The sequence below is a fragment of the Chrysemys picta genome, chromosome 3 (genome assembly GCF_011386835.1).
Source record: "Chrysemys picta bellii isolate R12L10 chromosome 3, ASM1138683v2, whole genome shotgun sequence".
NCBI classification, from domain to species: domain Eukaryota; kingdom Metazoa; phylum Chordata; order Testudines; family Emydidae; genus Chrysemys; species Chrysemys picta.
The window spans coordinates 198458001-198530089 of NC_088793.1; the positions used below are offsets into that span (position 1 = coordinate 198458001).

At 44.9% G+C, this 72089-nt stretch overlaps 2 long non-coding RNA genes across 2 annotated transcripts; one reads left to right on the plus strand and one right to left on the minus strand.

Moving 5' to 3' along the window:
* Nucleotides 1–5817: 5817 nt before the first annotated feature.
* On the plus strand, nucleotides 5818–12187 carry LOC135982565 (uncharacterized). The gene is made up of 2 exons (XR_010599976.1): nucleotides 5818–5939; nucleotides 7235–12187. It is a non-coding gene; the product is annotated as an uncharacterized LOC135982565 (long non-coding RNA).
* Nucleotides 12188–16086: 3899 nt separating this feature from the next.
* Nucleotides 16087–30613, minus strand: LOC122173125 (uncharacterized). The gene is made up of 2 exons (XR_006173640.1): nucleotides 30492–30613; nucleotides 16087–16550 (listed from the first exon to the last, which is right to left on the minus strand). It is a non-coding gene; the product is annotated as an uncharacterized LOC122173125 (long non-coding RNA).
* Between the last annotated feature and the right edge of the window lie 41476 nt (nucleotides 30614–72089).

Sequence of the window (72089 nt, forward strand, 5' to 3'; positions counted from 1 at the left end):
CGCTTTCAGACACAATAATCAGCTCTAATCGCGAATAATTAAATTAATACCTCCTACAGGTCCTGGTTCAGCAAAGCATTTAACCACATGCTTAACTTCCAACATACAGTGGCACTGACTGCAATTGGACATATTTTAAATTAACCGTTTGCTTGAGTGCTTTGCTGAAACGGGGCCTAACATATGACAAATATTTTATGTATAGATAGCCCTCGGTCTGTAATGTCAAGTCCAATTGGTTAAATTAGGTTCAATCTATCTTAGGGTTTTGCACTAGTGCTATTTGCTGTATCCTGGGCTCCAATACAGGAAGGCATTCCTATTAGGGAGAGTCAAGAAAGCTAATGGGGGGAAGGGATAGCTCAGTGGTTTGAGCAGTGGCCTGCTAAACCCAGGGTTGTGAAGGGGCCACTTAGGAATCTGGGGCAAAAATCAGTACTTGGTCCTGCTAATGAAGGCAAGGGGCTGGACTCAAAGACCCTTCCAGTCCTAGGAAATAGGATAAACATTAATTTAAAAAAAATTAAAATATTTTTTTCTGTCATAAATTTTTTGGGGAAACAATCAGTTTTTACATGAAAAACTGAAATTGAGAACTGATATTCTTTTTGAGTTGTCAAAAACCAATGTTTATGTTATCGAAACATGATTTTTTTTCATCTTCTTCAATTTTTTCCCCCATCGGCCCCTTTTTATCCTTTTTTCCCTTTTCTAGTAGTAAAATTTTCTCACACCATTTTCACATAATTTAAAAAGCAATTTTTCACTCTAAAAAAAGTGTTGACAAAAAAGATTGAGACAGCCCTAATCTCTACACAGGACACCATTTAAAATGTGTTTAAAGGTAAGCATATGCTTAATGCTTTCCTGAGCACCTCTGAGTGCAGACCAATGCAACTGGCCAGTCTTCAGTTGCTTTTGGTACTTACACATAATGTAAAATAATTTTATACCATAGCTGTAATGTGTATTTTAATTCACAACAATTGACCACAAGTGACATCCCAACCTCCACTGGCTCTGCACCCATCATTTTTTCATAAAACAGTTGGCCCTGGTGGTAGAGGAATCCAGAGAACTTCAGGTTTAGATTCAACAGAACTACATCTGTCCAACCCACCCCGTTTTGTGCAGCAAATCTATTTGCAAAGCTGAACTCTAGCACTCCAGCACTGCAGGTCCAGAAGCAAAGAAAGGGAACACTGTCATGGGGCCTGCACCCACACACGTTGTTTATAACTATTGGTTCATAACTATTTACAACACATTATTACTTGGGTGGCCTGGTGTGATACCTTCCCTCCTCTCAGCCAGCCCTGCCAAACTCAAGTCTGAACAAAAATGTTATTGCAGGTGTTGTTTAGGTTCAATGAGCTTATTCAGCATATAATAATCCCTACATCTTCACTCGTGCTTTTCTCAGAGATCCGAAAGTGCTTTACAAAGGAAGTCAGTATCATGATCCCCATTTCACAAATGGGAAAATTAAAGCACAGGGAGGGAAGTGACTTACCTCAGGTCACCAAGCAAAGCAGTGGCAGGGTCTGGAATTGACCCCCGACTCTCCTGATTCCCAAGCCAGTGCTCTATCCAATAGGCAACACTGCCTCCCCTCATGGGTTCCTGAGCGTGGCAGTTGTGAGCTAGATGGATTTACTCAGCAGAGAGCTCCACTGGTCCACCACCAATCACCATGGTGGAACGCAGGTGGGAAATAATCCCTTGCCCAGGGATGAGGCCATTCTCAACTGAATTAAGCGTGGGTTTTTCTGGAGAGGTGGAAGGATTTCTCTAGGCCTACAGGCTAAAGTTTCACATATTTTTGCACCTACAGAAAGATGGCTGAGTTTGGGCCATATCTTTTATTTGCATTCGTTCTATTTGAGTCTTTATTCCGATAATGTTTGACATTGATCTGAACCTAGATGTCTATTGACAGGAAGCTTATATGTATGTTAAGCAGATAAATAAAATAAACAGAGAGAGAAAAGGGAGGATATCTCTTCAGGCTCAGCTTGGTAGGAATCCAATCTTCCTTAGATCCACCTAATCTCATAAATAATTAAGAAACAATTTCATTAAGTGATATTATTAACACTCTTAATAAAAATCATTTATCTAGATCCAAGAATTTAGGTGGCACTTCTTGTACACGCGAAGTAAAATACTTCCCTTTTCAGTTATGCCTTAGGGGGGAAATGTTTAATAATATGTATGTGAATATCTAAAGGGGGTTTTGAAAAAAAATTCTCAGGGGTTAGTTATTTATTTCTAGGCTGACGAAGTAAATGCCAGTAGGCAATCAGTGTCCTAAGCTGCTGCTTCATGGCCCCAATCCAGAAAAGCATTTGAGCACATGCTTCACTTTAAGCATATGACTCATTCCACTAAAGTCAATGGGGCTATTCATATGCTTAAAGTGAACACACATGCTCAAATACCTTGCTGGAGCCGGGCCTGTGCTTTCTATTGTCTCGTGCAAGTTGACCGATTTCTACTGGCCAAGCTTTTCCATCGTTACTAGTCATTTAGAGTACCCAACTTTGCCAAATCAGGTCTCTTTTAGTCGTTTCAGAGAGTGGACGCTCAGCATTTTTTGTGTCTGACGTTGGGCACCTAAGGACCAAAGGACCCGAAATCACTAGTCAGTTTTGAAAATCTTGACCCAATTCAGTGCATGTTTTTTGTCCTTTGTGGGACAAATACTGATCCCAGTGACACTGCTGGAAATCCAGACTCCATTGAAGTTGATTGAAGTTAGATTCTGGCCCCTAGTGTTCCTACTGCAGCTTTCCCACTAGTTTGGCTTTTGACAGCTTTTGATCCAGTTGTGCATGTGCAACTCCTTCCTAATTCCCATACTGTGCTATTTTGTTTGTTTGGGGTCACATCAGGATGCGGTTGTTCCTAGAGATGATCCCAAGTCTGGCGCCTTGACGTATGGAAGCTCATTGCTAATAATCAATGCAGCTGCATTTGAATCCGGTGACTAAAGTACCAAGAAGAACAAATTGCATCTCCTGCTTACACATTATAGTCTTTTGTCTATTGTGCTATGGATCACGTCCATCAGCATGAGGCATAATTTATTTTCATATGTCTAGTTGTTAAACGTTGATCAAATCTAATAAACCAATAAGCCATTCTGCTATAACAAGACATAGGTCGGATCTTCAGCTCATGTAAATTATAATAGCACCATTGACGCTATTATGCTGATTGACGTCTGCTCATCTCTCTCGCTCTCTCTTTTTTTATTTTACCCTCACTTGTTTTTGGGGGGGGAAAGGGTGGAAATAGTTAAATAAGTGCAAAATGCAGTTGTGCAGTTTGTCATTAGAAAATGTGGCCTTATCCTTTCATGTTTCATAGAACATTAATTTTAAAAAATAGTTCCATAAAGAGACATCATCTTGACGTTGAAACAGTTGTAATCAGCTTATCCTTTTTAACCATAAAAAGAACATTTGGAGCACACGTCATTAGTAAGGGGCTCACCCGAGCCTATTGAAGTCTAAGGGAGTTCATTCATTCACTTCAATAACCATTAAATCAGATCCTAAATTACCAAGCGACGTTATTCACACCAGGAGACTGGGCCTGTACGTCTTTTTATGGTGTCCAGCAAGCGTTGCAAAGTAGTTGTGCTCTAGCACAAGTAAGAGTGGAGGCGTGAGGTGGGTTCAAACAAGGTTAAGCACCAAACCTAGTGCGCTGAACTCTGGGGCAGTAGATTTCAAATCCTTTGCTCACCTCCCCCTTTATTCTCAAGAGCACAGCGTCAATTTGTTTGAGGAGTGGAATAATGGACTTGCGTGCATCCTCAGCATCATTATTATTTAATATTACGGTAGCACCTAGAGGCACCAACAAATTGTGGCCCCATTGTGTTGGGTGCTGTACAGACACACAGTGAGAGACAGACTGTGCCTCATACCTATGTCAGAAATGTCTTGCCTGCTTGCTAAATGGTAACCTGTCTAAACGGCCTAGAAATGAGAATTAAGTGATTTCAGTTCTGCAAATGTTTTGATTGTTTCAGTTCATGTTTGTATCTTTGGCTTTTGCCTTAAGTTGCAGGGTTGAATGAACTCGAAAGGCCACATTTTTAGCTTGGCTTTAATCAGGTTTCCATTTTTGAGGGGGCAAAATTGCAGGCATGTATAATTGAGGGCACGTTGGCCCTTATCTAAAGCCCATTGAAATCAATGGAAAGACTCCTGTTGACTTCAGTGTGCTTTGGACTTAGCCCTAATGCCTCCTAGTCACTGAGTGCACCCACAAATCAGAGATTTGGGTGTCTAAGTGCCCAAAAGGAAGGGACCAAATAAGAGTGGGTGCAAAGTTGTGCCTGCAAATATTTATCTCTGTATTTTAGTACCCAAAAGAATGGAAAAGCTGGCTCAAAATCTCAAAGCAAAACTCAGCCCAAACCACTCAGTTTTGCCTGGATTCTGATCAAAATCATGCAAAAACCAACACGTTTCACTCAATTTCACTGAAGAATATAAATCTCTCCCCAGTGCCTGAAATTCAAACCTCAGCCCTTGAAACCCATCTCAGGTTTGCAAGTCTCAGTCAGCATCTTATTAAGCCTGACTCACGGTTCCAGTTTGAAACAAACTCTGACACCAGGATTTTCGTACAAACACTCACACAGATTGACTGGCAAGTCACATTTTACCAACATGAGGATCCTTGATTCGGAAATGTTTGGGTATGTGATTTTTTTTTTTTAAATAAAGCCACATAGCCAAGAAATCTTTGTCTGCCTGAAAATAACACTAAGTTTTTGGGTTCCATGTTAAATATAGAGCTGGTCAGGAATTTTATTCTGTCAGAAAATGCTGATATGTAGAAGCTAAAACTTTTCATGGAAACATATCCATTTTCTCGAGAAGGTTCCTCAGCTCCAGGATATTTCTAATCAGAGAGCAACAGACAGAGCCCAGGATAGCCAGTAGTACAGTGGTTAGAGCACTCAACCTGCATGTTGTGGGAAGTCCAGATTCAAGTATCTGTTCTGTCCAATTCAGACCAGAGACATAATCTGGATCTCCCATATCCCAGGTGAGTGTCCTAACTGCTGGGCAAGCGCTATTCTGAGGGGGGTCTCTCTTCTTGTTTTCTGGCAAGCCCTCATTTAAAGGGATGATCACTCTAGGAAAACGGTAGTAAATGCTAAAAGGACCCTACCTTATACCACTAGTCCAAGTACTCTGCAGTCTGCCCCTCGCTTCCAATTAGTTTCAGGGGAGGGGAAGATTAAGGTGTTGATTTTAACCAATCAATCCCTAAATGTTGTGTTCGTGGCTCCCCATGAAATATCAGCAGAGGCACTTTAAAAGGAAGCCTGCTGGTGCTTTATGTCAGGAATCCTTGATTCTGGACCTTATTTGGTCCATCAGAATCTGAACTTTTGTTGACCTGTAGGGCCTACTGAAAAAAGCATCTATTTTCTAGGAGGAATTGTTTAGGGGATGGGTTGAGGAAACTAGGGTAGTTAGACAATAGAGATCAGTCTGTGATTGGGCGATTAATATTTTGTCACTTGGGGTTATTGCATACAGACAAATCAGCATCCTTTGTGCATTTTAAATATCTGTTGAAAATGCTGGAGCTGCTGGGATAGGAAATACAAATGGATTTGAAGGAAATAAATGTGTTGTCAGGCAAGAGTTAAAATTTAGCTAACAGCTGAGACAGAAACCACAGACCAAGCAGGAATGTTTCAGTAGCTCAAAAGGCACTGACAACTGTAAACACTTGATAAGCTTATATGGTCAATGCCCTCCCAGTAACTCAGCTCTTAGAACAGACCAAACCCTCCCTTCACAGCCCACCGGATATCTGTAAGCACTCATCCCTTCTCCCCCACCCTGCCGCTTTCCCCCGCAAGGTAGCCATAGATGCTTGATGCAATAGGATGACCTCTATACGTACGTACTGTTCCTATTTTTATCTTTGTCAGGGTTCTTTCTTGATATGTAACAATGTCTGTCTCTGTATGCACAGATAAATGCAAATGAATTGATAATCATAGAATCATAGAATGTATATAACTGGCCAATATGGCACCATATTTTCGAAGCTGCTTGTCAGTCTTCCCGGTACCGTGAATTTGGCCCCACACTACAAGAAAGATGTGGAAAAATTGGAAAGAGTCCAGCGGAGGGCAACAAAAATGATTAGGGGGCTGGAGCACATGACTTATGAGGAGAGGCTGAAGGAACTGGGATTGTTTAGTCTGCGGAAGAGAAGAATGAGGGGGGATATGATAGCTGCTTTCAACTACTTAAAAGGGGGTTCCAAAGAGGATGGATCTAGATGACAGAACAAGGAGTAATGGTCTCAAGTTGCAGTGGGGGATGTTTAGGTTGGATATTAGGAAAAACTTTTTCCCTAGAAGAGTGGTGAAGCACTGGAATGGGTTACCTAGGGAGGTGGTGGAATCTCCTTCCTTAGAGATTTTTAAGGTCAGGCTTGACAAAGCCCTGGCTGGGATGATTTAGTTGGGAATTGGTCCTGCTTTGAGCAGGGGATTGGACTATATGACCTCCTGAGGTCCCTTCCAACCCTGATATTCTATGATTCTATGAATAAACCCCTTTCAGTATTGTGTATTCTTGCCTGATTCTTGGGGAAAAGAATCTTTTTGCCTAACAGTGTGAAATAATCAGTGGTTCATCCTTCTCCGAGGCCTTGTTTAAAGATCACTTCAAAGCTGTTAGTTTCTAACATTCCAGGTACTGCCTTGGGGTATCCTGGATGCCTTCTCACTCTTCCGCAACTGACACCATAGTGTTTCCTGACAGAAATGGAGGGAGGATATCCCCAGATTTATGATCTTCCAAATCCTGCCACTTCCATGCTCTCAGGAACTCAGGGTTAAAAGGGGCAGGGTGTCAGCACATAATGGAGGCATGGGCTGAAGCATAATCCTCCTGGTGCAAATTAAGGGCTTCACCTTTTAGCCTGCAGCTAGACTGGAGTAACTTGGTTGCTGCTCAGCAGTGCTCTCATTAGTACAGGATCAGGCTCTCATGTGTCTACACATCAGCTTTGTGCTTAAATGGTCAGCAGATTGTGCAGAAACAAAATGTTTAGGGCTTGGTCCAAAGGCAGTTGAAGTCAATGAAAAGACTCCCATTGATGCACATTGGACTCCCATGGATTCTGGATCAGTCCTCAGAGAGAAAAACATTTACATCTCCCTCTCTCCATTTTTCCCAAGGTCAATGATTTCAAACCAATGCCCCTACCAACCTACTTCAGTTTGGAAGATCTTAACAAGTGCTGGGTGTTCACATGCTAAAAGCAGATGAATCAGGGAAATGCACCCACTGCGGCAGAGCTGATGCACCATTCATTTAATTGGACCTGTTATAGAAAGCTGCTGCATGAACACATGGATGTGGCAACATCAGGAAAGGAGCCAGAGAAGATGCATCTGGAAACCATAAAGTCTTCACTTATTTGGTGGTCAGTTCCAGTTCCCTGTCATTGGAGGGAGTATTAGTTCTTTCCTATATCTCAGCTGTACCACATCGGCAAACGAAAGTATAGGTAACACTGGCATTCATTATCTTGCCAGCTTTTGGTTGTTTGCAGCTGTCAGCAGCTAAAACACTGAGATGCCAAGGCAGGACTTTTTTTGCCTTTGAAAAAATTGTGCAGGGGACCCTCCAAATCAAGAAGACTGGGGCTGAGTCTGTGGCTAGTTGGATGGCAATCGTGATCAAAAGGTTCTATTGAAATAGGTTTCCTTTGGAGCCACTTTTACTGTCTTTGTCACTAGATGTCACTGCATACACAAGTGTGCGGCTAGGACTCCAGGCATCGTGAGCACCAATGGCCTGAAGACACTAGGAGAATTCAATTAGATTTGATCAATGCTATGGTGAATCAAGTGAGTTCCTCATCTGCTATATGGACTGCATCCCTTTCGGTTCAGGTGTCATTGATTTCTCACCGTAGGCATAGATTACAGAGCAGATACAGGTTCATTTGGCTTTAGAGCAAATATTTTCCGATTGATTTTAGCTTAGGATATTTTTGTTAGACCAATAGTGAAGAGTAATATTAATTGGTTGTTTCCTTTCATTCTTGTCCATTATCCTGGGAATAGTAGGTAATAACACCTGCACCGTGCTTAACCAGATTCTGGTCACGTTGCTCCAAAGTGAGTCTATTTCATTATCACATTAGTGGCAATAGGGCAGCTTACTGAATGAATAGCTCAAATGAGCTCACAACATAGATCTAGATACTTCATCTGTATGCAACAGGAGACCAGAATTCACCACCTATTCAACGTGAATCAGTTATTCTGTGTTCATATTTTTCTGTTAGGGTGAAACCTTCCCCATCACAAAGTCTGTATGCCACAGAGTCCCACTTAAGCCTTCTCCCTTGGTGAATTATCCACCAACAGACTTCGATTTTTACAAAGCTATTAGGAAATGTTTCACCAACATATTTCAGCTGATAAGATGTGAACTTGCTATGATTATTAGCTATATGTACTTTGAGTTCTGTGACTGGTTGCCTATTTCACATGTTATTTCTGCTTTCCGGTTGGATGACTAAAACTTGTATAAACAGGAGAATTTAAATCAAAGCGATTTCAAGATGACTACACAAATATTCTCGCTAATATATATTTGCAAAAGTCTTTGTGAGACTTCTAATTCTGGCAAACATTCTTTTGGACAAATTTCACACCAACATTCATGGTATTAAAAGTAATACATACTAGTAAAGTGAATTCACAGGACCAGAATCTTAGCTTCAGTGTTTCTCCATTGACTTCTGATTTACACCAGTTGAGAATTTGGCCTACAGTTTTTATTTGGCAGGATGTTCAGATATACCTTTTGCAATTCATCTAGTAAAGCCTGTTGAAATGTGCAATGATATATCTTATAACCACTTATTTTATATTTCTTATATATAGGACTAATATATCTTAAGAGCTCTTAGAAGAGCGATCTTCAAAAATTGATATATTTGGGGGGAATGTACTGAAAAGCAAAACCAGAATAAAATAGAAGTTTAGAGTCAGGATTGAGTCTGACTGCCAGAAGCTGTGACTGGATGACAGGGGATGGATCACTGAAAAATTCTCCTGTTCTGTTCATTCCCTCTGAAGCATCTGTCCCTGGCCACTGTCAGAAGACAGGATACTAGACTAGATGGACCATTGGTCTGACCGAGTATCACCATTCTTACATTGATGTTCTTATGAAGATGCTTTTATCTTCCGCAATTCCCAGTGAAGTCAAGGGGAGTTAAAGGTGCTGTTCACTTCATAGATTCAAATCTTTATTTGTATAATTCTAATGGGGAATATATAATATTACTCCCATTGTCCTGGGAAACAATGAAACTGAGAAAAAAAGTCACAGCAAATTATTTATTCAATGAATGTAGCCTCTTTATCTCTGCTTGTGGAGATTTGCAAGACAAATTCTCAACTGTATCTTTGGATTTATTAGTCTAGAGGCTGATGGCAAAATTTGTTGCTTGAGCTGTGTTATTTAGTTGTGATTGGTCAAACAAGTCAAATGGAATTGTTTCTGTCTTCTGACACCACTCAGACTTCCGGACTTCACCTGAATGCGTGTGCATCTCATTCTGAAGTTTCCTTTCAACAAATGTTTTTAGGAGTTAATCTGAAATACTGAATGTTCAGACAGAGGGGACACAAAAGAGACATGGGCATTGCCAAAGTGTATCCATGTGCAAATTCTAACTAATAACATTATGGAAATGCTTTTGCATTATTTGCCCAGCTAGACACAGTGGGCCAGTCCTTAGCTTCTGCATGGCTCCACTGATTTGTGTGGAGCTAGCCCAGTTTACACCAGCTGAGAATCTGGCCCACACTATGTAGGTTTCCTCTCTGACATACTCTCTATGTGTTTATATGTCTGTGTCTGTGTGTAAAATATATGTATGGGCCTCAACCAGTCCTCTAGTGTCACACATGCATTGCAGGTTTCTCTTTCTGAATATACCACTGATAGTTTTTTGCACGACTTGTCCTGTTCTACATCCAAATCAAGATCTTCTCGGCGCCTATAAACATTCATTTTTAATAATCCATTTTAGAAAACCAATATTCCAATGAGGCATAAGATCAGTGATTGACATACTCAACTCTATCTCACCTACGGCAGCTTGGCTCCTTTCTGAGTCACTTTTGGAGTCAATGATGTTCCCTGTGGCTGCCTATCGGTCCAATTCAGCAATAAAATTAGTTTCGTTTCAGCAGTCTGAAAACCTGACTGCGGACAGCAGAATAAATTGTTTATTTGGTAAATGAGGCCTTGTTTGAGGTATTAACCCAGAGATGTTAAAGGCTCGATCTGGCTCCTACACATCACTACAGACTATCGTGTGCGGTCAACCTCACGATGGCATGTGCTGTTGTGCCTTAACAAAACTCACTTAGGTCGTGTAGAGCTTTCCATCCAGCAGTAATAATAGCAGTGGAAAGAAATGCACTTCTGAAGCCATTATAATAAACACAGAATTCTATTCATTTAGAAAAACAAATATTCGGTGGATTTTCTCATTGGAAAGGGGAAAAAAAAGATCCCGGAGTCTCTTTACATTTGAGAAATGCTAAATAATTAATGCAGAAGCAGGCAGAAAACAGAGACAAGGATGCCTCTGATTCTACCACTCTGCCTCAATTCCTCTTACCCTACTACTATTTCAGTGGAGATCATAGGACCAAAAAGCTATGTGGTGGAAGGTGCTCACCAGTAAGTGACAGCTAGGCCCAGAGCCTCCAACGTGTTCAGGTGCTTACCTCTCTTTGATTTCTATGGGAGGATCCACCTTTGAGGAGCTGGCCACAGTTTCTTGGCAAATCTCCCAGGCACGGCGTGTCCACAGCTTTTGGGGAGTTGTCTCGGTTGGTCAGATGGTTAAGCTGTTACTAGGCTTTTGGGGCTATTTTCTCTCCCCAAGGTCTTGTTACAAAAAGGGATACAATTCTCTGGATTTAATGATATCACTCAGCACTCTTAGAAACCTTTGACCGTTACAAAAGGGCCATGCCAGGTATAACATCCCCTCTAACATACATCTATGAAGTACTGCACCGGCACATACAGGGACAAATCCTAGGCTAGCCCCTTCCCCTGGGATACAGGAAAGCCCTAAATACAGAGGAAGTGTCTGAGTTCCACTGCATGGAAGGCAGGCCAAGGAGAGACCTACAGGGAGCCTTACATCCCCTTGTCAATCACAGAGCCCTGCTTTGCACAGACTTGCCTCAGATCAGCAAGGAAGAGGGATTGAAGGGTAGGGTGTGGAGGGGCAGGACTATGGCCAGTGGGCCCAGACCTATGCAGATACAGTGGCCAACCCCGCTGCTAATATGCGCCTTCATGCCATGCTAGCTGGAACCATTCCTAGAGCCCCCAAGCTGTCGTAAAGATTCGAACAATTGTATTGGTGTTCCACATCCTGGGGAAGGGAGGACCCCATCACGCGAGCCCTGCCAATACCACCTGTGCGAGGCCTTTTTATTCCAGGATCATGCAGGACTCCAGGGCTTAGCCCAAAATCTTGTTGTTTCCTATGAGTGGGGAGCGGGGGGGAGGGGAGGGTTGTTAATTCATAACAAAGTGCAGAGTCTCATTATCACTTCGTTGCCGACTGTTAGCGCAGACACATGTTGTGTGTTTCCTTATGTCTACTGCTTGACGCAGCAGCACAGAGAAACTGAAAGGAAACCAACGAAGGAGCCTGGAACCCCCCCCCAGAGCTCACTGCTACACCTTTATGTGGGTGCCACTCTTGCTTCTGTGTTTGTCTGTGAGCCAGTACCGCTTGGGCTAGCGCATGCCACTAGCACCAGGCAGTCACACAAGGGCTGTACTTCTAGCCCCTTCTGTAATGGAGACCTTCTTCTGGCTCCTCAGAATGTAGAAAACGCCAGCTTAGTTATTTTGCCATGTCCGTCCGGGAGGGTATGTAGGGCTAAGTCAGCAGAGGACAGTGCACGTGAATAACTTACACCATCTCTCACCTGCAGTTGGCCCACGTTCTGTATGACATTTTATTGGAACACACTCAGCTGAGGATTTACACTAAGGGATCTGCAAGAACTTTAACAAAGGTCTGTTAGACGCATGTTAAGATGTCACTGAATAAATTTTTCAGTATTTTAGCATCACTTTGTGCGAAGGTTGAGCCAACCCAGGATGCACTGATGATCATTGTTGTTTCTGTGTCCTCAAGAGCTATCCATGTGCTAGGAGGGAATGAACCCAGCCCCAAAGAGTTTATGAACTAAGCACAGGGGTAGCTATTAGACAGAACCATGAATCAGGCCTCTTTCCATATGTAACATTATTTACCCATGGTAGAAGCTACAGTGTTTTAGACAAGAGTTCCAGGAAGAACTGTCTCCAGCAGTGCTACTTCCAGAAATGATGGAGAAGACTGTTGTAGGGCTAACCCTCAGAGTTCATTATTTATCCAATGTTCCCCAATGTACCAGCTACCGGATATGCCGCATCCTAAAGTGGTATCAGAATCCCCAGCCGAGATAGGGATCAATGGGAATACCTGCTGTGGAGAGTCCGCTCATCTCCCTCTCCACTGCATCTGGTCTATATTAGCTCAGAAGCTCTTGTACAGAACTTTGTATCTGTTGAGATACACGCGATGATCTGCTGTTGGCCTGTCTCGCAGTGCAGTGGCCTGTTTCACATCTGAGATCTCTTTCTCTCCATTGTATTGATTTTTAAGCTAATGGTTTTCATTATCTGAGTCTGGGAACTTGGATTTCACTTTAGCACTTAGTGTATATCAGTGTGGCAAGAGCTACTGTGTTGGGGGAAAAAATCAATGGTGAGCTAACTGAATTGGGACTTCGTCTGTGATTCAATCAATGGACAAGGATTCAGGGCCTCATCCTGCCCAGTGCAAGGTATTGTGAACCTCCGGCCCACATTGATGTTAACCTCATAAAAGAGGTGCTCAGCGTCTTAGAGAGTTGGCCTATTTAAGTTAACCCACTTCCAGAAGTAAGGCATGGAGAAGTCCATCAAGGCACCTAATCCATTAACCCCACTAATTAAAGATTGCTCGCTTCTGCATATCACCACCATCTCCAACACCCAGAATGCCAGCAGGGATGGAAGGAGAGGGGGGGAGAGGGCAGCAGAAGCTGTGTGGCCCTGGGGGAAGAATAATTAGGGAGATATAGAGGGAAGGGGAGTAGGTCCCTGATATTGCTTTGGGTTTACACTGAATTAACTGGGAGCAGGATCTGGCCTTTTGTCTTTATTCTCTATCTAAAATGCATTATAGACAGTGATAAATGATATCATGAGCCCAAAGTGTTTCATGCCTGGGTTAATGCACGCAAAAATTCAACAATAGCCTCTCATTTCACTAGGGGCCTGACCCCAAGCCCATTAAGTCATGGAGAGTCTCCTACTCACACCAGTGGGCTTTGGATCAGGCCTTAGATCACTTAGTTTAAGATGGGGTCCAATTCCCCTAAACATCCATGGGAGATTTTCCAGCAACTTTAGTGGCAGGCTGATGAAGCTATTGGCCCCTCTGTATAATTTGCTGATAATCTGTGTCAGAGGATGATATTCAGAGAGGTTAATGTTTGAAAGTGGTTGCCCTCAGGGAAGAAGCAAGCTAATGTTATCATTGGACCAGAAGACAATCAAACACATTTTGGACAATTCGCCTCCCCTCCCCCCCAGATGTGCACCCTACATTAGGCAAAGCTTCACTTGCCCTCAGTATGCCAGGAATTCATTCAGCTGTTCGATTGTTTTCTTTCACTGTACAATAACTGCCCTGTGGCACGTCATCATTCCCGAGCACTTGGCCCCAGGCAATTAGTGAAATCCCTGCCCTCAGGTAGAGAATGAATAAAGGATCCGTCACCACAGAGTAAGCTGTGAAACAAACGGGCCCAAGGCATTTGCTGACCGAGACACCTTAAGTTGCTGAGCCACAAACATACTGCGATGGAAATAAGCCTATGATACAATTTGGCCACCAGCATCCTTAATTACAGGACATGCCATCATTTGATTCACAAAGGACTAAATGGATGTATTTATACGTTTGGAAGTTTGAACGAGGATTTCCTGATTTCCAGATGAAGTCATGCCTGTGTTATAGAATCGCTGTTTGCATCGCCGTTAGTTAAGGTGGTGTCAGCATTTCAACTTAACCCCCCCCACACACAAAACACTATTTTCAGGACTTCTATCAGATGAAATTTAGTGTACAAGGTCTCATCCCAGGACAGAGACAGCCTCATCCAATTGGGACTGGGTGTTTTTTTTCCTGTTTTTAAGTATGCAGATAAATAAAGAGAAGTTAAGTAGTAGCAAATGATGTCTTTTAAATGCCAATAAACCCCACCCAAGCCACCTCCTATAAATCTTAACCATAGACTTGTGCACTGGAGTATTTGGGAAGCAATATTAAAAACGACTAAGTGCTTTTGTCTGGGCAAATGACGGTTTTCCATGTGCACTGATTCTTTTCCAAGAGTAATTTCACAACGTTGTTATTTACTGAGGACTCTGCACAATCGATAGGGTAGACCTTAGTTGAGGGCATTGTTTTAATATTTGGCAGATGAGGGCCCAGCATGGACCAGAGGTCAAGAGGGTGGGCCAGCTCTGCTCTTCTATTGATGTAAATTAGGAGTAACTCTAGTGAAATCAATGGAATTGCATGGGCATAAGACCAGTGTCTCAGAGAGCAGGCAGCAGGCCTTTCATGCACTCCTAAGCGGGGCCACAGAAGCCTTCACACAATAGGCTGTAATGACTTCAAAGGGGCTGTTGTATTCTTTCATGGGAATAATCAACATACAATGCAACCTTGTTTATCCGAAGGTCTCAGGTAACACCCAAACCCTTTTGATAAATGGGGGCTGGGCCGAAGGAGGGGACTGGCCAGCTGGGTTTGAAAAGGCTGTCCTCCAGGGATACAGAACCCTTTCTCCTTGTTGAAATCCTGCCGGGCAGTCTTTTGGAAAGTCCATTAGCCAGCTCCCTCTTTACCAGGCTGCATTCTGCAGCCCTGTCTATGCTGCAAGGATTGCACCCTTACATCTTGCAGCGGTGTGGGTGAATGGAGCCAAGAGTCCACACTAACCATCTTATTCCTCAAGTATCAGAGGGGTGGCCATGTTAGTCTGGATCTGTAAAAAGCAACAGAGAGTCCTGTGGCACCTTTAAGGCTAACAGATGTATTGGAGCATAAGCTTTCGTGGGTGAATGCCCACTTCGTCGGATGCATCCTGGTGCACACAAAAGCCCACCACATCAGCCATTCAGGCCCTGTCCATTGTACCTATCCCACAATGCCATCCAATAGCACCAAGTCTCTGTGAATTCAGACACTGCGGCTCCTTTGTGCCCCCGACCCATATACCATCATGGAGTGCCCAAGCGGTGATCCATGAAGCCAATACACTAGCTATAAGATCATTTTGTAGTATATGTAGCCTTTAGAGAGACATCTAAGACTGAGGAAGTAGCTGTTCTAGCTTCACTTCGGATCTGTATGTTCATTTGGACCTGTCAAGTAAGGAGTCCCAAAGAAGTCATGGGTAGGTGATGTCTCTCATAGCTCCCCTGAGACAGAAAAGGAGAAAAACACAGACTCTATGGGAGAGTTAAAAGCAACAGAGGGTCCTGTGGCACCTTTGAGACTAACAGAAGTATTGGGAGCATAAGCTTTCGTGGGTAAGAACCTCAGTTCTTCAGATGCAAGTCATGCACTTGCATCTGAAGAAGTGAGGTTCTTACCCACGATAGCTTATGCTCCCAATACTTCTGTTAGTCTCAAAGGTGCCACAGGACCCTCTGTTGCTTTTTACAGATTCAGACTAACACGGCTACCCCTCTGATATGGGAGAGTTGCTTCTATAGTTCACAGAGGTTGCTTAGATTTCCAATTTTTTTCGATTTATTTATTTTTTTAAATATTTGTTCTGTCTAATCCTTAGGCGATGGGTGAAATATCGGAAGAATAGGACCGAATCCTGCTCAACGGCAAATAAACCAGAAAAGAAAATTAAATGGTCAAACACTTTTTGTTAAGTCTGCCACAAAAGCAAGAAAAAATCACAGTTAAGGCTGGAGCCCTGTCCTCATTTCTGTCTGGGGCACTTCAGAAAGGCCTCCAAAGTAGGGACAATTCCTCAGGACCCACACAATGCCTAGACACCACAGCGTAGGTGAAGGAGGGAGTCCCAGCCTTAACATTGCATGTTGCTCCTTCTATGGTTTGCAGTCAGACTCTCAATGTTAGTGCAACCTATTTTTTGTGGTTTAATAAATCACAGGCTGCTGCTTATGTAATGACTCAGAGTGAGTGATTGTAGTCTCTTCTGGCCCAGAGGTGGTGTCATCATATCCCGGCTCTGGAAAGCAATGGAAATCAATGGTTGCTGCTGGATTCATTTCAGGCAGGCTGGGCTGTGTGGAGGTGGTGAGGGGCTGGCTCAAATTTTGAACGGTTACTAGTTCCAGATGGAGCTGTTTACAAAAAAATAAAACATTTTTCTAATTAGTTTGTGGTTCAAGTCTCCGTCCCGACCTTCCCTCCCCAACACAGACCAAAAAAAGACATGGCTGGGCATTTCTGATGATTGACACTCAGGCCTCGTTTTCTTCTTGCTAATAAAGTTTTACAAGTCCACCTACCTGCCAGAGTTTAAACATCCTTAAAAGCTGTACAGGGCCGTGAAATCACACGCTGCTCTGGGCCAGGTTTGCTCTTCTGCACATCTAGCAATGAAATCTGAAGCTGCTCTTTGCAGTGCACATCCTCCTCCTTAAAAGGCTTTCCCATTACATAAAATGTCTCGCCTATAAAGTGCGTTGGCATCCAGATTGATTCAATTCCTTTGAAAGCATCTTTGTCGTAACACGTCTACACGGGGGGAGGGGGCTAGAAGGAAAGCCTGGCCTCCCTTAAAAAGTTTTGTTCTGCTATGCAGAGCAACAGACTAAGGAAAGAAAAAAGAACAAGCCTGGAAAATCCACAGGCCAGGGGCCAAACTCTGCTGGTGCAAAGTGGTGCACATCTGCCCGAGCCAAATTTGGCCCCCGATTGAAGCAAACTGCTTATGATTTCCATTCCCTTTAAGGCATTTTAGGGCCGGACTGAATGCCAGCGCTTGAACTCAGGGAGCGGGAGGACTGCTGGAGGCTAGCACTGACCGTGAAAAGAACGGTGGCCTTGCCCCATCTCTGCACCAGCTTGCAGAGATGGCCAGTTACCAGGGGAACTCTGGCCCATGTTCCCCCAGAGTCACTGGAGGGACAGAGCCTGCCTCACTCAATGGGGCAGAGTCACTCGGGTCCGAGAAAGGAGACCCAGCTTGCATCTCCCCTATTCAGTGGCTGCCGGGGCCAGTGCAAGCTAGGACAACCCTTAGGGCTTCCCTAACTTGTACCTTCTGCTGCCATAACCCCGAGAGGGCTTGTAGCAGTGGAGAATTGGCCACCTCAGGAACATTTCCTACTTCTCCTGATCCCTACCTCATGCCCCAAGCCTGACTCCACCCCAAGCCCCTCCCTGCCATGGGGGCTGCTGCAGGGGCAGTGTAGTGCTTGCAGTATGATGTGGAGGTGAATCTGGCCCACTGCCTTTAGCCTGCTGAGATGGTAGATCCACACACAACCCTACTATGAGCTGAAACAGTCCTATCTAATTCGGAGACTGGCATTGCCGCTTTGAAGGCCTGGGTGTAGTGACCGAGAGAAAAAAATCAACAAAAAACCTGCTCCGGTCGACAGCAATGAGCTGAAATGAGAGCTAAGCTGCCACAGCAACAACTCTGCTAAAACCCCTTCTCCCGGCCAACCTCAGCGACTCAGAACTCCACCATGCACCTTTGCAGCCAGCACTGCTTTCTCAGAAGTCATTGCTTTCCTGATTAATGAGCAAAGCCAAAAACTTAAGGCATCAACGGCACAATAAAATAGCCTACGGTGACTGTGAAAACGTGACCCAATTTAAAAAATAAAAATAAAAAGACATGAATCAAATCGATACATCATGTGTCTGGCATCGCTTGGGTTCTGGGGGCGGCTTGCAAGCAGCAGGCCAAAATGATTTGTTTTCCCGAGACAACTGCCCCACCATGATCCATAAAAAGAAAGCTGCGCCCTACAAAACAGAGCCCGCTCTTGTGAAACTGCAGCTCGTAGCGTTCAAACTCGTGTTCTGCTCCTGCTCGTGGAACTCAGGCCAACAGGCCCTCATCAAAATCGCTGTGATTGGGTTACACTTGGACAGTTTACAGAGAGGTTTTACTGAACAGTGCCCCAGAGGGGTGCAAGTTAGATGGAAGCAAGTTGACTTCCTCTGCATACTGTGTGGGTCTGGTGAGATGAAGCGTTGGGTTTAACAATTCTTCTTGGGAAGAAAATCTAAACATTTGAGGTTTTGCAGGGGGAAGCTTTTTTTTTAGTTTGCTTGTTTGTTTTGGGCTTCTTTTTTGTGTGTGCCCGTTGTAACGTTTGTCATTTTTCCAGTTTGTAAAAATGACGAGACAGAGAAATAGACGATGAAAGAAATTGCCTGGCCCAAATTGCTAAGGTTCTGGAATTTTAGAAATGAGGTTTAAAGTGACACAAACTCTCCTCTACTTCATAGCACAGAGAGATGAAAATCTGGGTGATGGGAGATGATGAATGAAACAAAACTGCCAGTTTCTCCTTAAATTATGGGGTGTGAGAGAGGGAAAGAACATTTGTAAATTGTCCTTGCTCCAGAGTGCTTCATGTTGTGCTTCATGTCTGATTCTGAACAGCATTTTCTTTTTTTTTTTTAAATTATTGTTTCTTTATTGGTTTTCATTATCCAACACCCATAATAATGAAATGCAGAACAAGTACAAATAATAAGAATTGGAATTTCCCATAGAAGCCTGTCTAAAAAACAATGACTGTTGCTGAGAAATCAGAAAGCATTTGCACATGCAATGAAACTTTTTCAGGTTTCAACCCAAATTCAACACTAGAAATGGGCCTGAACCAACCCTCTGGATCTTAACGACCCTAAGTGGGTGGGGTTCAAAATCAGATCTGGATCCCACTGGTGCAACTTAAATCCATCTCTATTCAGAACTTGGTTTGAGGCCCTGATCCTCTGCAGGCATAAATCTGCAAATCGCTATTTGCTTCATTCTGAGATGCATCACCTGAGGATCTGGCCCTGTGAGTAAAGGGTTTACTATACCTCACAAGCCTTTTTAGCGGACCTGGCTGATTTATGGTTTTGTATCAAAATTACATCAAATTTGCAGTCTTGTGAGCCTTTGACTTTAAGCCAGGTGAAATTCAGTGGCTGTGTTTCACTCTGAACCTGGGAATATAAATCGAAATACTGGGGATTTGAACCCGTGTGGAGCAAAGCCAAAGAAAAGGCTGTCCCTTGGACTGAAAAATTGAAGCGTTTCACCGAGCTCTAATATTGAATGAGTGCTACAGAGACTGTATTTCCACAAATGTATTCTGTATACGCTAACTTATCATCCGTACCTTCGCCGCTGCTGTTAATTGGCTGGGGAACTGGCCTTAACAGAATGTGACAGAGAATAGTTGTGTGTGTCAGTCACCTTTATGTTTCTCCATTCTCTTTTCATTTGCTTTCTAGATTTCAAATAAACCTTTGGAAGACGAATTTCCTTCCCACTGTGATGCTGTCAAATATGCTGGATCTGTGCTTAATTATTATACTCATCCTGTACTGGTGTTTTGTATTCTCAGTGACATGAACATTCAATAAAATGTTATGCCAATTTTTGGGAAGTGTGTTAAGTGAGAGTGAGACATTCTCCAGGGACGGCAACATGAACAGGCCCGAGAAAGGTTTTAAAAGAATAAAAAGAAAGTAGATTGACCTCAGATGGGGTCTTGTCCGGTGCTTCTCAAACTGGCTTGCACAGCACTTCCTGGGGGAGTGCAGAGAACTGGCAGATGATGTGGCGTTGGCTCCTCCTCCATCTTTCCAGCCGCTCTGAATGGCCGCCAGGTTCTTCCTCGCAAAGAGCCTAGATGCCCTTAGAAGCAGCTGGAATCAAGGAGGAGGAGCCATTGTAGCTGCCTTTACTATGGGAAATGGGAGCTTTTCTCAGGGACCAGAGCTACCAGCAAGACTGGAGCCGCCAGTGGGAGCTAAGAGGAGGAGAGGAGCCAGGAGCTGACAGTGGTAATAGAGATGCCAATAGAAAAGAAATATCTCCAGGGGAGAGGGGAACCGAGCCGCTGAGCAGCATGTTCAGAGGAGGAGGGAGAGCTGAGGACCATATACCTGGAAAGCATGTGTAGGGGACCAGAGGAGAAGAGAACCAGGTGGCAGGGAAACATGTGCCAGGAAGGAGGAGGCCTACTAGCAGGGAAGAAGGCAGAGGGGGGAGAAGAGAGACGGGAATGAGGTGGCAGGGGTGGAGAGGGGAACCGAACATGGATGGGGAGCTGGCAGCAGACTGTGGTCCAGAATCAATTTGAGGCCCCGCAGCCCAGAAGCTGACATAACGGGCCCGGGGCAGGGAGGGGATCACTCCAGTGGAAGGATTCCTAGAGCTCCATAGCAGCGCCTTTCCCCTGTGACGGATGTAAGCAGGGTGACCAGAGTAAAGGGGGGTGGCTCTGGTGCCTTTGCCCACCAGAACTGATCTCCTGCTGCTGCACTTCGCCCCCTGGACGACTGGCATAATTTAGAGCAGACTTGAGGATTAGCCAGGCCTAGGATCAGGGGAGTGATCTTTATAATCTCCTACTGTGCTTCAATCAGGCAGCCAGGGATTGAGCCCGGGACAAAACATTTAGCACCGCAAAGACCGTTAAAAATACACTGACTCTTACCCCTGTCCCAGGTAGCCAAGACTGTAGCTTTACAATCATGAATGGGGTGGACGTGGGAGGGGAGCTGGTGCATGAGACAATCTCTCCATTAAAATATGGGTCACACCAGGAAAAAGTGGGAACCCTGAGTTTAGTCAAATCGGGTATTATATCTGGATCATCTCCCTCAAGTCATCAGCTCACAACACCGGCTTGAACAATGAAGCCTTAATCCGATCCATTCCAATTAGCGGCTTTGAAAGCCCCCCCACAAGTCACTTTTCCTATAAACATCCTCGTTTGAAAGGAATATTAGATGCTGCCGTTGCAGGGAATCACAAAGACAGGGCTGTTTTTTGGTATTTCAAAGAGCGTCCCGTGACAGAAGGCTGCTGTAGTGTGCAATGCACAGGAGAATAGATATGAATTACCCAAATGTAGGAGTGAAACTTCTGAGGTGCTAATGTTGGAGAATGTTTATCATCGCCGGGTCATGAAACAAAAGGGATCCCCAGCATTTCAGAGGCGATTGACAAAACCAGTTGCTGACATGGTATCCTAGCATTTTTGGAAGATATCATTAAAAAAGAAAAGGAAAACTCACTAGAGAGGACACGGAGACAGCTTCCATGAAAGAGCTGAAAAATGAGCCGCCGGGGAGATAAAAGGGATGGAGGTTTTGCACAATAGCATATTCTCCCATAAACCACCTAATTCTCCTACTTGGTATTCATCATTGTCAGGCGTCTTTATAGCAGTGAATGAAGGCTTTATGTTTAGCCTCATTATCAGCTCAATGATAGAGGGCAGGCCATGCAAATGAAGTTCAGTACCAGAGATACGTTGTTAAAATGCTGCAATTTGTCAGCATTTAGATAAACAAATGAGGGGCAGACTGTGTGTGTGAAGTGACCCCTGCACGGCTCCTGGGATATTTTGCCACTTGTTCAGAAAAATGTCTTCAAGGTCCCTGCTTCAGGCTGGTTTTGGTGGGATGCGGGGGGGAAAAAAAACACATTTAAAAACCATCTCTTTTATTAATGGGCCTTTGACTGATATAGCAGTAGACCTTGGCTCTTTTTTCTAAAATATCTTTGTCGCTCTGCTCTTCGTTTACTTCTGCACTTCCTTTAAGCACAGAAATTCCTTTCAGAGAGCCCTCATGGGTCTGATCAAAGTCACACTTAGCTCAGTGGCAAACTCCCATTCTCTCCAACAAGAGGAGGATCGAGGCCCTCTGGCCTGTGCCAGCTTGAAAAGGTCACAATATTCTACTTGAAAGGTTAATGCATGATGGCTACATATCTGAAGGAATGTGGCCTTTCCTGATTATATTAGTAGTGATCTAATCAATCAAAGCACAAAGGTAAGAGAGTCTTCCCCCTCCCCCATTATTGCCTTGTACCCCTTTCTCCACCTAGTTAGTATTTTATTTTGCTCCTTAATGTTGGTTTCAGTAATATTTGCTTTGGGGCTTACGTTTGCCTTTTTCCTGTCCGCTCCTTCTCCTGGAGCGCAAGTGGAATACGCTTAAAGAACAGACAAAGCTCCCGTGCTATGGACTTCATTCTCCAGTTTCTTAAAGGGGGTTTAATGATGCCCTGGAAGCCAGGCATCCTAGAAATCAAATCAAATGAATTGTAACTCTTTCTGAAAAGCAAGATTACGCTACAATGGGGTTTCAATCATCTCCAGGGGTACGTCGGTCTGAAAGCAGGCTTGCCTCAGATTATACACAGCTGCTGAGCTGCCTAATGCGTTCCCAGCTATGTCACAAGAAAACCTTGGTGGCATGAGCTTCCCATCAATCTCAATCCCTTATACAAAGCAGAGACACTAAAGTCTCATTTGCAGGCTCTTTTCTTCTTGGCCTACACACAAACTTTTCTGCTCATTTGAGGAGAATTATGTGGACTTAATTAAGTGTAGTCACTTATTGGTAGCGTGGCGCCCGATCAATGAAACGTGCAGATGTGAAGTGAAACGATGGGGCAGCCGTGTTGTGAAGAATACAGATCAGGGCCAGGGCCATTATTTGTACCCCAAAGAAGTTACTTGGGACTCAATTATCCCATTCATTGTAATTGCGGCGCACCAGATGGTTACAATGCAAAAGAGTCTTCCGTGACCACAAGCGTTTCACTGAGCACCTTTTCTTCTTCTCCAATTCGCCGTACGACGATTAGTTTCTTATTGGGTGTTTATTGAAACGAGGGACAGATTTGGTGCATCACGGAACAGAAGGCGGGGGAGGCCCATGAATCAAAATAAGAGACTGCAGCGCGCCTCTGTTGTTCTTCAGAGCCCTGGAAACACTTGCCTTGCAGCTTATCTGCGATGACCTCCCCTCCCCTTGCTCCTCTTGTCCCCTTCCCCAAATCCAGGAGATGTAAAGTGTTTCAAATCTGACCGGCTGCTGTGCCGTCTGTCAAAGCCTTTCCAGCCAAGTGAGCAGTTTTTCATTTAATTCATTGAGTTGTCCTCAATAAAATTAATTCCTTCTCATCAGCAGCACTGAAGCAGCGAGCGAGAACAAAACCAAACGAGCTTGTGAATATAGTACTGGTCATTAACCAGAGGCACCCGACTCTGTCATCTGTTCATCCCTTCGTCTCATTGGGGAGTTCATGATTTAAAAGGGAAATGAAAGGGGATTAAGAAAATGAAAAAGCAAAGGCTTAAGAGGTCAGAGCTTCAGCTGATGTAAATCCGCAGAGCTCCATGGAAATCAATGGAGGAACATTAATTTACACCAGTTAAGGAGCTGGCTGTGTGGCGCTTGCAGGACTCACATGTGCATCTGTTTGGAAGGATGCTAAGCAAGGAAAAATCTGTTTTAGGGTCTGCTCACGTGCAACCTTCGCATACATGGGGAGGAGGGTGGAAATTTGACATACTGTAGCCGTATGTTGCCCATTTAATTTCTGAATCGTCCTCTCCGGAAAAGATATTTTCTGTTTGAACTCAGGTAAAAGCCCTATAGATGGGACCAACCCAGCTGACACCACATGCTTGTACATTGTTCAGGACTCCTATTGCATGGCAGAATGCAAAATACATTGCAAATGAGTTGTGCGGCCTGGCGTTTTCCCCCTGGCAATAATCATCTTCAAACCGGGCGTTTCTCCCCGCCTCAGCAGCACAGTGGTACCTCGAGGCTGCAATGTTAACAGGAGAAGGAGCACGCAGGCTTCAGTTTCAATGTACCTGTTGTTATGGTTACATTTGTTGGTTAAACATAACGGTGGTGTTGAGAGTAATGCATTTATATGACTTTCCTGCCGAAGACAACGGCATAGCTCTGGTGGCGTCGACTTGAAACTTGATCATGTGGTTTCAGAGGCTGGCAACCACATCCTACTTTGGGGTTAGCCAAATAAAACTATATTTTGGTTTAGTGTTGCTAGATTTGAGGAAATGATGGTTATGCTATTTGGGCCAGAGTTTATGTTTACTTAAACTAAAGCAGCCATGAGACAGAGTCCATTTTTCCTAAGTTAACAAAAGAAAAAAAGATAGTACTTTTTCCCACAAGCATATGAAATGTGATTTTTTTTAAAAGAAAATTTTCCAAGGTGATTTCCAGTTTAAAGCTACAGACATGACAATGCCGTTTGTATGCCTAAACGTAAACTGAAAGGACAAGAGGCTGCAACCTACTAGTCCAAGCCGAGCATTGCAAGCTGTTTATTATTCACAAACACATGCGGCTTGCTGACGTGTATCACACAGATCTAATTTCAACCATGTCTTTTCTTTAATAAACAAAACATGTTGTACTAGCAGAGTAATAATCAAGTGATGATAACATCTGGTTTTCAGACCACTCATGGAACAGCAAGATCAATTTTTTCCTCCTAAAACAATAACAAAAATGAAAATAATAAAATTTCCAACCTGCTTTGGCCACTGCTGGATGAGGATGGGGCAGTTTTTCAAAAAGGGGAAGAGAAGTAAATATCCCCATTTGTATAGACTTTATCTAACCCAGTATGCTTAGAGCAGCATTTGAATTCGAGTGTACATCTAAGCTCTAACTCAGAAAGCAACATACATGCCCTAAGACACCTCACACCCACTTTACAAGAAAGGCGCACCAGGAGACAGAAGGCTAAGGAGAATGGTTTAAGATTTCATTGTTTCCTTTGCTTCCTACAGTGCCTACTATAGTCACTGTGGGTTCCTATAATCCTGTTTTCTATCTCAGTTACACTCTTTGCACATGAAGGAGATCTCTGAATTGCACTGCCTGTGAATTAGAGCAGGGTATTTGCTATATTGTGTGGTTTAGGAATAATACTTTGCACTTATGGAGGGTCTCACATCTAATTATTTCAGTGTGTTTTACAAACATTAATTAAGACTCACAGGTTATATTCCTGAGTAAGAGGTAGGCAAATATTACTAGTCCTGCTTTACAGAGAAATTGTGTCATAGGGATAGAAATTGACTTGACCAGGGTCACTTTCTGAGTCAGGGGCTTCGCTGGGAATAGATCCCAGGAGCCTAAATTCTAGTTATCTTCTCTAACAAATAGACAACTCGCCTTCCACTCACTGGATTCACTAGCGTTATCTAGTGCACACTCCTTGGGCATGGGATGCAGTTATTGCTTCAGTGATCTAACGAGGTGAAGCAGAACTTTCTTTCAAAAAGTCGAGCAGCAGTTCTTTAATGAATTCAGGACCAACCATTCTGTTCTTTTAGACTGAGGGTAAAATCCGGGCCCCACTGACATCCATGGCAACCTTCCCATTGGCTTCAATGGGGACATGGTTTTAACAAGTGTCCTGTGTTATCCTATACTGAACTATGCTGGAATAACACTGGGCTGTAATTACACTGGGATCAGAACCATGTTCAAACTTGGTTGCAGTTAATAGCATTCTGGCACCGTTTTCATGACCAGTGTGGCCATGTGTTTTTCTTATGTGAATCGTGCCAGCCAACCTGGGCAGTAGCCCATACCTTCCTTGATGAACTGTAGTGTAGTTTTATACCTGGATTCTCAGAATAATTAATCTCCATCCAGGTCCCATCTACGCTGTAAAAGTGCCTGGTTTGGGGATATGGTAGCCCCCCCCATTGTGGCTAAAACCAGATTTGTTCTCAGAGTGAAAACTGGCTTGCACTTCTGTAAGGCCTGAGCAGTGCTTAATTTGTAATGAAAGAGGTGCCAGGCTCAAGCAACTAGGTGCCGGAGCTCAAGTAACTTTTTTACATTCATAACTGACGCAGCAAACCCCGAGGTGCCAGGGCTATGAACCGCCAAGCCCCGAGGTGCCGGGGCTATAAACTGCCAAGCCCAGAGGTGCCAGGGCTATGAACCGCCAAGCCCAGAGGTGCCGGGGCTATGAACCGCCAAGCCCAGAGGTGCCAGGCCTCAGCCCTCGCAAACCCTGACACAAATTAAGCCCTGGGCCTGAGTCACTTTTCTGACTGCACTACAATCACACCAGCGTCAATGAGAGCAGAATTTGGCCCATGGCTGTGAGCAGCTGCTGGTAGAGTGCTGGGACCTGAAGGAGTGTGACAATGGAGAGTGCCAAATGGGCAGTTTAAGTCAATGAAGAGAGAGGCCTGAGGGAGTTGGGCAGTTCGTGCGCTGAGCTCTTGCACACTGAGCCCCTGCTGAGCGCCTTCTGCTCCCATATCACTTTTATTTTTCTCTATTGTTATTTCTTTTTTCATTTATATTTCTGTGGCCCCCAGAGGCCTCAACCAAGCCAAGGCCCCAGTGTGCTAGCCCATGTACAAACACATTTTCAATGAGAATCCCTGCCCAATGATCTTACAGTCTAGGAAGAGAAAAGGCCTAATAGGTAGAGCTGGGCTCTTTTTTGGGGGGGAGCATATAGTAAATGCCCCCAAAATGCAGTTTCAGGGTGACCAAAGCTATCCATGCGCTCGGATTGAATGCAGCAAATCGTTTCTGGCGAATGAAAAATGAGGACAAAAATTTCAAAAAGTTGAAGCAGTGCAGAACATTTTGTTTCTAAATGAACCGTTTTGTTCAAAAAGAGTCAATTTGAATGTATTTTTTTGGTTTCAAAATGTTGCTTCGTTTGACCCAAACACTATTTTTTTTAAATAATTTTTTGTTTTGGTGAGAAAAACCAATACAAAAAATCAGTTTTGTTGTTTGTTTGCTTGTTTTTTCCACTTTGGCCACTTGGATCCAAAATACCCAGGATTTGCTCATCTTTAATAACAGGTGGATGAAACTGATAAGCATGTAGAGAGGGAAAATGGGGTAACAAGAACTAGGCACTTTTATCATGGACTAGGGACCCGACCCTCAGCTGACATAAAGCAGCAGAGTTCCACTGGTTTCAGGGGGGGCTGCACCAGTTACACCAGTCTGGGATCTGGTCCCAGCCACATGCACAAACAGCAGCAATAATAATTACAGCAATCACAGCCATTAGCCTTATATGTTAATTAAAGGGAGCTTTTATATTAACATATTTAATAAGAAGGTATATGCTGAGTTAGTTTTATGTTTTAATTTGACTACATTGGGTGTTTTTAGAAGTAAGTTATGTCTATGGCTGAAATTTTGTTTCAGGATTTCCGCCGAAAGTGCCCTCCATGCATAGAGGAGCAGAGGGGAAATATTTATGATCTTGATTTCTCTCGTGTAGCAAGCGGAGACGTTTTTTCCCCCGGCTGTTTTGTTTTTATCTTATGTGGTGATTGACCATCTGTTTTACATAGGTCTTGAGTCTGTGGTCTTTATCATGAGTACAATGGTGCAGAAATATTTGTAACAGAATCTGAAATCACATGAGACTTGCTGATGGGGAACTTTGTTACAAACTTGAGACTTACTCCAGGTTCAGAGAGAGGTTGGTCAAGGTTCACCAAAATGGTCAATACATATGAGGCGCTGTCGTTCTTTGGAATGTGTCTTATTAATGCCTACTTATATATCATCTGCAAAACATGACTTCTTTCAATTCCTTTTCCCCCTTTTATCGTTTCATTCTGTCATACGCTGGCTATAAGAGGTTCACGTGCAAGATCAAGAGGTGTTTGGTGGAATTATAGCCCATTTTATGGAGGATCAGAAATATATAGTTCCAGTTGACTCTGTCAGATGTTGTTTTTCCATATCTAAGGAAACGGCTGAAGTGGGGATTATATTTATGTTGATCAGTGTTAAGTTCAAAAGCAGTCATCTCTTTTTATGCCTATTAATTTTATTACAAATACTGTTTGGTTAGGTTGGATTGTTTTACTTTTGAAGTCTTTCAGGCCTGGGAGCCATTATTTTCCAAAGGATCGGTAATACTTATATTGGTGGATATTTGGAGTCTAGTGTTAGGTTTTTGGTTGTTGTCAGGGTTATTTAAAATAAAGAGGAGCTTTATTTTAAAAAATGACTCGTAAAATAAAATAAAAATCCACATTTATTGTGCCTCAATGATTTTCAGATCTTATTTGTTCAGTTAACAAGGAAACAGGTTTGGGTTTTTTTCCTAATGACCAGGCTGATAAAGTAAAGGTGAAATCCTGACCCCATTGAAGTGAATGGAAGTTGGGAATCTGAAAGTCAAGTTGGGTTCTTTTTGGGTTATGCATCTCTAACAATGAAGACTTTGCAACCAGAACATGGTTCACAATTCAGCTGATGAAGCATAAGCCAGAACAAAATCCACCTCATTCTCCTAGAGCTGAACTGGCTAGGCAGGGCTAACAGCAGTGAAATGCTTTTATCTAACCCAAGTTATTGGGCCTAATATAGGGGTAACTGGGTGAACTTAATGGCCCGTGTGATACAGGATGTCAGACTATGATCTAATGGACCCTTCTGCCTTAAACTCTATGAAACTAGCCAGTAAATCAAGAGATGTTACTTTGAGGGCCAGATCCTCAGGTGGGGCATATTGCTCAATGGAAGCTTCAGGAATATTTGCAAATACGCTGGAGGCCAGAGCCTCAGCTGGTGTAAATATATTGATTTCATTGAAGTTACACCAATTTACAGCTACTGGGGAACTGGTCCTAAACTTCTATAGGGCCAGATTGCTTCAGGACCTTGCTCAGCCATGCAGGGGTGTGATGTAGCCTCCCTGCACGACAGTGCCAGAGCCGCCCATGATAGCAGGAAGGGCTGAGGATATCTGGATTCATTAGCATATGGGGCGGGGACTCCAAATATTACAACACAACACCACAATATGAATAGCCAACCTGTGTTTCCATGGGATTTCTGTGATAGATACTTGGCCAGCTGCTGGTGTGGAACTCCCCCTGGGCTCCCTGAGCTATCACAACCAGTCTACACCCTCTGGGATCTGCTTCCCTGAATGCAGGAGCCTGGGCAAGACAGTCTCCAGCAGCAGGGAGTGATTCCCCTGAATTGTGAAGAACCATGAGATGGACTCACACCTCCCTCCCTGACCCTGCAATGGCCATGGGTGGGCGTCTCCAATCCCAGATCCTTCTCTGGCAGTGTAGCAGGCATGAGAAGAAGGACGGTCCAGTGTTTAGGATGCTAGCCTGAGGCTCAGGACACCAGGGCTTGGTTCCCCGCTCTGCCACCGATTTCCTGGGTAACCTTGGCTATCGCTTAGCGCCTCAGTGCCCCATCTGTACAATGGGCTAGCACTTCCCTATCTCACAGGGGTGAGGTGACAATAGATAAATAAATTTAAAACAAGAGTGCCAGGTGCTCAGAGATTACAGTAAGTAATGTATAAGTTCCTGGGGTAGCTGTGGGGTGACAGTGATGGGGGAACCCCTAATACTTCTCCCTAAAATATAAAGTAGTTCCAAACAGACAAGTGTCATTAAAGTAAGACTTGTCATCACAGCATGCTGCGGCAGTTAGCTACTAACAATTTCATGCAGGAGTCACGCAGGATTGTGGCTGGAATCCGTGACCAGTCTGTTCTCCCAGGGCCCACCTGGTTCTACCTGCAGCACCCCAATAAACCTACCCTTTTGCCAGCAGCAATGAGTCGGATGCACAGGTTTGCTCTCCCTCCTTGCGTGTGTAACACCGACAGACCCCAGTTGTCATCGGGCAGGATCGAACCAGGGTCCTCTGGAGTTTAGTGCAGGAGCCTCTACCATATGAGCTAAAAGCCAACTGGCTCTTAGCTAAGACTAGAGCAGACTCATTTTATCTCTCTCTCTAAGTGGTCTCGGCACCACTAGATGGGACAGAACACCACACCCAGAAGGTGTGTGGGTTACACGTGCACCAACCTTCCTAATAAAAGGGTCAACTGTGGCTTTGCAAAAGCCCTGTAGATGGAACAGCACATAGTCATCACCTGGCGTGGGAGAGCATACCCAGCATGGGCCCTATACCGGGCACAGTGTACGTTCCTCAATACACTGGCTGGGTCATTTTATGGGGATGGAGCGATTCCCCACCCCTACCCACAAAATGGGTAGCTGGCATGGGGAGTGCAGAGTTCCTTATGCCTCCTTACTTCCTCCCCGTGGGCATGCAGGACAGACGGAGAGTAAAATTAAAGCAGAGGAACATAAGGTTTAAGCACTTCCCCAGGGGCTGATGGTTGGGGATGGAAGGCTCCTCGTGGTGTCTCCCCGCTACACTTCCCTTCCCCCCCCCCCGGCTCTCTCTGCCCCTGTTTTGGCACTCACTTCTCCCAGACTCCTGCGGCTGCGGCACCCTGTTGACAGCGCCACCTGATGTGTTTCAGCAGAGCTGGGGGAACGGTGCTGCCTGATGCTCTGCAGATGTTGGCTTTCAGTGGGGCTTTCACGTGGGACTCAAACTGTTGAAACAGCTTTTAACCCTGTGACTAAATGCTCTAACCCGCCAACACTAAGCAAAGCCTGGGCTCCTTAGGGCAAGTTAATGAAAGAAACCCCCACTAGTGCAAGTCACAAGATGTATGAAAAGAACCCCCCCCCCCCCCGCAACACACACATTCTTAATGCTAATTAAGCCATAATGATCAAGGCACACAGTATTTCCTGGGGACTAATAACTAACTGGGAGGAGATGATGACCCCAGACAGTCATTAATCCCCAGGAAATGCCCTGCGTCAAGGTTGTTATTGCTAGTTCAGCCTAAATACGTGAGAAAAGTGGTTTAAAATAGTCTAGTCAGTTGGGCTTTAACTGTGTGCTGCTTTTTGTGATTGTGAGCACGTTAGAGGATACATTCCCAGGTCCATCAGCCAATCGGATGGTGCGGATTGTTCCTCTAGGTCCCCTTCAGGCTGTAAATAAAACGACCAAATCGAAGCATCTCGCGGATACATCAGTTATGGGGCCTGACCCTGAATGGGGTTCAGCCCCTGCAGCTCCAGTTGAAACCCAGGAGAGTCAAGGGTGCGCAGCAGCTGACAGGAGTTGTGACACTTAGCACCCCCCACCCAGGCAATGCTCCAAACCTTCCAGTATTTAGCCCTTTAGGATGGAGAATTAACTTGGGACTATGTGGGAGTGACCCAGACCCCAGGAGTAATCACTGTACTCTGTAGATCGGGGTAGGCAACCTATGGCATGTGTGCAGAAGGCGGCACGTGAGCTGATTTTCAGTGGCACTCACACTGCCCGGGTCCCGGCCACCGGTCTGGGGGGCTCTGCATTTTAATTAAATTTTAAATGAAGCTTCTTAAACATTTTAAAAACCTTATTTACTTTACATACAATAATAGTTTAGTTATATATTACAGACTTATAGAAAGAGACCTTCTAAAAATGTTAAAATGTATTACTGGCACGCGAAACCTTAAATTAGAGTGAATAAATGAAGACTCGGCACTCCACTTCTGAAAGGCTGCCGACCTCTGCTGTAGATCATTCAATATACAATGTAGGATTTGGGCCTTTTCATGGCATGGGGAACTGCCTCACCTTAAGTATCTCTGTGCATGTTCATGTGTGTAGATCTACTTTATAGTTGGGGCAACTATACAATACAAGCAATAATTTTCATGGACCCGTTTTATTTGAAGGGCCACTGTCAGAGCTGCTTAAGCCAAAATTGAGCTTTTGTAGAAACCAAACCGGAGATAAACAAAAATGTTCCCATTATCATTGTTAGTGTTTAAATTCTAATACAAACAGTGGGTTTTGTTTGCCATGAAATATTTCCTTGCGGCGTTTGCAACTCAGACATTGCATAATAACCAGGAATTGACCGTAAAGAAGAATGAAAGTGACTGGTCGATTTTCATCACCCAAGCTGAGTAAAATGCAGACAAACAAACAAAAAACCTTAGTATACATTTTACTTTTTTAATTTTTTTTCCAGGTTTAATAATTAAAGGTTAGTAATGACACGGGTAAAGAAATATGTTCTTTAATAACATAGGCCTTTTAACCTAACATTATCTCTTTAAAAATGATGGACCCCTTTCTCCATCACCCTGCACCACTTTCCCACCGCTTCAGTCAAAGTTGTACAAATTATTTTAACCACGTTGCTCTGCAATATGGGGCTGGAAATCACACACAAATAGTCTCTCACTGTTCTTCTGCTTTAGGCATCAGCAGAAAACAATCTGGAAAAGCACAGACAGAGAAATCCTGAGATAGTGTAGGGCTGCCTGACCTCAACTCCCACTTCATCCAGCAACAGTGGAAGGCACCTTATAGGACTGAGCTAATGACAAATCAATCAATCAATCAATCAAGTTCAGCTCTAATTCTGGGGAGAAGTTTGCAGTGTTTTTATCCAAACTAGTTTTGCTCATCTCTAATGACCTATAATCAGAAGGGAAGAAACCTTCCTACATGAATGCGAAGCTTTGCAGAATGCTAGTACCCTCATACATTTCTGTAAGAATTAGTAAACTCCAGCTGTGCCTGGTGCTCTCCCTACATGCTTTCCCTGCCTTAGCCTCTACATAAATCTCTTCACTTGCAGCAATATCGGCCTCTTGTGTTAATAACATAATGTCACCATTCTGGTAAGATTTATATAGGAAAACTACCCTGAAAATTGCCCGGTCATTACACATTCCTTTGGAATCAATGTAACCCTGTAAATTATATTTAAATACATTCACGTTGACGTTCATTAGTGGATGTTTAAAACACAGTATTACAGAGGAGAAAAAACCTTGTAACTAAAACCTGCTCATTTAATACTGTTTTTAAAGAATGGAGTAAATATACAGTGTCTTCTTTCACTGGGGGTTTGGGACATGCTTGTTAGATGAAAATTAATAATCATTCAGAAAAAGAACCAACCCTATTACTAATCCGTACCAAACCGGCAGTCACTTGGTCTACAGTTACACGTTGGCCTATTTCTTATTAGCCAGACTAAGCGGGCATCAAGGGGCTATCGTCTGTCAAAATATCAGCAGGAGGAACAATTGACAAAGCCACCACTTGAGAATGTTGAGTAAACTGGGTAGAGTGCAGTGAAAGAAGTTAATGTGCAACCTGGCACACAGTGCCAGCCCAAGCCGTGAGAACCACTTATGTGATAATTGGTCCCTCGCAATATCTTCTGCTCTGTAAAACGTTGTCTTGGGCTTGTCTTTCAGCACAGGAACTGATCTCTTTGAGACGCAATGAAATAAACCCCCAGCCGAAAGCCCCCACCAGCTGACAGGGAAGGAATTCAGGTGGGAAAGTTTGCAATTTCTGAGAGGCTACAAACAGTTTCAGGTAACTCCAGACTTGCCCAGGGTCAGTAGAAAAAAAGCAGGCGTTTTTTCTGAAAGAAAGAGTAAACCAGTGCATTCGTAGGCACCATTTATTCAGCTCAGAAACATGCAATCTCTGGGATTCACAGTCATACACTTCAGCTTTTATCTTCCTTGCTGTCCAACCTTAAAAACTTCCTCTTATCGAATTGTTTGATCACCTTGGAGGGGAAGAAGTGTAAATCACAACTATAACAGAGCCCTCACAGGGCAGCTATACCAACTAAATATGTGCTCAGAGACTGTTGTGGTGAGGACATTATAAATACTTGGGTGGATGGGTGGACAATGACAAAGGCTGGAGAATATTGATCTTAGAATCAATCCAGGACTTTCTGGGTCTTTCGATTTTAATTTCTGTAATGCTTGTTTCCTATTTAATGGGAAAGGTGAACAAAACTGGAGTAGTAATATAATAATCATCATTAATAATAATAGGAGACAACTCATATATACATATATATTTATGTATGTGTACATACTGTTAGGTAAAAAAGCAAGTCCTCACTCACCTCTCCAGCACCCGAGTTCGTGCGGAGTTGGTATGGGGCTCACAATCTGTCAGAGACCAGACACCAATTCGTTGATCAACGGGCTCACACTATCCTTAGCTTGAAAAGCTTCAGAGTAAGTGTGGCAAGTTTATTAGGGGTGAGCATCAATATTTATACACAGAAGTAAACAAAGTGATTAACAGATCATAATGGTCATGTATAATCAATCAAGATTCTACAGGATAAAACAGGTTAAAATGTAAATTCAAAAAGAGATAAGGGGAGATGGCTACTTAAGGGGAGGGGGGGTGTCATGAGTAGTTCGCAGGTCAGAGTTTTGATTAAAAGTTCAGACAGAGACATCAAGTCTGGGTTAAGTTTAAGCTCATCAAAAGTTCACACTCAACATTCCTCCATTTGTAGCTTTGGGATAACTATTTACCAAAAGCTACACCCCATTTTAAGGAGCCAAGGGCCGCTTGGCAATTTCAGCCTGGGCCAACTCGAAGAGAGTAAGGCCCTTGGCTGAAGTAGGAAAAGAATAAACTGACTCACATGAGTCTATGAGGGAGAGGACACACTGAATACAGCAACACAGTATTATAAGGATTACTATGGCCCCAACAATACCCACCAAGAGTTTTTTAACCCACCCAAATCCAGGCAGCCAATTCCATAAGGCTCCTCACCAATCATAAGGTGGCTGGCAAGAGGAGTAGTTCTTAGCCATTTCCCTTAGATGTTTGGTACGTTGAAAAGTGTCAGAGTAGGTGTCATTTACAAAAACACAGCATTCTTCATTTATGAGGGCGCAAGTTCCTCCCTGGGCTGCTAACATTATGTCTAAAGCCATTCGGTTTTGCAAAGCTAACTGGCGCAGCTGGGACATTTCCCCGGCCTGATTCTCAAATAGGGTCGCAGTTTCATTGGTTAAAGATTCTAGTAGTCCCTGTAGACGGATGACACCACCCCTCAAGCTAATGAGACCAGCCCACTGCTGCCACGACAAACCATCACGGATATTAATATCTCTGAAGGTTTCACGGATGTTACGAACGTGGGGAAAATGAGGGGGAGTGAGGGAGATGCGAGAAGGCGGTGTTAGCCACGCTAAATAACATGACCCTGCCCAATCAGGGGAGAGAAAGTAATAAGCTTTGGGCCCGCACACCCAGTATGTTCCATACAATGAGTTTCGGGTATTCCATTTCTCAAAGTAGGAGGTAACCCACCACCCGTTGGACCACTGTTCCCCTGGTAACGCAGAGGGGTCCTTGTGCGAACTGCAGAGGCACAATTTGGTAGTGGTGTTTTCAAAGGGCAGTGTAGTACTGCTTGAGCAGTTGTAGAAGGCAATCGTATGTCCCTTAGCAATTAGTTGGACACCCTCGTGATCTGAGCAGGGCTTCTTAAAAGCTGGCTCTGAAGGCCTGCCCACCCATGGAAAAGTTGGATCGGGGTGAGGGATCCACATATGGGATAAGTGGGATGCGCAAGGCTTGAAGCCAAGATTTTTACTAAAGGCGGTGCCATTAAATACATGTTGCATTTACTTGTTCCCACAAAAGTTGACCCCTTTTCTTTAACAAAACACAGTGATCCTGTCTGATTGGTTACCCTGAGATATCTGTTAATTGGCACTCCTGTTTTGTCCCATGTAAGATTGTGTTGGACTGGATCTTTTACTCTAGCCGGTGGCATCCAAGTCATATTAGCAGTGGTCAGGGGAATGGGTGTGAAGGGGAGTCCCTGTTCTGCATTTACTGGAAATTGAGTACATACCCAGCAATTACTTCTATTTCCTAAAATACGAGTTTTAACCTCGTGGGAATATCTAATAAAAGCATTATCTTCATAAGCAGAAAATAAACTAAAAAGGCATAATAAAAAACATACAGTTGTCAGAATAAAAGGTCCTCTCATTTTTTCCGAGTCAACTTAAGTCTGATGTCTGAAAGAGGTAAGCTGGTCCACTGGTCGGAGGCAGTGTCCTCAGTGGTGGCAAGAGCTGCTGGTCCGTCACTGTGGTCCACTACGGCTGGCTTGACATGGGAGTGGTGGATCCAGGATTTGCGTCCTTCCAGGAACACTGCAGTCTGGGTTGTTAAAAGAACCTGGTGGGGTCCAGTAAACCTCGGCTGGAGGGTGTCGCCACGAACGAACTTTTTGGCCCAGACGAAGTCCCCTGGTTGGAACGGGTGGATCTGTTCTTCCAGCGGCACGGTCTGGGAAAACTGCAAGGCTTTCCAAAGGATACGGAGGCGAGCCTGTAGGGAGAGAAACTGGCACGCGGTCATATGATCCCCTCCCAATAGTGAAACATCAGCATGTGGTAGCGCCCCGCCTTTGAAAGGGGGGTGTCCATAGAGCAGTTCAAAGGGGGATAATCCCAATACACGGGTTGGGCGAGTACGAAGGTGAAACAGGACCAAGGGAAGTACCTGAGGCCACTTTAATCCTGTTTCCTGACAGTATTTAGCCAATGTAAACTTAAGCTCCCTATTCATACGCTCAACTTTCCCGCTAGACTGAGGGTGGTAGGGTGTATGAAAGGAGTGTGAAATGCCCAGTCCTTGTTCTAAACGGCCAAGGACATGACCAGTAAAGTGAGGTCCGCGATCTGAGTCAAGCACGAGAGGGATGCCAAAACGGGGTACAATGTCTCTAAGGAGAATCTTCGCCACTGTGGCAGCAGTACAATTAGCAGTAGGAAAAGCTTCGACCCAGGAAGTCAGCGGGCAAACCAAAACAAGGAGGTGCTTTTTCCCAAAAGCCTTTGGCATATCTGCAAAGTCAATTTGAAGATGTTGAAATGGAGCAGCAGGCAGAGGTCTTCCACCCTTAATTTTGTTAAGAGGCGGAGCAGGTCCATTACGCTGACATGTGCTGCATGCTTTCACAATTGACAGGCAGTAGGGTTGAATGCCTGGAGCATACCAAAAGCGAGCGATGGTGTCCACAAGGGCGTGCGTGCCGTAGTGACCCCCCTTATCATGGTGCCAGCGAACTGCCACGGGGTATGTGGAGCGAGGGAGGCAGGCTCGGCCATCTGGCATAAGCCAGGTCCCTTTGACCAGAGTGGCTCCGAGGTTCTCCCACAACTGTAGTTCAGCAGCGGGTACTGGTACAGGGTGCGGTGGAGTAAAGGAGGAGGCTGCAATAGCCAACGTGGGCATGGCTAAGGGTAAGACGGCAGCCGTCTTGGCGGAGGCGTCAGCCAGGGCATTCCCACGGGTGACGGGGCTATCATCTTTAGTATGGGCCCGGCAGTGAATTACAGCCAGGACCGAGGGTTCTTGGAGGGCGTCCAAAAGCTTGTGGATGAGGGGGAGGTGCTGAATGGGTTTACCGGCAGCTGTCTGGAAACCTCGAAACTTCCAGAGGTGGATGTGACAATGCACAACTCCAAAAGCATACTTGCTATCAGTAAAAATGGTAACGGTCTTACCAGCGGCCAACTGGCAAGCTCGGGCCAGGGCATAGAGTTCGGCGGCTTGGGCTCCCCAGTTGCCTGGCAGTGAGGCGGCCTCTTGAATGTCCCATTCAGAGGTGACTGCATAACCGGTGAAACGCTTGCCATCAACATAGAAGGAGCTTCCGTCCGAGAAGAGGATGCAATCAGGGTTGTCCAGTGGCACGTCAAACAGGTTGTCCCTTATCTGTAAGATGCTATAAACTACTTCCACACAGTCGTGCTGATCCTGGAGGACTGGCAGGTCAGGAAGCAAGGTAGCTGGATTAAGGGGCCCACACCTTTCAAAAATTAGGTTAGTGTCTTCTAAGAGTTCGGCCTCTAGCTGTTGCTGACGATGGGCCGAAAAGACTTGGGTTGTGCCCCTACGCAGAAGGGCTGACAAGGCATGAGAGGTCCAAACCGTGGTAAAATGACCCAGGGTCAGGCTCTTTGCCTTTGTGATCAGCAGGGCAGCTGCTGCCAGAGTCCGGGTGCAGGATGGGGTTCCCTGAGCGACAGGGTCGATCTGCTGAGAGTAAAAAGCAAGCGGGAAATGGTGGGGCCCGCTCAGCTGGGTAAGGACGCCACTAGCAATTCCGCCCCTCTCGTGGACAAAAAGGTGAAAGGGTTTGTTGTAAATGGGGGGGCGGAGAGACATGGAGGAGGCCACACTGTCCTTGAGTAACTGAAAGGCTTGGATTGTGTCCGGGGACCACTGCAAAGGGTCAGGAGCAAGGTTAGCAGTGAGTCGGTGGAGCGGTTTGCTTAACTTCCCGCAGGACGGTAACCAGGGGCGACAGAAGCCAATTAATCCTAAGAAACCTCGAAGTTGTTTCTTGGTGTTTGGCAGAGGGCAGTTTTGGATAGTCTTTATGCGGACTGGGTCCATTTGTCTTCCCTCTGGGGTTAACAGGAAGCCCAGATATCGGACCTTCTGTGAGACCCACTGAATCTTGTTAGGGTCTACCTTGTGGCCTCTGGTGTGTAGGTATAATAAAAGTGCCTTACCATCGATGCGGAGGGCAGCTTCTTCGCGGTTACCTAGTAGGATGTCATCTACGTATAGGACTAACGTGGATCCCTGCGGACTGGTGAAGCCTTCCAAGTCGTGGCGGAGGCATTGGCTGAAAATCGTGGGGCTGTCTCTGTAGCCTTGAGGAAGTCGTTGCCAGACATAACTTTGTCCCTCCCAGGTGAAACCAAAGAGATACTGAGAGTCTGGGTGCACAGGAATGCTGAAAAAGGCTGATTTTAAGTCAATAACAGTGAACCACTCAGCATCCCAGGGGATTTGGCTGATGATAGTAGCTGGATCAGGAACTACTGCATGAAGAGGGACCACATACTGATTAACAACCCGTAGATCCTGTACAAAGCGCCAACGAATAGGGTCTCCGTCCTTTTTAGGAGGCTTTTTGACAGGCAGTATAGGGGTGTTACAAGGAGTGCGCTGAGGGCGGACTAGCTTTTGTGCAATGAATCCCTCGATAATGGGGCGGATGCCCTCCCGGGCTTCCAACGACAGGGGGTATTGAGGGACTGACGGGGGGGTTAAGGAGGGCTTCACTTGAATCCTTACTGGCTCTGCTGAAAGGAGCAGGCCAACATCAGTGTCAGAAATTCCCCAGAGGGTTAAAGGCAAGTCAGTGAGGTCAGGGGAGAGAGGTGGGGGGGGTTTCCCAATTACCCTGAGTTGGGGCCGAATCTCCTAACACTGTCATCAATAATCCTACCCCTTCAGGAGTGCAGGTTAAAGTAGCCTCAAGCTTACAGAGTAAATCCCGGCCCATCAAAGGGATCGGACAAGCTGGGGAAAAAAGAAAACGGTGAGAAAAACATTTATCAGCATAAATAACATTTAGAGGCAAAGTGAGTCCCAGAGACTGTGGGTTGCCCTCCACCCCAGTTGCAGTTTTAACCTCAGAGGATAGCCAGGGAGAGGGGGCATGATTTAAAAGAGAGAAAGTAGCTCCAGTATCAATGAGGAAGGAGACAGGCAGTCCCTGGACTGAAAGGGTTAGACGAGGCTCTTTGCTGGGAGGGGAGAAAGTGAGGAAGGAGCCGGCTAAAGACATTAAGGAAATAAGACCATCACATTGTTTGCCTTCGCCCCCGGGGTACCGTCATTGAGGAGGCTGAGTTTGCTGCAGCTGCTGCTGTTGCCCGTAGTTGATCCAGGCCTGGGGAACGGGCTGAGCTGGTGGTGCAGGGGTGTATTCATCCCTGGTGTAAGTATCTGCGGATGCGACTGGACCCTCTGGGCGTCCCCAGGGGAGGGGTATGCAACCTGCTGCATCTGCTTGATCTTTTGCCTAGTAATTACTCCTCCCGAGGTGTGCCCTTCCATTTCCCCCTTATCCCTCTGCAGAGATTCCGATCTGGAGTCCTGCAGATTCCCCTCTGCGCCCTGGAGAGAGTCCCCCTACGGAGGAATAGGGGCAGGTGCAGTGGGGACCAACTGACGAGTCAAAACACGCCGTGGTTTACACCCTTCATCGAAATAACATGGAGGGGGTTCACTCTCGGGAGAATACCTGACTGCCATAATTTTTAAAGATTTCCACAGCTCTGCTGCTGTGTCCCAACAAAACCAGTAACATAACTGTCCCGGATGGTCTTTTTCGATCTGGCTCCTTACTCCTCTTAAGGCAGCCTGTTCGAAAGAGCCATACGAAGGCCACCTCATCTCCGGGTTGGCCAATACCGCGGTATACCCAGTCCAATTCCTTACACACAGTGTGTACAACTTCCTCCTAGACATTCCTGTCTGTACTGGGAGTTTCCCTTCGTTCCATAACTTATTTACAATCCCCAATGGACTCTCAAGAGGCACGCTAGTCCCTTGACCCATGGTGTCTGACAGGAGCCCTCCAACTGGCGTTTACCCTGCTGTCCAGTACACGACCCCTCAATATTGAATTGGCTGGGAGAAATCTCCCGTGGCGCCTGCCAATTCGTATATGAGTGGTCTGACCACTGGACAGAGGCACCGCACCAGAAGGAAATCCCGGACGAGCCCCCAAATTGTTAGGTAAAAAAGCAAGTCCTCACTCACCTCTCCAGCACCCGAGTTCGTGCGGAGTTGGTATGGGGCTCACAATCTGTCAGAGACCAGACACCAATTCGTTGATCAACGGGCTCACACTATCCTTAGCTTGAAAAGCTTCAGAGTAAGTGTGGCAAGTTTATTAGGGGTGAGCATCAATATTTATACACAGAAGTAAACAAAGTGATTAACAGATCATAATGGTCATGTATAATCAATCAAGATTCTACAGGATAAAACAGGTTAAAATGTAAATTCAAAAAGAGATAAGGGGAGATGGCTACTTAAGGGGAGGGGGGGTGTCATGAGTAGTTCGCAGGTCAGAGTTTTGATTAAAAGTTCAGACAGAGACATCAAGTCTGGGTTAAGTTTAAGCTCATCAAAAGTTCACACTCAACATTACCTTATATATACATCTGATATAGACAAGGCTTCTGTTTGTTGGGGTTTATTAATTTCATTTTCTGGGGTTTATTTTTAGCAATTTTTGAGTTCTATGTAGATGTCAAAAAATCATGGATTTTCAGGGCTTTCTCTTTATATATACACATAGTGTACTATGGTACACATCCTGTTCCCTATATTCCCCTGCATACACACCCCAAATTACCCCTGTCTCCTGGTGTTATGGTAAAGCGCCCGTGGGAACCATTAGTGAGCAGCAGTGGGGTCTACACAGACCAATTAAAGCACAACATGTTAGTGTACTTTAGAAATCACACCCCCAGAGCTCACATTACTGCTCTGTGTAGATAAGCCCATCCGAGCCACAGAGCAGGGACATTGTCTATATAAACAAATTGCACTGCAAAAGGGGTGAAGTCAACACAAACGGAGTAACCTTTTCTTCCAGTGTTTATTGGATAAATACTAATTGACTATTTTGTTCATTGGGGATGTTTTATCAGTGTTTATCAGTTAAAACCTACAATTAGAAGCCATATATATATATATATATATATATATGGGAGATGGCAGGAATTTTGAGAGAGAGAGAGAGCACCTCTTTATGAAAGTTTCTGAAAGAGAAGATTTCATTCCTCAGTGTCTTCTGGCAGATAAACTTTCAGTTCTGATGAATAACGTGGAAAACGATCATTCATCCTCAGTATTTCTCTGCAAAAACTGCCCTCTACACCAGATCTCATCCAAAGGGGAGGCAAGAAGGAGGGGGAATCCATGTGGGTGCACACACGCATGGGCACGTGCACAGGGAAATGTGGAGCACGGCTGGGAGGGGAAAACTGAGATGTGTGTACTGAAGAATGTGGAAGTTGGGAGGGAGGCAAAAATTAGAGGGGGTGGCGGAATATATGGGGGTGCAGGAGACCGGGTAATTTGGAGTATGAAGGGGAATAGAGGGGACAGGAAGTGTAGTACATTCTGGTTCCTTTGTGCGGCAGCAATGCAAAGCAGCTATAAATTCAGCTTAGCCGGCTGCTTCGAGCTGCTTCAGTGGTGTAAAGTGGCCAGTCCATATCTACTAATGCATTGGGCCCTCCAAATTAAAATAAAAACAACAAAACCCTGCACTGCAACTCATTGAAGCCTGATCCTATATAGCTTCCAATCAATCGAAATATCACATGGTGGCATTCTCTTTGAGTTCCTTCTTCAGGCTTCATGTTTGAATTTGTTAAGAAAAAGAAAAGCTACCTTAAGTTGGAGGTAAGGTTGAGAGTACACATCAGTAATTTAGGGTAAAAGCCATTACAGGGCTGTTGCAATATTCCCCAAACAAGCATTTTAAACTCTGGAAATTCAGCATTAAGGTTAAATTTAAAAGCAATGTGTTGAGGTGAGGAAATGCACAGTGAAGGCATCCCAAACAACATTAACCCTTCCCTGGAGTGATACAATGAGGGGGAAAATAAGAGGGGGGAAATCTCCTGTGTCTTTAAAAATCTAATCTTAACCGTACCACAAACACTAAAATACCTTAATCATTAAACATATGGTTATTGCAAAGTGTCCCAGCAGGGTTAGCTGGGCATTTTTGGAAGGGAAGAAACATGTCTAGAGGGATCCATGGACAGCAACAGTTTGAGAGGGGTTACAACTTGCATAATGATTAGTATTCTGGTGCAGATTGTGAAACCAGCACACTTGCATCACTTTGCAATGCCAGTTCAAATAGATTCTCAGTAGATTGCTACGTAGTGATCATAAGAACGGCCATACGGGGTCAGACGAAAGATCCATCTAGCCCAGTATCCTGTCTTCTGACAGTGGCCAATGCCAGGTGCCCCAGAGGGAATGAACAGAACAGGGAATCATCAAGTGATCCCTCCCCTGTTGCCCATTCCAGCTTCTGGCAAACAAAGGCTAGGGACACCATCTCTGGGGACTCCATAGAAACCCGGTATCGCATCAATCAAGGATCACATCTACTTTCCCATGAGACTGAGGAGGGATACATTCTATCTACCACTCTGAAGAATAGGTTTATGACTCATAGTCCACACAGAGATTTGGGTTCTTTGCCTTATCATATTCGTCTCATCAGATGAACTCAGTTCTAGCTGCATTAAGTCTGAGCTACATTTCCAGCCAGAGAACACCTGGACACTTTCTATGGCAAAATGCCTTAGGGAGGTGGGCAAACTACAGCCCGTGGGCCACATCCGGCCCGCAGGACCCTCCTGCCCAGCCCCTGAGCTCCTGGCCTGGGAGGCTCACCCCCGGCCCCTCCCCTGCTGTTCCCCCTCCCCCACAGCCTCAGCTCACTGCGCTGCCGGCGCAATGCTCTGGGCGGCGGGGCTGCGAGCTCTTGCCGGGTAGAGCCATGGCCTGACCTGGTGATCTGTGCTGCGCGGTGACGTGGCTGGCTCCAGCCTGGCGGTGTGGCTGCCTGTCCTGCTGCTCTAGGCAGCGCGGCTGTAGCGCTGGCAGCCACCGGTGCTCCAAGCAGTGCGGTAAGGGGGCAGGGAGCAGAGGGGTTGGATAGAGGGCAGGGGAGTTCGGGGTGGTGGTTAGCGGGCGGGGGTGTAGATAGGGGTTGGGGCGGTCAGAGGGCAGGGAACAGGGGTGTTGAATGGGGGTAGGGATCTTGGGGGGGCAGTCAGAAATGAGAGGAGGGGTTGGATGGGGCGGCAGGGGGCAGTCAGGGGCAGGGGTTCTGGGGGTGGTCAGGGAACAGGGAGCAGGGGGTTGGATGGGGCAGGGGTTCCGGGGGGGCCGTCAGGGGACAGGGAACGGGGGGGTTGGATGGGGCAGGGGTCCCAGGGGGGCCGTCAGGGAGCGAGAAGCAGGGGGGGGGTCAGATAGAAGGTGGGGGATGGGCCACGCCTGGCTGTTTGGGGAGGCACAGCCTCCCCTAACTGGCCCTCCATACAATTTCGGAAACCTGATGTGGCCCTCAGGCCAAAAAGTTTGCCGGCCCCTGGCCTAAAGGATGGAATTTGCCTCTGGGCAGAAGGGACTTAAGGGGTGCCCAGGCTTTGAGTTGGCCCTTTGCGCAGGGGTGAATGTCACCCTAAATGGGAAATTAGTTTGCTGGCCAAAGCTGCTCTCACTGAGTTTTGACAGTGACCTGTGAGACTTTTCTAAAATGGGATTTTCTTGAGAGAAATGGCCTGATTTATAGCTACCGGAAAATATGAAATCCATGTATGTCTTGGCACATCCGTAGACCCCGAAGAGTGAAGAAACAGGCCTTTTTGTTTTCTAATGATTCAGAGAATTGCAGCTTACCCTTAAAAAGTGGGAGACCTAAATGTTTGTAGAGCAAATATAACTTCCTTTATGACAGAAGATTTCCCATAGTAGAATTTTCTATGGATTAGGCTTTTTAAAAATAGTGATCCTTCGGAGTTGTTGCTGGAGCAATGTGCATGATAGGCTATTGCTGTTTTCAAGAGATCTGGTCAACCGCAGGCCTAGCTATTCCACTCAAATCTTTGTATGGAGAGCATGGCTTTTCACATTAAACATAGGAGAAAATCATGGCTGAATCATGACAAGTTTTCCCTAGATTTCATCAACACTTAGGATGGCTCTGGTGCTCCCTTTGACTGCACCATCTTATCTCCTCATCCATGCTACCTAGCAGCAGCGTCCGGAGCCAGGTCAGTGTGGTCTCACCTCTGCCATTGTGTCTCTTCTCTTTACAGCTATGGTAAAAGCACCGCCATATTCAGGCATGGTTTGGTAAATTGGCACACGTGGGATCGATCCTCAAATGAACAACTCAGGCGTTTGGCACCTAGATTAATAATAATAAAAAACACCTTTAGCATGATTTCCTGAGGTCAGATCAAGCACCGTCTTGCATCAGTGCCAAAGTCAGGCCAATGGCGTGACAAATAGAGGAAATAAAAGGAAAGTCTAGAAATTAGATCAAATCCTGCCACCTCCCGCCTCCCCTGCCGCCCATGGGTGAGCTCCTCACCGCACTCCAAGGCTTCACAAAGGGCCAGAGTAACATAAAGGGCCCTAAAAGCCATGTATACAGCCAAAGAAGGATTGCAAAGGCACTTGTGGGGACAGCCGTAAGGGCTATCCTTCAAAGACCCATTCACAAGCCTGGTGTAGAGGCCGTGCCGGAGCAGTGCTGCAGCATTCATCACTGGAGATTCTAGGTGTAAGGCGGCCCTGGAGAGGCAGCTCTAACTGAGGCCCCAAGGACTGTCTCAGTTATGCCAGAGTCCTCTCCAGCCACCGGAAAAGCCCAGGACTGGGAAGGCACAAAGGTGGTTCACTCCCGCCTCCTGCAGAGCTGTGGGTTCTGTGCTTTGCCCCTCACTCCATGCGTTCTCTGTAACTACTCTGGAAAGGTGGAACAGGTGGGAAAGTTAGGCAGCCCTGGTTGACAGAAGCATCCTTTCAATAATGTATATATCGGAACCATCCAGAAGTAGACTGTTGTCCTTAACATGGTGCCTGCATTCTGGTCCTCAGGCAATGAGGGCCTGATTCTGATCTCACTTCTGTTGGTTTCCAACTGGTGTAACTCCATTGACTTCAGTGGAGTTACTTCTAATTTACACCAGTGTAACTGAGAACAAATCCAGTCCCTAGCCCTGTCATAACCAGACTGTTAACTAGTGGAACACAGAGGAATTCTAGATTGGTTTAGAGTTTGGATTAATCTCAAGCATGCTTGGGGTTTGCCAAACAAGACAAACCTGAAATCCTCACATGGTATACCCTTCTAAGCCACCAATAACCTGTGGCATGTTCTGCAGATGGAGGGATATAGCTACACACATCTGGCACCCAGGAGTCTCAGCAGCTATTTGGTGGCTTGCCAGCATCTGGGTCTACTGTGGGCATCCCCCAGTTATTTATCACCAAGAAAGAGGTTTGCCCACTGGCATTAATAATAATAAAATCTTCCTCCTCCATAACAAACTAAAGGCTGGAGCAAGAGTCTGAATCATACATTTCACTCCTCTCCTCTCCATTCTGAGTTACTTACTACTAGACCACCCTCCTCTTCATCTGCCTGGCAGATTGTGTCACACTGAGGTGGGTACCACCAGCTGTGAGTTCTTTAGTGCTTGTCAGTTTTTCAGCAGCACTTAGTCTTTTGTTTCCCACCAGCTGGTGGAGGAGAAGAAGGAGAGGAGGGGGGACAATAGGTCCTTGATGTTATTCAGCTGCGTCGATAGTTTTCAAAGACTATGGCCTAGTCTACGCTACAAAGTTAGGTTGGTGTAAGCTGCCTTGCGTTGACCTAGCTGTGCCTGTTTCTACGCTTACATTTGTCTCCCACTGATGTAAGCATCCCATTAGAGCGATGCAACACCACCTCCCTCAGAGGCATTGAGCCACGGTACATCACTGAGATCAATGCAGCACGAGTGTAGACACTGTGTTACTTATGTCAACCATAACAGCCCTTCAGCCGCTGGCCCACAATGCCCGACACTGACTGCACTGGTGACACTTGTGAACTCCTCTGGCCAGGGGTCACAGAGACTGGAAAATCCCCCTCCTCTTAAAAGCCCCACACATTTTTGAAATGCCTTTTCCTGATTGTCTAACTTGACAAGCACACCTTGAAGCTCTCTATTGTTGTGTGCAACTGCCCAGCTGACCATGCCAGCGACATGCTTCATACACTCTCCAGCTTGGAGTAGACAGGAGATACCAGATCTCATGGGCCTGTGGGGAGAAGAGGCTGTGTAAGCACAGCTACGGACCAGCCCCCATGCGACTGGGGCCATAAGCCAGGACCTGTTTGAGACTCTACTGAAGTCCAATAAGTCCCTGAGTTGAGCATGGGCAACCCCGATGTAGGGGAAGGATCCTCAGGTAAGTACGTAAATGTGTTTCCCTGTGATGGTGCCCCCAACTTAGCAGGACTCAACTATCGACTTTTCATTAATTTACTCCTGCTAGAAAAGGTAGAGGTGCACCAAAGAGAGGTAGAGTTGTTATTAGGGGAGCCAGGGAAATCAATCTTAACTTTCGCTTTCCATTGTGACTATTCTGACAATGGTACCTTGGTGTGTTGTATCTGCAGCTGCTGCCTTTGTGGCCTTGAGGATCTCCTCCTCACTCACAGAACGCCTGAGCCAGATAAGGAGAAAGAATAGGACTCAGGGTGACATGCTCAATGAGATCCTTCAAGCCAGTGCTGTATCAGACCGTGAGCAAAGGGCCCGGAGGGTGAACACTGAAGACAACCTGGAGAAGGAAAGAGGGGACAGGAGAAAGGCCCAAGATTCCCAGCAGGAAAAGGAGAGGGAGAGGCACCAGGACATAATGGGGCTTCTCTGGGAGCAAACACAGGTGTTGCAGACTCTTGTAGACCTACAGGTTCAACAATCGCAGGCTTGCTTCCCTTTGCAGTCCGTGGAGAACTCCATTACAGCACCTTCCTATTCCCCCCCTCAAAATTCCACATGGCATCAGATGCTGAATCCCTACCCTTGCCACGCCATCCTGGGCGACACTAAGGACAACCACAGCTTCACATACGCTGACCTCTGAAGGCCACAGTCGATGGTTCTGTAGATAAGATGTTCTTTCCCCTTGTTAAGTTCTCTCCCATTAGTATATTAAGTTTTTAATGTATTTGTTTTTAAACTGCACATTTTGTCCATTGGTTTTGTTACTGAATAAAATTCTATTATTTGGGAAATAATTCATCTTTAGTAGTTCACAACATATGCTGAAAGTGCCTATCAGTTCAGAAAGCTCCCACTTACTTGTTACTAAACAGTGTGACACAACTCAGAGGATCCGTGACAAACACAGTATAATAATCATAATGTACAGCAACACTGCAAAATTAAGAGGTGCATGGACACTGTTATAGTCAGAGATGTAAATTGAGCACCACAGAACAGCAGGGCTAGGTACAGCACAGTCCACCACAACGCATTACTGAGGCTCACTGTTTAAGTGCTCCATATGGCTCCATGTTGAGCTCTTTTAATAGCCTTTGGGTCTGACTGCTCAAACTCAAAAGACAGCTGCTCCATCTCCACCCTAGTGGCAATTTTCCCCCCTTTGTTTCACAGATATTATGCAGGACGCAGCAGGCAGCTATAACCATTGGGGTGGTGTTTTGTTTTTTAATGGAGATATCCCATCTCCTAGAACTGGAAGGGACCTTGAAAGGTCATCAAGTCCAGCCCCCTGCCTTCACTAGCAGGACCAAGTACTGATTTTGCCCCAGATGGCCCCCTCAAGGGTTGAACTCACAACCCTGGGTTTAGCAGGCCAATGCTCAAACCACTGAGCTATCCCTCCCCACCCTGTACTGAGGTCCAGTCTGGTGAGTAAACAATGCCAACTTCTCTTCAATCTAAAAAAAAAGTACATTCAATGGTCATCCTGCACCTGCTAAGGTGGTAGGTGAATGTCTCCTTGGTGCTGTTGAGGTAGCCCGTTCTGTTGATGTATTCTGTGGTAAGGTGTTCTGGTGCCAAAATAAGGATATGTGCCATCTATTTCTCCACCACCGTTCAGGAACCTGATTGCTGAAAATCCATCCACTATGGCCTGCACATTGCTAAGAGTCACAGGCCTGCATATCAGGAGACAATTAATGGCCCTGGACATTTGGACGACAACACCCCACACAGCGGATTGCCCAGCTCCAAAATGATTTCCCACTGATCAGTAGCAATCTGGCATTGCAAATTTCCACAGTGTGATCGCCACTCGCTTCTGCCCTGTCAGTGCAGCTCTCAGTTTGGTGTCCCTGTGCTGGAGGGCTGGTGCGAGCTGAGCACACAGATCCAGGGATGTGGCCTTGCACATCCGAAAACTCTGCAGCCACTGCTCATCGTCCCAAGCCTGCATTACCATGTGATCCCACCCGTCAGCGTTCATTTCTCAGTCCCAGAAGCTGCGCTCCACCATCTGCTGCTGCTCCGTCAACCCCACCAACAACCCTGAAATGGTGCTTGCTATGTCCCACAGCAATCTGTCCTCCAAGAAATCATCATGTTCCCCACTAATTTGGTTCTTCTTGCCACTCTGCAAATACCAGAGAATCAGGTGTCCTGGGCTTGCAATGCTCATGACGATAATGCAGGGCTATTCAGGTTCCATGCTCCTGTCGGAGATGGTGGACAGCAAGAAGGGCCACACAGGTTTGTGGGATTTTTGAAGGCACGAAAATTATGAGATATAGATGATATTATGGGATTGAAGTAGTTGCACGCTGGGAAGTTGGCCCCTTGATCCTGGTCACCTCTGCGCGACTTGTTTCTTCCCCGCCATACCCTGCCAAAACTTCCCAAAAGACAGTGCACTGGATGGTGGCAGATTGCATGTTGGGATACCCCCCCAATGTATCCACACAAGCACTGCTGGTGAGTACACACAACGCTGAAGCAAGAAGCCAAGTGTGCAGGCGCACAAGCTATAGACTAACTGCGGCAGCTTTATGCTGATGTAACTTGCATCAACCAAAGTCTGTGGTGTAGTCATGGTCTACAAATTTCTGCTTATGAACAGGGTCTGAGAGTTGCTGTGTGAATTGAAGGGAAAAATTCTCCCACTGTAATACAGACTGGTGCAGTCCGCATCCACAGAGACAGCTGCACTGGCAGGAGGAGTCACCGGAGGTTCTGGAGGGGAGGGTAACTTTAAATACCAGAGCATTGACCCAGCAGATCTCCTCAGGAGTTTGACACTGCCCACTTTTGCTAGCCCTGCCCATCGTCTGAGCTGTGCCGCCCAGCTCCAGGCCCCTACTGGATGGGGGAGGTGAGGGAAGTGTCCTGTAAGATAGGAAGTGATTCAAGGCAGTCCACATTCTGTGCCAGGAGGTTAACGTTCATATCTCTTTCTGAAATGGGGTGGATCATGTCACCCACCACTGAAATGCATCCACCTCTGGTTGTGCACAGCAGCACTACACAGGGATTCAGGAAACAAGGTGAATTGAACTGAATTATCCAATTGAAAATACAGGGGAGTTTTAGGTTATTTATACAGTTGATATCCTGTACCTCCAGCCCTTCCTTTTTGAGTCAGTTTTTGCTCCTCAAATCATATCAAGAGCAACAAAGATTAAAAATTCAGTTTTGTATTTTTATCATCACATGCCCCTAAACAAGCAACAAGAGGCATATGAAATGATTAGCTGGAATGCTTCATCTGAAGATCTTTCCCAGAGAGCAGAAGAAGTAAAGCTTGCCTAAGCCAAAGAGGGAGTGGTAGGAATATATCTAATTTGATGAGAAACTGGATAAGTGGCGTTCTCTGGAGTCCAACACTCCTTTCCTATTGAACTTTAGAACTTAGCCAGAAGAATAACTCTAGTGCTCTTACCAGAGGGTCACTAGATATTTAATACTGGAGCCTTGGTTCTGCAATTCATCCAGATTATTGTGGTGTTATGAAATATGCTAAGGAAGGAAGGAAAGGCTTTTGGCCAAAGAATTATAAAAGGCTAAAATGTTAAAATCCAAATGACTGTTCAAAAGCAGTGATTAGGAGATCATCTTTATCACTCTTACTGGGCCACAAGAAAGTCTGTGATGTCCCTTTAAATTAAGCCTGGGCCCTAGATAGGCTGGTGACCACCTCTGACTAATGCAGCCTCTGAGACTAATGTACCCATCTTTACTGTTACCTTCTCTCCCATCCTACCCTCATTTGTCTATTTATTCACAGATCATAGAATAGCAGGGCTGGAAGGGACCTCAGGAGGTCATCTAGTCCAACCCCCTGCTCATAGCAGGACAAATACCCAGACATTTTTTTTTTAACCACAGTTCCCTAAATGGCCCCCTCAAGGATTGAACTCACTACCCACTTGCTGCATCTTGTCAGTATCCTACACTGTGACCTCTCCAGGGCAGGGACTCTGTTTTACTTACAATACCTATGATTCCTGACTGGAGCCTCTCAGTGCTACAGTAGCATAATCAGACTAATAATTAATATTTTATTATATCAGCCATAAACACTTTCCCAAATCTTTACAGAACTAGCATCTTTTTCTTAGAATATCAGGGTTGGAAGGGACCTCAGGAGGTCATCTAGTCCAACCCCCTGTTCAAAGCAGGGCCAATCCCCAGACAGATTTTTGCCCCAGATCCCTAAATGATTGAACTCACAACCTTGGGGTTTAGCAGGCCAATGCTCAAACCACTAAGCTATCCCTCCCCACTTCACCAAGTCCCTTCATTTTCTGATGTTCCCTGTTTTCTTATTGAGACAGCGCTAGGTTGGAAGTCCTCTTACGTGCCCTCTGGGCTGCCTGTACCTTGGCTCCAGGTGCAAAGGAGTAAGAGGGGCTCCTTGCTGGCTTACTCGCTCTCAAGAGCAGGTGGTGGGTGGGAAAGGGGAAGAGGCTTGGCTCTACTCCCAGTGCATGCATGGAGGTTAGTAACGTCCCGTTGGTTTAGGGCAGCCACCCATTACTAGCCCACAGGAACAAGGAGGAAGCATGCAACTCAGACGTGATGCCCAGTCACAGTGCCTCTGGGTGCTGCTCCTGGGTTGGTGCAGTTTATGAACTATGCCTTACTTAGGGCTGTGACTAAAGTCACGCTCTGGCTTCTCCAGGGCACAGCCTGGGGACGATGGGTGGCCCAGGGCTAGGTCACTACTGTATCCTAGGACGTAGGCAAGCTGGGTTCAAGCGCCTGCTCTGCCACAGACTTCCTGTGTGACCTTAGGCAAATCACTTAGCTCATTTGTGCTTCAGTTCCCCCTTCTTCACAGGGGTTTTTATGGGACTACAGTAATGATTGTGAGCTCTCAGATGGGGGCTATATGAGTATCTAAAATAGATAGCCCCAATAAAACTGCTTTGTAACCTAACATTCACTCACAGCCATGGGCTTCAAACACCTAACTGGATGTTTTCAGTGAACGGAGCCTGGCAAGCTTACGCTGACGTTGGCGCTCGGATGAAGAAAAGACATGTACAAGTATTGCTGAAAAAAGAGCCTGAAAAGCTTTATTGACGTGCTGGGTCTGCCAATACTGACCAGAGCGGCTGGCTAGTCAGGTGTCCAAGAGGAGGAGGAGAAGGCAGGTGAAAGAAAGAAGCAGAGCCTTGCTCGATTGCAGCGTTGTCTTTGACAAACATAAAATACAGTTAATAGCTGTAATGTCTTGCCCCAGCCTCCCTCCCGCTAGTTGAAGGAACTGTGTTTTCAGGTTGCTGTGGGTCTGACCGATTGCCTGTTCAAGGGTCAGGAAGGAATTGTTTGCATCAGGGTGAAACTGGCTTCAGGGCATCTTGGAGTCACAGTTAGGTTACATCGGTATAAGGATTTGGGAATGTAATGTTAGGAATGTTAGTTCATTGCAAGATGCGGCCGCTGTCCCATGCAGATAAAAGGCCAAAGGGCCAGCAACCAGAAAGTAAGAGACATGGGATTTTGCTGTTGGACCCCAGGTATATGGGCAAAAGAGAGACCTGAAGGCCTTGCAGATTAGGGTACCTTCTATTCCCTTTGCAGGGGGGAAGGTGAGAGGATTTAGCAGAGCAAGCTGAATCCTTCGGGTAGGTAGTTGATAATCTACCCTGAGTTTTGGTTTATGAGATAGATGCCATCTAAACCCCACACTGGACCCGCCTAAATGCCTGGTAGTGGGAGATGGGCAGTTAGTGCCCATTTCTGATGTTAAATCATAATAAATTTATGGCCTGCCATTTAAAGTCCATCCCTGTGTCTGTCCTCATTCACTTGGATGTCCTGATGAAGCCAGAGTCACTTTTTTGTAGTTTTGTTTCACTACATGCCACTAAAGATGGGATGCTTTGATTGACCTACCTCCTGATCCCTCTTATTAGTGACAGTCTTCTAACTGCATCCATGTCTGGTGCCTGTGCCTAGTTCTGGTGCCCACAATTTAAGACGGGTGTTGATAAATGGGAGAGGGTTCAGAGAAGAGCCACGAGAATGAATAAAGGATTAGAAAACCTGCCTTACAATGATAGACTCAAAGAGCCCAATCGGCTTAGCTTAACAAAGAGAAGGTTAAGAGGCGACTTGATTACAGTCTATAAATATTGACACGGGGAACAAATATTTGATAATGCGACCTTCAGTTTAGCAGAGACACAATCCAATGGCTGGAAGTTGAAGCTAGACCAATTCAGACAGGAAAGAAGGTGTAATTTTTGTAGCGGTGAGAGTAATTAACCATTGAAACAAAATATCGGGGGGATTGGGGGTGGAGTCTCCATCGCTGACTATTTTGAAATCAGTTTGGATATTTGTTCTAAAAGATCTGCACTAAGAATTATTTGGGGGAAGGTCTCTGGCCTGGGTCACACAGGAGGTCAGACTGGATGTTTTCAGTGAACAGAGACTGATGAGCTTATGCTAACTTTGGCGCTTGGATGAAGTAAACACATTTACAAGTATTGCTGAAGAAAGAGCCTGGTCCCTTCTGGCCTTGGAATCTCTGACTCTAAGGACTTTCATATTTTGTGAGGCTTCCGTTTTCTTTCATCTGGACTAAAAGCAAATATCACAGGAGTATTTTATTCCAAGCACTCAAATGGATTCATACAATTCAAGGCTCTGGTCAATCACTGGGTAGTCAAGAAATTATCAGAAGTCCTTTCTCCACTGAATGGAGATCTATAATGACTGAGGTTGGAGAACAGGATCAGGCAGTTAAAGAAGAGGTCCCACATGTATGCAGTGCATACCAGAAGAATTACGCAGAGGAATGACAAACTGGCCGTAAATTGCAGGCTTTACTGCACTCAGCATTGACAGCTTCTTGAGGTAGATTTCATGTAGGGCCTGAGTCTCTCGTACTCTAAGGGCTTGTCTGCCAGAAAAAGTTATAGTGATTTAAGTTAAGGTATGAATTTAAAGCATTATAGTTAGACCGGTGTAACTCCCTATGTGGACAGTCTTATCCCAGAATAAGAAGGCCTTTTTCCAGATTAGTTTATGTGGCTTTGGATGCTGCTTAAACTAAACAAAAGAAGCCACGCATATTCTGGAATAAGTGTGCCCACATGGTATAACTATATCAGTTTAACTATACTGGGATAATTATTCTGATATAACTGGTAAGACTTTCCCATGTAGACAAGCCCAAAGCCCGTTTATGCTGCGTTGGCCGGGTGCGTACCGTGGGTGTAAACGTAATGCACATCGCTGTCAGAGCTGTTTAAAGGATCTATCGCGGGTGCCCTCGTGTTTTCGTTATGCAGATGAGTCATGCTGTCACACAGCACACGCTGAGGTTTGAGAAAAGAAGCTAAGAATTGCACTAATTAAATGCAGAGGTTTTCCTTGCAGCCCACCTAGTAGAACCACAGGGGATTCTTTGTTTCTGATTTAGGAGAACAAAAATGTATTCTTCCTTCTGCAGCAATAAACAAGTGAGTTTACACCTCCTCCCAGGAGGCTTTGCTATCCTGGCCTGCCTTAAAGGACGGCATCCTGCCCTCTTTTTAGAACAAAGGAATCAGAGGGAAATGCAGGGTTTCAATAGTATGTAGCACTTATACCACACCTTCCCATTGAGGATTTCAAAGCCCAGCCCAAAGATTAATAACGAATTATGTCTCACGTCACATCTGTGAGATACGGTAGGGAAGTATTATTCCCATTTTACAATGGGAGAAACTGAGGCACAGAGTGAGTAATGACAAGTCCGTAACCACATGGCAAGTCTGTGGCAGGGGCAGGTACTGAGTTCAGATCTCTTGACTTCCAGTCCTGTATTTTCCTCACAAGACCTACTTTCCCATTACTGTTACAATAGTGCTGATTTAAATATAAGACTTGTCCCAAAATGAACATCTTACTTGCCTCTCCTAGAATATGTTTTTCTAAAAGATCTGCTCTAGGTATCACACTGGAGAAGTTCTATGGCTTGTGTTAATAATAAATGGAAATATACCTATCTCATAGAACTGGAAGGGACCCTGAAAGGTCATCAAGTCCAGCCCCCTGCCTTCACTAGCAGGACCAAGTACTGATTTTGCCCCAGATTCCTAAGTGGCCCCCTCAAGGATTGAACTCACAACCCTTGGTTTAAGCAGGCCAAAGCTCAAACCACTCAGCTATCACAATAGCCCGTCTAGTTTTGTAATAGGGCCGATGGAGTCTTACTAAAAGTGGGGGGGGGGGGGGGGCACGAGGACCCACCCTTGCGTGGCCCCATCCCTGCTTCTCCTCTTCCCCCTGAGGACCCGCCCCAGGCCAGGCCGGAAGCTGGAGCCTGGACAAGGTAAGAACGGCCTGGGGAGCCAGGGCAGCTGTGGGGAGCTGCGGACTCTCCATCTGCCATGGGCAGGAGGTCTGGGGGGCAGGGACACAGGTTGGGGGGCTGCTCTCAGGCTCCTCCATACTGGGCAGGTGGAGGGTCCGTGGCTCCCCATAGCTCCCTGGGCTCCCTGGGCCAGGCTCCAGCTTCCAGCATGGCTCAGAGGCAGGACCTCAGGGGGAAGAGGAGGGGCAGGGGGCCAGGGCCATGGCGAAAAGTGGACAGGCTAGGGGCCATGGCCCCTTGACCCTGCCCTGTTCTGGCGCCCCAGTCTTGGAATCTGTGAATCTATGAATTACAATGATACTTAAAGAATTTGATATATGTTTTGTCCTTTCTCAATGCATTTTACAAGAATTTTAGAGACAAATCTGCTATTTTAATAATTCTTCCCAGAAAAGCAGGTGCATTACATTGTTTTAAAATTACTTATTTCTCAGAACCATCTGTAACCGATCTCATGGATTTCGACCACATGTAAATGTTAAATTATCCTCATTTACAGGCTTTGGCAAGTGCGAACTCCTCCAGTAAAGTTATTTGGATCAGAAAGACAATGACAGAACAATGCATTGTTTCCATGATTGTGAGTGCGATGGCTTTATGCAGCTCCATGGTTATGTCAAATTGTCGATAGAACCAAACCACATTAGGATTAGTGCACATATGTGTGTGAGAGATAGCCAGGGCCGGCTCTGGCTTTTTGGCCACCCCAAGCAACAACAACAACAACAAACCTGCGGCGCGGCCGGAGCGCGGATGCAGGGGGACCGGTGTGGTGGGGGAGGGAGCGGGCGGGAGAGAGAGAGAGAGAAGGGGGTGGCCAAGGCTACAGCAGGGGCGCTGCCACGCGGCCCCTTCCGCTGCGCCGACGCCTGCCGCAAGGGCTCCGCTCCGGTCGGCGGGGAGGGAAGGAAGAGGACTGACCTGCAGGGCGCTCTGGTTCTCCGTGCCGCCGCCCCCTACAGGGAGGGCAGAGCGGAACAAGAACAACAACAACAAAAAAAGGTGGCCGTGCCGCCCTAGGATTGGGCGGAATGCCGCCTCCAACAATCTACCGCCCCAAGCATCAACTTGCTCAGCTGGTGCCTGGAGCTGGCCCTGGAGATAGCGGATACAGTGAGCAGGAGGAATGCTGGATTGGGCCTAGTTCTGGAAGGCAGAAGACCTGGGTATTGTTTCCAACTATGCAACTAACTTTTTCTCTGACCTTGGGTAAGTCTCTTAGCCTCTCGGTGTCTCCGTTTCTATATTTGTAAAATGTAGATAATGGCTGTGACAGATTTTCTGCATATCCTTGGCCTGCATAAGTTGTAACCCCTCTCAAATGGTTTGTATCAGTGGATCCCTCTAGACACTTTACTTCCAAAAAATGCACAGCTCAGCCTGCCAGAACCACATCATTTTAGGATTAAAGCGCTTTAACGTATGCAGACGAAAAGTGCAATATAAATACCAAGTATTATTACTGCAGGAACAAACTCAGACATCTTCAGTCACAATGAGCAGGGTCTTACTCCACATGGCTTCCTGGTGTTTTCAACAGGCCCAGTTGTGGAGTAAGATACCATTCCCTGTAAGAGCAATCTGAACCTGGCCTGTAATGGTGAATAAAGACTAGAGCAGGCTGAAATTTTTTGACTGAACATTTTTCCTGTGAAGCTTTTACATGGAAAAAAAAATCATTTTCAATTACATTTTTTGATTGAGGAAATTTCAAAACAAAAACAAAATGAAACTGTTTGTTGTGATTTGCAAACACTGAAAATGTATTGGAACTTCAGATGTTTGCATTTTTCCCATTTTTTTCCCTTTTTTGATGCTAAGTACAATTGCATGTATATAGCAGGGGTTCAACTTTTTCCTTCTTTTCCTTTCTTTTTTTCCCTTTTCCACTCTATCACCCATCAAACCTTCCTCAGCTTTTGAAGAGTGGCAGAGTTCTTGAGTTTTGTTTTGCCTTTTGCTGCTCTGACAATTTTCCAATGTTTGGGAAGATTTGACTTTACAGAATGGAAAAAGGGAAAAGGGAAAAGGTTAGACAAACGAACAAAAACCATTTTTAATTGTATTGGACTCAGTAGCATAAATCAGGGGGTGAGATAATGGGGGGAAATGAAAAAACTGAAATTTGGAAAATTCAAAATGTTTCAAAAACATTTTTTTTAAAAATTGTTCCATTTTGAACCCTGTGAAATGGAAACAACATTGACATTTTGAGGTTTTCTGTGAGCTTGTTTTTCCATTTGTTGGCCAGCTCTAATCAAGACAGCGAAGGAAGTCTGATGACTTGAGGAGACCAAGGGACTAATTGTTGACACCTCCTCTGACACTGACACCCTCTGTAGCTTTGGGAAAGCTGGTTAACTGCTCAGCCTCTGGTTTTCCCCTCTTTAAAACAAATAATAATACCAACCTATCGATCTCACAGGTCTGTTGTGTGAATTAACTGGTCCATATTTGTAGACTGATGGACCATAAAAAGCTATTAGGTGTAATATATGTGGTATTAGGACTAAATTTCATAGATCTTACTGGTTTATTGACTGACACATAAAAGCTTCCACGCCTCTGTATTGTTTAGCACTCAGGAGTTAAGTTTATCAGAAGAGAAGGCCCAGTGCAGATCATTAATATTACCCCTTTTTGACCTGAATGGCTAGTCAAAGTCTTGGGCTCTGGGAATGTTCCAGCTGGGAACAGAAATTGACGCTGGAGTCTGGTATTTTCTGCGATGCGGTCGTGTTTATTTACAAGGAATGTACAAAGTCCTGCTTCTCCAAATGCAGAAGGGACCAAAACCAAAATGAACTGTTTCTTAGCTTGCAGCCCCAAGCCTCTTGAGCCAACACCAGACCCAAAAAACTCTCTCCCTAGCTTTTTCCAAGATCAGACCATGCATACTGGCTGCTGCTTGTCTTGCTTGCTCTGCTTCCGTGTATCTGTTTCTCCATCCTGTGTGTCCTGCCTTCCCTCTTTCTCTCTCTCACACACACACTCTCACCCAAACAATACTGAGCAAAATCTCTCCACCCACTCAGTCCAAAACTCCTGGGCATGTTCACACACATCCCTTTTGTCTTAAGTGGGAGGCTTGTGATTAACTTATCCTGACAGTTATGTTAATTGCAGGGTCTCAGAGAGGTTTGTGATCCCAGTATCCTCACTTCATAAGCACCCAGCTCAATCTGACTCTCTCCCGGCTTCTAGAAATATCTGCCAACTATCAGGGGGTAGCCATGTTAGTCTGTATCCACAAAAACAACGAGGAGTCCGGTGGCACCTTAACGACTAACAGATTTACGTTGGCATAAGCTTTCGTGGGTAAAAAACCCACTTCTTCAGATGCGCGCATCTTTCGTGGGGGTTTTTACTCACGAAAGCTTATGCCCAAATAAATCTTAGTCTTTAAGATGCCACCAGACTCCTCATTGTTTTTCTAGAAACATCTATATCACTGGTTGCACAGAACAAAGCTTAACTTAGGCGAGAGAATGTATTTACTGCCACATTAGTAACATGAAACCTCTCCTTACGCAGTTTCTTTATAGATAACTGAATTCCTCTAACCCAGCATTTTTAATTTTGACATAGTGTATCGACTGGTCAATAGACATTTATATATTTTTTCAAAATCTCTCAATTTGACACATGTAGATCTACAAAGCCCTTCAATGGCCTGGAACCTTCCTAATAGGGTGACCAGACAGCAAGTCTGAAAAATTGGGACGGGGGTGGAGGAGTAATAGGAGCCTATATAAGAAAAAGACCCAAAATCGGGACTGTCCCTATAAAATTGGGACATCTGGTCACCCTACTTCCTAACTAGGAGACAGTGACTTTCTGCCACAGAGGGACCTGAGCTGGAGCCCTGTTGGTGTAAAGGAGAGGGGGTCTGCTGACAGGATGTTCTCTACTAGGGCCCCGCCCCCTTTGGAACTCACTTCCCACCTTGGTCTGTGAGAGTTTGAGGTGGTTAACTTGCTGGATGCACTGGAAGATTTGTTTTATATCTCCTGCGCCTAAAGGAGCTGGGAGATGGGTGAGATTAGGAGTGGTTGATGGGGGACTCTGATGGTGATTTTGTTGTTGAGGTTAATTAAATCTTTGTTATATTTATGTTGCTGCCAGGATAATGTTACCTGCAGAGAAGTACTGATGTCTGTTTTTATTACATGTATTTTTAAGAGTTTTTTAACAGCATCTAAAACCCAAGTGCTATTTTGTTTAGTAGAAATGTAATATGTAACTAAATTCCCTTCTCTGGGCCTGGAGAAACTGAGTTTTCAACTTCTTCTCAACAGGGGATCTATGATGCTCAGGTGTTTCAAATAAATCTCAGTGATTCCTTTAGTGTCTGATTCCTCAAGACCTGAACATGACTCTTGCTGGCTTCCAGCTGTTGTCAGTTTGCAGGTGGAGTGGTTGCCCAGCTGTTGGCCTGGACAGTGGTTCTCTACATCTCCCAGAGTCAAATTGTTGTTGCCTTTCTTCCATTTGAATTTTCAAGTGTAGTATCTGCCTGGGTTTGAGTCAAAATGGACATGGGAAATAAAGTCCTTTTTCATCTGCTCATTAGCAAAGTCAGTCCATCTCTGAGTGTATTCCTAAGATCTAACAAGGCTAGATATCGTTTTGCTGCATGGGTTTGTTCGTTTTATATTATATTATAATAATTATGTTAGTTTTATATTTATATTCCACCTGGAAATCGTAGGTGACATCTTTCCCCAGTGAAGTCAATGGGAGTTTTGCCATTGGTTTCATGGGGGCAGAAGTTCACCCTGTATCTTTGCAGATTCAAACTCATATGCTAGATTCTAGGTTATACTAAAGATGACGGTTGGATACCAGATAATGTCAAGTTTTGTAAGGCTCAAAGGGACCACTGTGATCATCGATAGGTACTTATTTGCACAAGCACTCAGCTCCGTCTGAGTCAATCCAGGCTCCTGAAAATATATAGTACACAATGGCAAACTCAGATGCTAAACGCTAGGCTTTAGCATAGTCGCTTCTATGCTACTAAAATGATACTGACCTTTACATTGTCTAGCTTAACTGTACTTGGCCAATATAAACATAAGGAAATCTCTGTTCCTGTGACCAAAGTGATGGCGCTGTTTAAGACTAGAGATAGAACGTCAACTAACAGTCCAAAACAATTAAATCTACCTACTCTGAACTGTCCAAACATTTCTCATCAGACGTCCTGCTCTAGAGTCTAGACAGATCATAAATTTTCTTTTGACACTTCTGCTTGCAGTAATAGATACATCAGAAATCACAGGAATTGCCAGACTGGATCAAACCTGAGGTTCATCTAGTTTTGGAGACTGTCTCTGACAATGACTAGAGGCCACCATTAAGATTGAGGCCCCACGGTGCTAGGTGCTGTACAAATACATCTGAAGATGTGGTCCTCATTTATTCTGAACTGGTTTGTGGCAGCTAGGATAACTTCCTTTAAAGAGACACCAACACAAAGCAAGATACCTGGATGCATAGTCATGCATTTGGCTTAATTTCCACACACACAAAACCTTTGTTGGTATGTAAAATACTCTCCAAGAATGCTACTGGCCGGTCTGCACTGATTAAACTGCAATTCTTCCCATTTGGTAAGAAAAGTCAGGCAGCTGTTTCAGAGACAGCTGTATAAATGCAACTGAATCACAGGAAAAGTTGTTTATTCATTATAATATGGCTTGAGGCAAAATAAGGCTGCAGTTATTAAACTGTAACTAAAAGTTAGCTCCAATAAAATATATTAAAGTCAAGATTAAAAGCACATATGAAGTAATATATGGTATGAACTCTTAGTTTTGGGGGTAGGGGTAGGACGGGGAAACCACTTTATAACTGAAAATTTTAAATTCATAAAATCTCTGTTCCTGTGGCCAAAATGGTCCTGGGATTTGAAAAAGGATGTGGAATGTTTGCCAGTTACATTCAAAAGGAAAGAGAATCCAAGTTAAAAAAAAAAAGGGTCCGTTCTTTCAACAATGACCCTGATAACACTGCAAAGGCCTTCAAGCGGCACCCTGTATCAAATCGTAGTCTTTTCACTGCCGGGATTATAGAATTATAGAACTGTTTTGAAAATGCAACAGTTGGTCAGGATAAACCTTTATCTCCATTTGTCCATTGTTACTTGTATTTTTGTAGACTTCTGGTAGCAAGAGGTCACATTTCCATGAAGATAAATTCCTTATTAGACCCAACTGTGATCTGAGGTCATTGCATATCTGTGCCAGGACAGACTTAAAAGTGATGGTGAACAGGAAGTTTTTGTGCTGTATTGTCCTGGTTTACTGTGTCTGGAGCCAGACAGTGTTTGGACCAATATCAGCATGGGCTAAAGCAGGCATCTTTCTACTTGCTCATCACACAACAATGAGTAAATAAACACTGTCCTCCATGCAGACTGAGCTGTCAGACCAATTAGGCGTGAGAATGTCCTAATGCACCACGTTTCCTATATCTTTACCTACAGCTTCTACTGCTCATATGCCTGGGGTGATTTTGGATAGACATGGCTGTATTTAGACACAGTTACTGCTGGCAGAGGTCAGGTCTGCTGTGTCAACACTAATCCTTCCTGTCTATTATCAGCTCGTTTGACGTTTGATTTGTGTCAAGTTTCGGTGTCCACTGGAAGCCAAATATCACGGCTCAGAGATAACATTTTGCACCACTTTCCTCCAAACACAGAATGATTTCATGTTTTCTTTACTTGAGAGTCCAAAGCAGAAAATCCAGGGCTTAGCAAGGAAGACTTTTATATGACTGAGTAGAAGTACCAGGGTAGCATCCATTTTCCTCCATAAATTTTGTAACAGTCAAAACTATATTTTCAAGCCTGGGAATTAGAAGGTCATTAATGACAGGAGCTGTATATTTGACGTCCTGGACATCACGCTGAAAATGTATCCCTTATTTTGTCTATTATAACTGAGCAGGCCTGGTCTAATATTTAGCTGTATGTGCCCCTTAAAATCTGACCTGACAAGAAGAATCCAACCATTCAAAGCCCAAATTAACTCAATGCTCATGTCAGTCTTTTTTTAAATCAGTGGTAAGAGTTCCTTCAACTCTGCTGCATAGTTTGTTATGGCTTTGTGATAAGGATCAGTATCTATTGAAAGATAAGTCAGGACCACCACCATCTTGGGCCTTCAAAGCGTACTGCGCTGCATTATACCACAGTGTGAAAGGACATGCCTGTCATGGAGGTGCCAGTTCTTCTCGGGAGACTATTCCTCCTAGCGTTGCATGAGAGGGAGGATTTTCCCATGAGTGCCAGTAGCAGTAAGGCTGAATGTCTCAGTGTTTGCCCTGTGATACATAATGTACATGAGCCACAGTCCTAGGAGAAGTCATATGAGACTCAGTGAGTCACAAGCTCATGCTAGTGATGTGCCTATGTAAAGAAATACACACACACACACACACACACACACACGTTCATACAAAGCCCAGCAACAAAGAAACAACCCCCTAGACTTCTGATTTATTATTTATGAAGATCTTTTTTTAATAAAGTTTCAGTTTAGGAGAGTTTTCAATGCACTTGTGCATTATTCTGTACCATTGCTATATATAGACATACATACATATAGGCCAAACTTGGCTGATAAAAGCTAGGCAGATTTAGGCACTTAAATAAGGTGTCTGACTTTCTGAAGTGTTAAACATCACAGCTCCCACTCACTTCAATGACAACTGAAGGTGCCTGGGATCTCTGACAGTCAAGCTCCTTTTATTATTTTATTTAAAATTTTATCCAGAGTATCTATCTATCTATCTATCTATCTATCTAACACACTTACATATGCTCACACACTTTTCTCATGGAATTTCTAATATTGTGTTCCTTTAATAGTCCCAATTTATTTTGGCCTTCATACTACAAGGTTCTTCCAAGATCAAAATCAAAACTGTTACCTTGGGAACCAAAGGGGAATTTAATATATTTATTTTTTTAAAAACCTCTAGCCTATGTTATCAGAGCCATCAAACTTGAAAGTGGTGTAATCCCAGCTCCAGAGTGACGTGATCAAAACTAACATTAGGAAATAGATATAGATATAGATATAGATATAGATATAGATATATCAGTGTGCAATGAATATCAAATTGGTCTAGTAACTGAATAGTAAACTTTTTCTTTCAGAGTGGTAGCCGTGTTAGTCTGTATCAGCAAAAATAATGAGGAGTCCTTGTGGCACCTTAGAGACTAACAAATTTATTTATGCCTAAATACATTTGTTAGTCTCTAAGGTGCCACAAAAAGAAGAACAGGAGTACTTGTGGCACCTTAGAGACTAACAAATTTATTAGAGCATAAGCTTTCGTGGACTACAGCCCACATCCCAGGAGAGTGCATCCGAAGAAGTGGGCTGTAGTCCACGAAAGCTTATGCTCTAATAAATTTGTTAGTCTCTAAGGTGCCACAAGTACTCCTGTTCTTCTTTTTGTGGATACAGACTAACCCAGCTGCTACTCTGAAACCTGTCATTAAGGTGCCACAAGGACTCCTCGTTGTTTAAACTCTTTCTGTGCATGTTTTCACATGAAGACTAGTAATTTTGTGTTTTAATTGACAAACACGTTACTGGTGTCAATAGTAAGCGGTGAAGCATTTTGTTAAGTGGGTCTGTCCTTACAACATAGGTGAGTCATATATACCCTATTCTGAATGTGTTATGCAAGGTTAACAAGTCTTCTCCTTATTCAAGAATTAAAACGGCTTTAAGTCAGTTAGCTCTTCTTTGGCAGTAAGAGGGGGGCTAGGAGTCAAAGTTATTCAAAGCCTCTTATTCCAGTACTAGTATTTTACATCTGTCCTATGGGAATATTTTCCAATGAGTTGCTTGGGTTTTTAGTGACTAATTAAGGGCGATCGTGCTAATCCAGTGTTAGAGAATTCCACAGTACTGAGGCTTCTTTAACTTTAATATCTGAAAGTAGGAGAAGCCAAAAGGTGTTTGGCTGTTAAATTGTAGAAAAAATACAACCAAGAATAGACAGTTCATATTTGGACTCCAATCAATCAACATTAAACTCAGTTTCATTTATCATCTTAGTATTCAACAGACTTAACTGACACACTGGAGATTTAGGGCCACCACACACAAAGTCTCCTACTGGAGTGGTTTTGAAAGGGAGCTTTCCCAGGGCAGTAGGTTTCAGAGTTAATGGCCTGGCAAAAATAAATAGGGCAGGTCACACCCCTTTGAACTACTGTTTCAGACTGTCTGTAGACTCAGGTAGATGCCACTGCACTGGTTATACTCCGTTCAGGTTCTGAAGTTTCCTCTGCAATCGTAGCAGCTGAAGACTTGTGAAAGATGTGATTCTGAAATCATGTGACTCCAGGAGCTGGGCCCTAGACATGGGCCTAGAGTGCCTTAATTTAGCTCTTCTGTTACCATGTAAAATCTAACTTGCACTGCTGTCACTAACCGGTCTGGCCTTTCACCAACCAAACAACATAATTGGTTGTATGATCATGGGTAATACTGATGGAGAAGAATGTATTTTTCTACCTTTGAGGCAGAAGTAGGATCTGACCTTGGGGGCTCATTTGAGTCTATGGGAAGGATTAAGTAGGGAATGAAAGAAATCCGAAAAGGAGAAATTTACTTCAAACCTTTCACATTGGAGGGTAGTTAGCAGCCAGAGGGGTAAAAAAAAGGAAAGAGTGGTGATGAAAAAGAAAGAAAATGAGAACTAGTTTATAAAGAAAATGCAAAGGAGAGCAAAGAAGTTGTGTAAAGTACAAAAATCTTGGGAGAAAAGTGGCTAAATCCTATAATAGAAACATAAACATGCAGTACCACTCCATTCTATCACGGTCTTCTTGCTAATTCTTTAGTGCAGAACTTCAGATGATACTTGGTAGCAAATATTTTAACATTCAACCAAGAAAGGCTTTGCTTGCAATCTGCTCAATCCTGCAAGGCTTTCAGCACCTTCAAGTCACTGGGAGTTGAGAGCGCTCAGAACCTCGTTTTCTATCCTTTATGCACCCAAAATATCAGTGGATTCCCAGGGGAATTCTTAATGTGCAAAAAATTCAGAATCAGGCTCATACAGCATCCCAAGGTTAAAATATGGTTCTCTAACGTGGTTATAAAATGGTTTTTCTGTCCATGTGCACAAGTAAAGAACATGTTATAACACAGTTTGGCCATGTGTTAACCCTGGTGATTTTTGTAGTGTTATCTGGGCCTTAGGTGCCACCATTATAGCATATGAGTAATGGGGTGGATCTGTCTCTGGAGTTGGGGAGTAAATTAGATTAGAGGATAGGAACCAGGGAAACAGCCAACATCCAGATGAGCAGCGATGTAATCTGAACTTTATTTATGTTTTGTTCCTTCCAGACAGACCAAGAGGAGCTCTGAGCTTTTCATCTACTCGCTTCTTGTCATCTCCAACTGTTTGCCTTAATTCTTTTGGTTACAGTCCATTTGCTTGTTACTCACCACACCTTTGGCACTTTTTTTCCCAATGGTGACTAGCATGGGCTGAGTCACACACTGCCTGTTTATAAGGAAAGCTGTTTGTTTGCGGTAGCCTAGCCCTGTTTATTTGAGGTGCCCTGCGGTTTCTCTTTGGTGTGAAGTGTGATTTCAAGAATTCGTTAGCATTCTATCTGGAGTTGGGCTGATATAAGCCGAAAGTTCCGAGGGAAAGGAGTACTTTCCCTGCAAAAGATGTAACTGAGTGCGAACTGAAAGAAGGGGAAGCTGAAGTATTATTGACATCTGCAACTTAGGCCCACATCTAAAATATATATATGTATTAGACCCATGAATTCTCACTCTAAAATGGTGTCGGGCTGAAAAATAGCAGCTCTTTTCAAAATCAATAGCATTGAAAAACACGTCCTAAAAACTGTTATACAGGACAAACAGCTATCTTATCAAAATCAGGATACAGAATGTGGGGTGCCCTAAAGGGAGATGTATCCGGTCCTGAATCATGATTTGGCCACAAGGCCATCCAGTTGAACAGCGCTAGTAGTTAAAATTCACTCTGTGTCTAAAAGCTTTTAAAATGTTATCTTTTTTATTGTTAGCAATAAAGACAGCTCAGCATCAGACAGGCTGAATCATCAGCAAGTATTTCTCAGACTTAACATCAGAAGACAATACACACAGGCCTTTCCTTTAGCTTTCTTTCTGCCAGCAGACTGAACTTTACCCTGGCTGTCTCTAATTATAAATGAATGGTGCATTGACTCCACATTAGCACCAAAGTGACTGATAGTGACAGAACGTTTAACATGGTATACATTGAACATCATATTCCCTTTCACACTCTTCTTCCTGCTTCTGCTTCTCTCCCTCTCTCTATTCTGCACAGACCAAAACTGTAATAAAACACCATAAAGAAAAATCCCTGTGCCCATGTATCCCCATCACATTAAGTATGCTTTGGAAAGAGCAAAAGAAACTACAATCAGTGACGAGAACAGGATCCTAACCAGGAATACAGTGAAATGGGAGGGAACTCAAAGGGAACTCAGTTTCTCCATCCATGAAATGGGTATAATGATATTGAGCTCCATAGTAAAGCTCTTTGAGGCCTACTGATGAAAGAGCTAGGTAAGAGCTGGGTAGTAACAGTAGTGGAAATGAAATTTAAAGGGTAACTGTGAGTACACTGCTCATGGAGAGAAAAGTTTTTTTAAAGGATTTTAAATGTCTGGCTTTTTGGAGAAAATGGACTTTTTAGCTCAGTAGTAAAGTAGCCCATCTCTGCTGAGAGACTTTGGAACAGTGTAGCATCTCGAATGGGGTAACTCCCAGGGGAAAGGTGGTGGTTTTACTTAGACCTGGTCTACTCTCGGGGAGGGGTTCGACCTAAGATACGCAACTTCAGCTATGTGAATAGCGTAGCTGAAGTCGGTGTATCTTAGGTCAACTTACCTAGCCGTGAGGACAGCGGCGAGTCGACCGCTGCCACTCCCCCATCGACTCCGCTTCTGCCTCTCATGAGCTGGAGTTCCAGCGTCGACGGGGAGTGTGTTTGGGGATCGATTTATCTGCGTCTACACGAGATGCGATAAATTGATCCCCGATAGATCAATCACTACCCACTGATCCAGCGGATAGTGAAGACCTGCCCTTATAGTGTAATGGGAGGTGGGGGGCTAAAACATGTAACTTGTTAGGTAGCTTTACAACTCCCATTACACCAGCAAAGAACACATTTGCTGAGATTGTGGAAATTCTACAAACTATCCCCAAAGCCCATGGTGACTGCAAAACCTTTCTGCTTTTATAAATGTAATCCAAAAGAAAATGAAACAATTTCTGAATATATGGCTGAGTTCACAGAGCCACTGCCCATTTGGAGAGACTTTAAATGATGCATTAGGAGACTGGTTGGTGTGGAGAATGCAAAATGAAAAAGTCCACAACCAGCTACTAACTGAGGCTGGTTTGGCCCTAACGTGCACTAGAAATTGGTGTTATCAATAGAGACAGCTATTAAAGACGCTGGAGAGAGGCAACAGCATCATGTAGTAGGCCCAAAACCTTCTCTCTCTGTCTTCTACTCATGCTAGATACCTCTCTCGCACTTGCCCTGTTTGTGATCCAGGCTGTCTTTTGTGTGGGTGCTGTGCTGACCCCTCCCCCCGTCCCTACCTATTAATGCCCTGCATCTGGCCCTCCTACTGTGAGGTCTGACAGGGATCAGGTCTTAGGGATGTTCTGAGCCCACCTACACGATCGGACCTGGCTGGCGAGATAGGCATTCCCCTGCCCAGGTTGAGAATCCCGCTTCGGGGCCTCCCTCTAGGCTTTGGTTTGAGCTACAGGTCTGAGCAGCTTGTTAGCTGTGGGACAGCATCAGCACTTTGGTGGCTTTTGCAACATGCCAACCAGCAGAAAATTAGGTACCTAGGGGATTTAGGCACCAACGGGATTAAGCAGCTGCTAAGTGGAGGTTTTAAGTATGTCAGTGACAACTAAATGGTGAATTTAGGTGCCTTAAGAGGCAAACTGGCAGCTAAATATCTTTGAGGATCCGGGCCTTCGTGCTTTTTGCAAATGTTTATCCTTGGTCGCTAGGTTGTGGAATAATTCATTTCATGTAGGCCACAAAACAACTGTCAGATGGCAAGAACTAAATGTACTCATCTTTTAACCCATGTTCATTTGGAAATGTGTGTCTCATGGCCTGGACAGCACATGCATTCGCTTGAGAAAAAAGAAAGAAAGAAAGAAGGCGGGATTAGCGTATCATGAACTGAACCACATAACACTGAGGCTAGGTCTACACTACCCGCCTGAATCGGCGGGTAGAAATTGACCTCTCGGGGATCGAATTATTGCGTCTCGTTGGGACGCGACAATCGATCCCCGAATCGATGCTCTTACTCCACCAGCGGAGGTGGGAGTAAGCGCCGCCGACGGGAAGCCGCGGAGGTCGATTTTGCCACCGTCCTTACAGCGGGGTAAGTCGGCTGCGATACGTCTAATTCAGCTATGCTATTCGCTTAGCTGAATTTGCGTATCTTAAATGGACCCCACTCCCGTAGTGAAGACCTGCCCTGAGACTTGTATTTCACTGCTCCCCTTCCCTACCCATCCCTTGCTAAAAGAACATGGGAATAGAGAGGATTATAGACCATTCAATATAATCATAAAGCAAATACCACAGTTGATTAATGCACTCAGTGTTATTTGAACCTCAAGCAAGGGCTGACTGAATCAACCAGTTGTCTGGGTTTTCAATCCTCCATAGTTGATAGTTTGCAATTTTTTCTGTTTTAAAACACACTTGTCTGTTTTTTGCTCATTATTATAAAAGGTCGGGGGGAGGGACTGGATGGGTGTGTAAAAGCAGAGCAGGAAGGCAGCTGGGCCTCATAACAAAAACTAAAAAAAATAACCCCTCTCTCTTCCTGATCAAAGCAGATAAAAGAAAAGCTGCTGGGAAAGCAGGAAGAAAATAGGATAAGAGAATGGCAGTATAAACAGTGTTAGTGTTCAGAATGATCCATTGGGGGGAGGGTTAGCTCAGTGGTTTGAGCATTGGCCTGTTAAACCCAGGGTTGTGAGTTCAATTCTTAAGGGGGCCATTTAGGGATCTGGGGCAAAATCAGTACTTGGTCCTGCTAGTGAAGGCAGGGGGCTGGACTCCATGACCATTTAAGGTCCCTTCTAGCTCTAGGAGATGGGATATCTCTGTTAATTATGTTATTATTATTGTTTCATACTAGGACTGGGCCATATTTGAAATGTTGTATGTATCATATGCGTGGGTGTTCAGATCTCAAAGTTCCTTTACAATAATAGTGCCCCGCTCTTACATAGCACTTTTCATCAATCGAGTGCTTTGCAAAGGAGGTCAGTATCATTATCTCCATTTTGCAGCTGGGTAAACTGAGGCACAAGGAGGCGAAATGACTTGCCCATAGGCCAGTGGCAGAGCTGTAAATAGAGCCACATTGCCTCCTCCTCTTCCTCTTAAGTGAGAGATAAAGTTATTAGTCTTCTTCAAGGTTCACAGTTCACAAAAATATATTCTTGGGAATAAAAATAGTGGGGTTGTGCTTTTTATTCTCTCTTAGCTGAGATATAAAGCCCTAAAAGGTTTGGACTTTTTAAAAAAATAAATGTGTATCTTTAAAATATCCGGATAATCAGTCCTTGTCTGTCATAGTTTACATTCATCCCTTTTGCTCATTATATGCAAGATTGTTATTTGTCCGGTGTGACTGAGGGGAATATAGGGGCATAAAATGTCCCCTTAATCCTGGCGTAGGCTACTACATCATGGATCACAGCTGGGGGTGGTAAAAGGCGTCTCTGTGGGGCTGCTATTCCCTCCAACACAGAGGGTGGCACCACAGCTGGGCCAGGGTGCAAAGAGTAAGGAGCCAAGACCCCACCATAGCCTCTCACAGGGAGGGGGACGTGATCTGTATCAGGGAAAGGGACAGATGATTCTTGCCCCCAACCCCAAACCAGAGCAAGGGGAAAGTAGGGGCGGAGCTGTGATTTCATGAGTCACCATTTTGTCCCTGGACCACCCACCCCTTTGGCAATGCCCGTTGCTTGGTGCTAATGTTATAGCCACAATCTAGCCCTATGGGGTCTATGGCAGATGTAGTTTAACTAGGCGTTTAAGAGTTTACCTAGTCAGAAGGGCACCTCTACCAAAAGCCGTTAGAGAAGAAAAGTACATGTGGTGCTCTGTGGGTAGTGACGCACGGGCAGCTGAATATATGTGAAAGCGGTGAACCCACAAGACAACTCCCCATGCCCTACAGAATGCTGTGATTTTCCATTCCACTTTTGCTGCGGGGACATGTTTGCATTAGCGAGAAGTGGAAATGTCCGCAGGCGCTGCTAATATACTCTTTGCCAGGGCTAGTAGTGAAGACAATTCACACCAATTATTTTTGTGTAAAAACATTAACTTTCTGTCAGACCATAAATCCAATCACTTGGAGGCAGGAACTTTCCCTGAAAACATTCCATCCCCTTGATCCACAACTGCTGATGTCCTTCATTACAGCTGTTAGCACATTACAAGAAACACAATAACAAGACCAGAATGGACTTCTCACTATTCCGAGTGGTTTGCAAACAACACTTCTTGATTCTTTTATGAGCATTTCAGAATTTCTTGGGGTTTTCCAGCTGTTTTTTGATCACTGGCTTGACTAAGTCACAACATGGCCCAGCCAGCCTCTTTTCCCAGACAGGAACTGGAACACATGGCTTGTGGTTGTGGTAAATTAATAAGGGGGAGAAAAAAAATAAGTAAAACAGAAGGGACTTTTCCCATGTGTTTTACAACACTGCAAATCTGTCCACCCTCCAGTTCATCTGCAGTGTACCATGCTCTTGCCAGTATTCCTTCTCCACTCAATGCTTGCTGTATGTTACAGCGCTATGTAAAAAAAAAAAACCAACCCTACCAGACACTGTGATTTTAATGAGGCCTATGAACTCCAGGGCCTCCGCTGATGCAAATTTGTGTCACTCCATTGAAGTCTTTACACTAGTTGGGGATCTGGCCCCGGTGTATATATTTAAAATTTTGAGGGAAATGCTCACTTGTAGTCTTAGGCAAAAACTCTCACCCGGATCACATGGAAATCTATTTCCATGCCTTCTCCACCCCTGCTACTTCCAAAGAATTCTCACCAAAGGATGCAATAAGAAATGCTCATGAAAGTGTCTTCACACAGAAGAATCCCTCAGTATCTTTGGGGAAAGTAATGCCCCAGTTGATAGGATGCCCATTTTATTATTTAATGTACATATCTAGGGTGAGATTCTAATATCTATATACACGATGAAGACAATGGGAGTATTCATGGATCACAGGACCATTCAGCATGGGTAGGGGGATCACAGTATAGGCCCTAGGCAGCACCGCTGTGCAAAATGTTTTTCACAACATTCAAAACTCTTGAAATCGGCCCTTTTTCCAAGGTGGCAGTGTTTCCCAAAACAATTATTTGCATCAGCAAAACTTTCATTTAGGTCAGACATAGATTTCCTCTCCCTCCCAACAGCACCAGCGCCCAGTGTGGGTTTATAATGGCGCCAGTGGTGCCATGGAGCCGGGCCCATGCTCAGAAGGGGCCTGGGGTGGGTGCTGGGCATAGTGGGTCTGGCCATACGGAGTTGGTGGGTGTTGGGCGGGGGGGGGGGGGGTGTGGGATTGTGTGGTACAACATGGGCCCGCCCCCCGAGGGGAAGGTGCACGCTGGCAGCACAGGGCCAGGCGCGCCACTGTGCGTCTGGCAACTGCCGGTTTCTAAATAGTGCCCTCACACTGGTCTGGGCGGAGTGGGACCACTCCTGCTATACCGTGCCCCATTACCCCTGGCTGGCCCTTTGTTCTGGGGACTGGTCTCCCCGCGCCAT